Consider the following 65321-nt stretch of genomic DNA (forward strand, 5'->3'; position numbering starts at 1 on the left):
AGCATGAGCGCCACGAACCACCTTCAGTGGCTCAAGATGGAGAGCGGTCACCTTCATGACCTGCCAAGGTCGTGTGAACAGACTGAAATGGTAAACAGGCTGCTGCATGATTATCCAGGGGACTCATTTAAAGAACCTTCTGTGGTATTTCTGCTTCAAGCTGCTGTTAATTAATGACCCAGGCTAGTGTATGTGTTTATGTAAATGTCTTTGTCTCAGTTCTTCACATACTATAGAGGCTAGTTATTAGATAGCAGTCTGACCTCCAAAATCTTCCAAGCAGCCGGCGGTCGCCGTGCGGAGGGATTTATTTTGCTGACACGGCTATCTTTAAGTTGTGAAATCTGAACCAACAACTTTCACTCCTAAAAGTAGCCCAGATATCTTGGGATATAAATATGATTGGACATAGTGACCCTTTCCTGTCTGCCATGCCTCAAAATGGGTAACACAAGAGAACATCATGCAAGGAAAGGTGTGCGTGGATTTTACATGTAAATTTCTACTCGCCTAAACAAACATATTTGGAAGGAAAACACACATCTAAAGTCACTGCTTGAGAACTGCTGCAATAGTTTAATTTGGAGATGACTAGGTTTCTTAAACGGCCCAGCATTTAGATGATTCAGCCACGCAGATTAACCAGATGAAACACCACAAACAGATTAGGAATGAATAATAGACAAATGGCTGCCCTTAAGCATGGGGGAGGAGATGTGATGCTCTGGGCTTGTTTCTCTTTGATGTACCAGTAAAGTGATAAAAAGGTTGTCACTGGATTTTTCAACAGGAAGAAACCAAAAGTTCACGAGACACAAAGAAATCCACCGTCTTCCGTGGCTGTGATGAGCTAAAGAGATTAGAGCAAAATGACATTGTTTTGAATTTGTCTATTTGCTGTTAATTACATCTTCTTGTTGTTATTTTGTTCTTGTTTATGTTATTTTGTGTGAACTTTTATTCCTCCTGTCTGTAGTAAGATTGTGTTGTGTTTTTGGCATTTTATGTGTATATTTGTTGTTAAATTGTATTGATTCATTTCTGTATGTGCAGTTATTCCTCATATTTGTGTTGTTATATTGTGTCTATTTGTCAATATTTTGTCACTACATTCTGTCAATATCTCTTTATTTTTTTGGTGTTTTAATGGTAAATTTAGATTAAATTGTAGCTATATGGAAGCTACAGTTTTGGAAAAAATTAAGAAACCCCTAAAATCCAAGGGTTTTACCCCATTGAAGACCTCCTGGTTATTCCATCAAATATTGATTTCTGAACTGTTCCTGAGTTAAAACATTAGTACTGTTGTTTCTAAGTGAATATAAACATATTTTCTTTACATTATTTGAGGTCTGAAAGCGATGCATCTCTTTCTCATTTTCTGTAAATAAATAAGTAATAATAAGTACAATTTCCAAGCAAACTTTTGCTTGGAAATTAGGAGACATGTTCTCAGTAGTTCATGGAATAAAAGAATAATGTTCACTTTACTCAAACATATACCTATAAAGAGTAAAATCAGAGAACTGATCATTTTAAGTGGTCTCTTAATTCTTTCTAGAGCTGTATTTAGTTTCATTTTCATTTAGCCTGTTTTATGTCTGGTTATTTTCATTTCCATTTAAAGATTTTTTGCTACACATTGCATTTCTGCATCTTTGTGCAGGCTTTTCCCTCTTATATGTGTCACCTTGTGATGTACAAATGACTCACTTGGTTAGGGGGTGGAAGATTTTATTGCAAGACTTAAAACTTACATGTCACAAAAACCAAAGATTTGTGTATATATTTTAGAAGGTATCCCAGTCCACCACCTTTAGGTACTATTAAAAGGATACCAGCCTTGATGATCCTCTCCCAGTTAAGTGCTCTGGTTCTGTACTGTTTGTGGATGAGCCAAACCACTCAGTGATGGATGTGCACAGGAAAAAGAAGAAGTCCAGCAGCTCTTTCAGTAGGTTGTACTTCTTGTACCAGTCTCTGCTGGGATTTCTTCTGAATGGTGTTAATGTGTGAGGACCACAGAGATAAGATGGTTCCAAAGTAACTAGAAAAAATCTTCAGAGTTGTTCAGGATGAGAAAGCAGCGTAGATGATGTTCTCTGAAGTCAGCCGTCATCTCCACCATTTTAACCTATAGGTAGACAGACAGTAAATATTAATAGTAAAAAAACGGACAAAATTATTGGTACGACAAGTGTGTTTATATAGCACATTTTTGGCTATAAGGCAATTCAAAGTGCTTTATCTAATTACAAGGAACATAAAGCAGCAAGCAAAAACACTAAAGTAAAGGAAAACAATAACAATTGGTTATTAACAAAAGGCAAGTATAAAGAAATTACATTTTAGCCTTGATTTAATGAACCTCAGTGTTTCAGCAGTTTTATAGTTTTATGGAAGCTTGTTCCAGATTTGAGGAAAATAAAAACTAAATGCTTCTTCTCCATGTTTGGTTCTAGTTCAAGGGTTGGCGAATAGATTAGAACCAAAAAACTTGAGAAAGCTTTTTAATATATTTTGGTCTTTAGCCACTCAGTAACTTATAAACAAACAAAAGTATTATAAAGTCTCTGGTCTGAGATGTGCTCTGTTTTTTCTAGTGTTAGTGAGAATTCAAGCTCAGTCTGGATCAGTCTGATTGGCTTTTTAGGCGGATCTGTGACGACACTGTTGCAGTAATCAATGCGACTAAAGATAAACACATGGAGAAGTTTCTCTAGAGTTGACTTGGACATTAGTCCTTTAATCCTAGAAATGTTCTTCAGGTGATAGAAAGTCGACTTTGCGATTGTGCTTACATGTTTCTGGAGGCTCAGGTCAAAGTCCATCACTGTCCCAGATTTCGAACCTGATCAGTTGCTTGATCAGTCGGAGTGAAAGACAATCTCCAGTCTCCTTATTATCCACTTCATGGAGAATCTGAGCTCCATCCATCTGGAAAAAGATTCAAACCACCTAAGAAGGACCAACACATGGAAAAACAGTTCTATTACTGAGGCCATTATTCAGATAAGTCTAAAATGTGATTGGCTTGATTGGTTTCTCATTTTAGTTTGATGTATTTAATTAATATTTGTGTTGATGCTTGAGGTTGTTTTTTTATGTTTTTCATCTGGCTACAAGGCAAATTTTCATACAGGGACAATATTAAAGTGATACTGATATACTTGTTATAATTTGTTGGTACATTTTTTAAGTGCTCAGTTGTTTTCTTGTTCCTTTTTACAACTGATCATTGTTGTTGTTGTTGATAGTCATTTGACACATTTTGGCTTGAATAATGTTACACTTCATTGCTCATTTTAATCATCAGATATTTTCCAGGTCTTTGTAGCTATTAAAAGAATGTGCATAACTGTATGATTGTTTTGCATGACTCAGTTCATTTGTGGCTTTCAGTAAGTCTAAGACTTTCCTGTAAAACATTAAAGCAGCAGCTTTTTTTTTTTTTTTTGATGTTCTAAAAAGTTTGTCTTGGAACGTAGAATACAACGAAGTTAGTCATGGTTTTAAGGTTCTGCACAAATTTTAATTTCTTCGCTGTTAAGTTTTCAAGAGAAAACTCTTGGGCAGGATTCCACGAATGACGTTGAAGATTGCAGATCAGAGCTCAGCTGAGGTGGCCTTAAGCCCAAAAACCAGAGGCATGGAGCTATTTCTGTCCAAAGTTAGTAATGAAATGCATATTTGTGTGCACAGCAGAGATAGAGAAAGCTCTTCATGTTCCCTTCATCCAAGAGTCTCCTCCTCTGTGAGCCAACACAGCCAGCCATTCACTGTCTGTCACACTGGCGCACATGATCCTCACAACCACAGCCATCATAATCAGCCTATTAACAAACATGGTGGCAGATTATAGCAGGACTTCGTCTCGTGGCTATGACTGCGCACAAAGACAATACTTGATTTATTCAGTTTAAATAAAGAACGGTCCTTCATGAGGTCAACAGCGTTATTCCCCTGCAGGCATTACTGAGGACAGGATCTTTTACTACGTGTTGATTCATAAAATTCTGCCTCGTAGCTGACCTTTTTTTTCCTACTGCATCTGATCTGTTGATAGTAAAAAGAGGAACTGTGCATTAATTTTGTGTGCTGTGATGTTTGCACTCTGTGAACCCAGCCTCCTCTGAGCCTGAGCTGTCATTTGTGGATGTGCATGATTCTATGCTGCTTTGCCACAACTATACTCAGCCCATACAACAAAAGCTAGATCAGACATAAACGCCACCAGGCTGAAAATTACAAGCTTCCACTTGTGGTTTCTCCATGTGTGTGTGCGAGAGAAAAGACGTCACAAGGGACAGAGCAGCTGCCTCTCTCTGTGTCCTCATTGTCTCCACTGAGACTCCACAAATCCAGTGAACCGCCATTATCCAGTTAAATGGACATAATAAGGCTGCTGGAAGCATTATTAGATCAGGAAGTCCTGTGATGTCATGTTTAAGTGCAAGGAAAATCTCTGACCTAAATCTAAAAGTGTTTCTCAACTTCTTTCTCTGAAAAGGTCACCTGACACCAAAAGTTCAAAAGGGTTGTTTTTTTTTGCAGGTTTCTTAAGCTGTCGTTACTTTTTCCTACCTGAAAGAGATTTTCCCCAAAACACTTTTGAGTATATATATTTTTATATATATATATATATATTTAGATGTTTAATAAGAGAAACATCTAAAAATGTCTTTGTTAAAGTTCAATTCTCACATTCAGTCAATCATTCTGCAACCAACCAACCAACCAATCTTAAATTAATTAGCAACCAATTAAGCTTAATTAGTAATTGATGGCATCGTGTTTTCCAGAGTTATGAATACAACCTCATATAAAGGCATTTCTTTATAATGTGATAAAAAAAAGAGAATTTCTGCTATAAGTAAAGCAGACTGTTTTAGTTAATTGATAATCTATAGCCCAAAAAAATTAAGTGGTGGAGTGTTGTTTAATTAACATTTCCTCCAGCTCTTAAAGTTGTGTCTTGGTCCATCTGTGGATCCCATTACTTGGGAAGTCATAAACCGGGTCACTCGGATGTGATTTAGGGAACTTTGAGATTTCAAACTATCCAAAAAGATGTCACTGTGTTTTATTGCTCCCTCTGAATGCCAGATAGTATATTTGCACTGTTATACCTTCATTTGTTAGTTATTTTTGAAAGACATGTTTGCCAAATACATAAAAATCAACATACATGGATCCTTAAATTAAGATGTTTCCCTTTCTGTTTCTACTTCACCAAGACAGACCACCTCTATCCACCTCCAGCTCCATCCTCCATACTCATGCTCAAGACATCAGGAACATTAACTCCAACTTCAAATTAACTTGCTAGGGCAGAGGGAGTGGTCTACTTTTTTCCAGTTCAGAACTGGAACCTCATAAATCACTTGAGCACACTTTGAAATTCAGAGCTTTAAGACCGTAACAGAAGCACACAAGCCACAGAAAGTCCAAATAAAGACGATCAGGAGGTTTGAAGAATTAAAGTGTTGAAGTTGTAAATAAATAATGTCTAATAGCCATTTATCCTCCACCTCCTAATGTAATAGATTATCCACTATTAGTCAAACTGATAAATTGATCATTTCTTTAGCTGTATCCTTCCGAAACTAATCAATGGGAGTTGTTCCTTTCCACTGTTTCTGCATGCTTGCTAAGGAGGGATTACTGCAATGCAATCAGCCGTCCAATGTGCATAACTTTTCAACAACTGAATTGGACTGCACTGTATTTTAAATAGGACAGGACTGTACTGTTTTTAACTTAATTTGAATCCATCTATATGACTGCATTCTGCTGGACTGAGAATTAGATCCGCTTGTCTTATAAAGCAGATCTAATTCTGATCAAAACCATTGTATGGTGAGATAATGAGCTCATAGTATAGTAATGAATTTCCACTCTAGTTTGCACTGTTGGAGTTCAGATTACAGCATCAGAACCTGACATGCATGTTGAATGTCAGCTGAATTTGAATCCATCTATATGATTGTATTCTGCTTACAAATCAATTGCTTGTCTTACAAAACAGTGTTTATGTCTCTAAATCAATACAAATATCTGCATATCTCTGTCTATCTCTAACTATCTGCTGCTGAACATTTAAAGATCATTGCAAGCTCCACTATGTAAATATTGTGACTGTGGGGCAGTCAATGGAAATACAAGGTTTGTATTAGCTGTAATATGAGTGGACAGTTTGTAGTCAGGGTGATCCCACTGAAACTAAAACCACCACCATCCCTGCTTAATGATTAAAACCACTGTATGGTGAGATAATGAGCTCATCATATAGTAATGCATTTCCACTCTAGTGTTGCACTGTTTGGGTTGTTTACTCCTTTAAATACTAGAACCAGGGCTCGGATTGCAGCTTCAGAAGCTGACCTGCTTGTTGTCCAACTGGCCCAGTCTTAAACACATTGATGGTTGTCTGCTAGGTAAATTTTGTCAAGGTAAACTTTTAGAAGCCTTGATCATTTACTGTTTTGACATAGGAGGAGGTGTGAGGAGTGATTTCTGAAGTCAGATGCATTTTAAATTTATTTAATCTTCTAAAGTCGGTACAAAACTTTGAACTATTCTACTCTTGCTCATTTTACAAACACAAACTTGTGGTGTTTTATTTGGATTTTATGTGGAAGAAACCAGTGTGCAATTCTGAAGTGAAAGAAAAGCTTGTTAAAATTGCTTACAAATGAAAGGAGAGACATTTGTGTATTTCTGTTCAGCCTCTCTGCATCAGAACATTGTAAAATCTCCTTCTGGTGTAATTACAGTAGCACGTCTTTTGCGGGCTGAAACCATTATGTTTTTGCAAAGCAGCTCAAGATCAGATGGTTTGAGTATTGCGTAATATTCTCAATTCAATTTAGATCAAGGATATTCTAACACATGAACGTGTTTTGATCAAAAACCATTGCATTGTTGCTTTGTCTGCATGTTTGGGGTTGTTCATGATGCTCCCACCACCATGCTTCAAGGTGATGTGCAGTTCATGTAGGTGTGGTTGGGTTCGCCAAACAGTGTGCAGGCTGTGGGTGTGTGTGGACATGTACCTCCTACCTTCTCTCTCTCCAGGGTGTGACAGCCGGATTGGTTGCAGCTGGAGTTCATCAGGCAGCAATCAGGAGGAGTATTTAGAGGAGCGGTTTTCCTAAGGCAGACCACAGATGATTCAGTCACTTCAAGTAGTAATCGGACCTGAAGTAAACATTTGTTTTTGACTTTCACCTACTTACTTGCAGTCAGTTTTTATGGATTCCTTTATAAGATTTTCTGCCACTCAACAGGCCTTTCCTGGAAAGAAACAAGGGGAAACAATTATCTCTGAATAGTGGACTTCTTCATCTTTTGCTAATTTTATTTATTTATTTTTTCCGTCAGTTGCTTTCTTTTTGCCACTCTCCCATAAAGGCCAGACTTGTGGGAAGCATGACGTTTTTTTGTCAGGTTAACAGATTCTGCAGCTTATCCAGAGTTGGGTTTGCACTCGGAATAAATAACATACAATTGGACTCTAGTTACAAACTAGGTGACTCCTGAAGGAAGCTAGAACTGGATTTTATTAAAAGAATATTAAACTAAACAGAGGTTGTCACCATATTGTAACATCTGCATTGACTCATAGTTGTTTAGCTGTAGCGCAGTTAGAGTGAGTCTATCAAACTTGCAGCTGAAGCACAAAGGAAACTGCTGTGTTATTTTAGGGCCACACAGCACAGAATATGATCTACATTCTTTGAAGACTAGCACTGTTCCTAGAAGTGTCAGTGAGACAACAAACATAGCAAAGACTGAGGTAAAATTAAAAGGCTCAATGCATGAGGCATTTACACAAGATACGATAGCGTTCAAGCTGCAGAGTAGTGCTTTACCGCATCAAAATGAGCATGAGCAGCTTTACTTTCTTCTTAAAATCCTGTGAAGCAACTTCCTATGCTGTTGTGCAATTTAAATGTTAAACCATATGCCTTCTCTGAAACTTTCAGCAAGAGAAAAAGGCTGTAATCGGTGCATGTTTCGGCTTTCTGTTTTCACATTTCACGAGGTGTGAAGCCCGTGTCAGGAAAATCAGCGCAGATGTTAGTTTGCTTAACCCGGCATTTACACACTCACGGTCTGCCCCATTCCCCGAAAGAAAACCCCAGGAGGGCACCCGTAAGACGAACCCACGTTGGACCAGCGTCAAGCTGAAAACAGACAAATTCAGGGGAAGAAAAAAATTATGCACTCTTTGCAACCTGATCCCCCGTCGTTCGCCTTTCTCATGGCCCTGTCTGAATGCCAGCATCTGTGTAAACGCTAAGGTAATTCACTCCCCGCTGTGAGCGGGGAGGTAGCGTAAACCACTTTTCATTGCACACATCCTCTTAGATCAGCTCTGACTTCTTCCAATTGTGTCAAGACATATCATCAGCGTAGCACTGCATAATTCAGATTAACACTTTTCAGAAGAGCAAGAATGTTTCCCCTAAAGTACAGAAACAGAAACAGAAAATGAGCCTAGGTTGACAGCCTGTTATAGTTGATATTTCCCCTCTTTTCTTTTCAGAAGTGACTGACTGCTCTGCAGATAAGGGTCAGTCCCAGACACACCGTCTGAATCTAAATGACACCCTATAAAAGCGGCGCTACCTTTCTCAACAAAAAGATATGCATGCACACAGCAACAACTTCCCCTAGCAATGACTCAGACTGAAGATGCTGAACAGAATAGATTAAGTAAAACTGAAAAATTTCAATACCTAAATGATACGTTTTCCATTGTCATCAAAGCCCTCTTGGTTTTATTTCACTAGAATCAATAAATATCTTACTAGATTCTGTTACTGCTGCAGCTGCTGGGTGACAAAGGGAAATTACTTTATAACTACTGAGCCATGAAAGTTTAACTATTTCACAATAAAACAAGAAAACAGGTGGAAGTTCTTACAAACACTTTGATCCATGAACAAATCAACTAATCGGTAAAAAGTTGGAAAAACTACAGACTTTCAGAAGAAAGTCTTTGAGGAAATGAAGTGACAGTTTGGTAGCTGCTAACGTTAAAAGACGTCATAAGTCGACCTGCATGAATGACTGAAGGGTTAGCATTTGGATCTACTGTATGGTGTTGCACCCAAAGTATTATTTTATCATCCTTTGTCTTAAAAACCAAAGTTCCTCAAAGAATGAGCTCCTTTCAAGACCAAAGTGGAAGTTTCTGCAGCTCCATTTGAGGTGTTATAAAAATTGGTCGAGTAGATTTTTCACACAGTTGCCTTTCTGGCGACAAGAAAATAGACTAAAAGACCTCAAAAAGCAACTAATCACACCCAAATTAAGAAACACATAAGAAACATTGGGTTATTACACTATTTTTAAGGCTTTGGGAGAGAACCAATATCCACAAAGAGACTCACATGGAGCAGTGAACCTTTCCAAGAGAGGTCTATCTACCAAAATCACTCCAGAGTGCAGTAACTACTCATAGAGGAGGTAACAAAATAACTACAACGATAACTATAGCACTGAAGACTTCACTTAACCCAGGTAAGTTTGGTTCTCACGATTCAACAATAAGGAGACTCAGCAAAAATGGTATAAACAGTGAAATTTAAGGCCAAAACCAATGAGGACAAAAAACACAAAGATCCACCAAGTTTAGGACTGACAACATGGTGGTGATGTCCTGCTAAATCATGACCTGGACCATTTACCATTAGTAGTAGAACCATAAATCCTGCTTTCTGCCAGAAAACCTGATGGAGAATGTCCAGCCATCAGTCTGTGACATTAATGCTGCCAGACAAAGATCCAAAGCACACAAGCAAGCACTCTTCTAAATACCTCACACCCAAAAAAATGGCATAACAAAAAACACATCAATGATGTCCTAGTCAAAGAGAACAAATCAAAGTTTCTCCACAGTAATGTAAAATACTCATTGGTAGTTATTCCAACTAGTTTGAAATAACTGCGACCACAGCAGAGACGTTTGGTCATAAAGCACAGAACTAGGTTTGGTGCAACACACCATACCAAGTGTTAAGCTGTGTGGTGGAGGTGTGATAACTCTGGTTTATTTTTAATCCACAGGTCCACAGCTTGACCAAACTTGGACAATTAGAGATGGAACATCATTGTTTCACAACATTGATTAGTCCTCTAGCATAAACTACAGTAAACCTTGTAGTTCAGAAACAGAAAATCTGTAAAAAAAATTGAGCTCCTCTGACTTCTCCTAGTGCTAAGCAGAAACAACCAATCAGAGCATGGAGGAGAGTCTTAACTATGTCAATTATGCTTGTGTACGAGCTGCTCATTCCTCTTCCCTTCATCTCTACTATGGTACAGCTTCTTCCTGATACCAGAGCCTGTCGTGAATGCTCATGCTAGTTAGCATAGCCACCAATGGCGACAAATAAACAGATCTCCTGGGACTCTTAATTGGTTCTGTGCCATTAGCACATATAGCTGAGCATACATGAGGATGATTGACAGCACTAAGTCATTCCTCCTGGCTCTGAATGGTTGTTTCTGACCATTTCTTCAGATGGTAACAGTAGCTCAGGAAGAAGGTGGAGGATCTGCCTCATATTACAACATCACAACATGGTGACAGCTTTAACTAATATGTAAAAAATGTATTTTTTAAATAAAAATGACCTGCTGCAGCTTTAACGTCTGTACACTGACCGAATTTAACTGACCGAAGTTAAATTTCTTGCTTGTGCCCACAATCTTGGCTGATAAAGCTGATTGTTATTCTGATCCTCTGATGCTTCCAGCAGGATATTGCAACATGCCACTAGGCTCAGATCCTCTCAAACTGGTATCCTGAACATGGAAACCAGTTTGAGACAACAGAGCACCATTGCAATTTGGTTGATTTCACATATCAACCTGAACCAAACTCTGAAGAAAGTTTCTGAAACCTTACTGAGTCTTTGCCATGAAAAACTTTAGCAGCACCTTGACCCCTTATGCTTCGACAGCAAAAGGGGTCAAGGCAACCAGCAGTAAATTTTAGTGACTATAAATGATCCAGGAAGAAATACGCCGTAGAGGCTGATACCTGAAACCCACTTAAGACAGAACGCAGCGACCCACATTAAAAAAGACCGGAACGACTGGGATTGTGCTTGCAGATGAAATCCAATCCTAATTCCTTCATAGTTTAAGGGTGAAACACAAACTAGAGAGGCTCAGTAGAAGAGGGTGTACCAGTCTATATTTCAGTTTCCTTGAATGAGCAGGGAGGAGTAACTGAGCCTTTTAATATAACCCCATCAGAGTTCATCCAGCATGACAGCTCAGGAGACCGAGGATTGGTGTGTATCTGCAGGGTGTTTACTCTAACCATTAGGCTCACTTTCAGTGGTATAATAACACTTTCTTTGATTAAATGTCTGCTAATTTTACAGCCTTCCCATCTATCCTTAGTAGTAATTTAAAATAAAAGTACCCTGTGATGGAGAATGACGAAGCATGATCCTGGAAAGCGCTTTCCCAAGATGTGAGGAGGAAATAAAAATCAGGAAGTAGCTGCATGTGTGAATGTTCGGCTTTTTCAGCGCAGTCTTGCACAAGCGTCCTGGGAACAAAGAGGTAACGGCTCACCTGCAACAAGTCGGGACTCTTTTTAATCTGCAGTTTCTTTGCTTCGGGGGGTTATGACAGCTCACATATGACTGAAAAAACAAAAACGAAGATGGATGAGATACAATGTACTGAACTGTAGTAGCTCATGATGAGATAAGATTTTGTCACAGACAAAAATAAAGGACACACGTGCGTATGTTCGCACACGTGTGCACATGGGTGTAGTGAAGCAGATCCTTTACATAAAGGGATTAAATGACCGGCAGCCTGAGCAGTTATTTTAATTGAAGATTTGCTGATGGAGACACTTTAGAGGCTTAATGGACTTTTCTATTTTTACCCCCAGCACACCCTCACAGACCTTTGGTAGTAAAAATAGTCAAAGCAAAGATGAATTAATGTCATTATAACCAATAAAATATAACTACTTCGGAGCCACCTAGAAAGTTTCAGTGGTGAGATTTCAATTAGCTGCATTTGATCCTGTATTTCTGCACACAAAACCTCAAAATTGACATTGTAAGAGAAGGGTTAGTTGATTGCATGAGCACCATTTTAGGGGAGTGCAAAAGGAACTGCAATGTGCATGCATTGCTCAGTGCATTTTGCAATCTCAGAATGTGCCGCTGCCTGCTGTTGCGGGTTGACAGAACAAATTTGTGAATGAAGTTCCCGCCATGTATGGTTGTTAGGACAAGAGGAACAAGGAAACCGAGTGTTTCCTCTCTTTGGTTTCAGCTGTTGAATTTTCTTATCAATGAGCTTTGCAATGGCTGAAAGCTAAGTTTACTACACTGTCTGCATTTATAGATATCCTGCTTCAGCAACATGCTGAGATCAAGGAAATCAAAAATATACAAACATGCAGTGCAGCAGCAACACATACTAGGCAGTAACCATAGTTTCATGTAAACTGTCCAAACCTCTAATAGTTCCTGTTTCTATGTGAGTCACACTCTTTGTTTCTCAGCTTCAGAAACCACTCCGAATAACAGTCTACAGTCTAATAACACGAAAGTCTCCACTTACTTTTATCACAACTGTCATCCACCACTGTGTTTTAAAGCTAAGAAGAATGGTGGCAGCAGTCTCAGGGAATGACTGAGTTTCAGGTACACTGCACACTCAACGCTTTACATCCCCAGCATTAATATATGCAACCAGTTGAGTCAGAAGGCAACTTTCCCTCTTGGTGTACAGTAAAATCACGAGCTCTGACAGATTAAAACCACGCAGGATGTTTCAGAAGCCATCTCACTATTGCTATTATTTTACTTAGCTAGAAAATAGCTGAGTAAAATAAAAAATAAATATATTTTTCAAGGTGTTAAACCTGGCAAAGTGCAACTTTGACAAAGTTGAGTCATCCTTACACAAAACGATATTTTTGGCATTTAAAACAAGGCAAGAAGGAAATCAATCCATCCACCCATCCATCCATCCATCCATCCATCCATACATACATACATACATACATACATACATACATACATATATACATAACAATAATAGTAATTCCAATCCTCATCAGTAACCTAATTAAAAAAAAATAAATAAAGAAATTACCAAATTACTATAAATAAATATATTTAATAAAATCAAACCTCTAAATACAAATAAAAAAAGCTAATAATTACAAGTCAATAAACCTGAAATATTCTAATCCCTTAACATGAGAATTAAATTAAAATAAAAATAATAAAATAAAATAAAAAGCATAATCATAATTAATTAATTTTATCAAATCAAGCCCATCCACAACATAAACAAACATATAAGTAAATAAAATCCAAATAATAAATAAATTAACTAAGAAGTCAAAAAGTTATTAAATGTAACTTAAAACAACCTGTGCTCATACATAAACCCACAGGTGGAATAATAACAGCATGTTGATTATTGCATACAATGCAATAGTTTTTTGCTATTTTACAACAAAACAAGCTACTCTTCCTTTTTTGGCACAAACATCAGCTCACTGACATCATCACCATATCGGCAGCGTTCAAGAGTCAAAACACCAAAACTCTGCTCCAGGGAACACCGTCTATGTTTTTCACATTTCAGTGGTCAGAATTGTTTCTTCTTCACATTTGCAGAAGAGAATGAGGTTAAACTTATGGTTCCCTGGCCATTCACCCATGATGCCTGAGTGACGCAGGTTTCATCATCTGCAGCAGTCCGTGGTGATGAGCCGCCACGGCTGACTGCGTGCAGTCCAGAGTTGTGGGACCACGCAAACTGCAAGCCTGAGTGAGGACAGCGCTAACAACAGGTTGCTGCTATCCACATTTAGACAGTTTATAGCTTAGGGAGCACGAAGTGCATCACGTTTTGGTCAGAAACCACTAAAACATCTGCCTTTTTCTCTTTTGAATTGACACATTATTGCACACCCAAGGATGAAGTGTTAACTTTAAATCCACAGCGCGACTGACCGCCAAATAGCATAACTCCAAATAAGTGGCTATAGAAAGCATATCCTTCAATTATATGGCTCTAAAACTTAAATCTTCAAACCTAAAGCCCATCTGTCTGATGTGTCCTTATTAAACCTGCTACTGGAAATACTCAGGCTTTAATGCTGCCTTTTTATGGAGAATAAACACCACCAAAATGCAAGAACGCAGCAGACAGGTCAGGGAGAAAGTCACGGAGAAGTTTATAGCAGGGTTAGGTCAAAAAAACAACATGCCAAGCTTTAAACATTTTGTGGAGCACTGCTCTAGCCATCACCTGAAAATGTACCGTAAAAAACACATTCCTTGTGTGAAAAATAAATCAGATAAATTTCTGATGCAGGTCAGGGTTGATGGGAATACAAAATCCCAATTAAAGCAGCAGTATGTAACTTTTATAAAACAGTTTTTACATATTTGCTAAAACTGTCACTGTTTCCTGACAGCATAATCTGAAACAAATAATCTGTGAAAAAAATCCAGCTCCTCTACCTCCTCCCTGTAATCCTACTGCCATCTGCAGAAATACGCTGTATTACTGTCAATCATGCTTATGTAAATACTGCTCACACCTACTCTCTGCCACATTACAGCTCCTCCCCACAGTAAAACCTATCATGAAACGAATAGACTAATTAGCATAGCTACTGATGATGATGGATAAACAGTTTTAATGCAATGTTAAGTTGTTTCTCCACCAGCAAACCGCCAAGCTTTAGCTCGAACATGCTGTGTATGAAAAAGCGTGAGTACCATGTACATGAGTGTGATTGACTGCACTAAGACCTTCTGACCTGGAGTGGTGTGTTTCTGCAAATGGCAGTAGGACCACAGGGAGGAGCCATTATCTCCTCTGACATTTTTGACATATATGAAAACAAAAAAACAGGTTTTACAAAAGTTACCTGCTGCAGCTTTAAGAGGTTCAAACACATTGTTTGTGGTTGTAATGAGCCAAAATGTGAATAGGTTCATTTGCAAGGCTCTATGTGCAGTAGAATGCTGTAAGGAATACATTCCTGCAAATCCTGCTAGCTAATAAAAATAGCCACTAACTGCTGTTCAGTATATAAAATCCTGCAAAATGTTTCCCACAAGTTGCAGAAGAAAACTGGCAAATAAAACAATATATTAAGCAACATTCTTACTGACAGTGAGTAAATCCTTTAGGCTCTGTCTGCATGCCAAAACATATACAAATCCCAATACGGGTAAGTTGTTTCATACCATATACTGTTTAAGATAAACAATGCTGCAGATATACTTAAAGGTAACATACTTTTTGCATTTTCTGTACATTACACAGAAGGTGCATTGACGCATTTCCAGCTGCATCAATAACAATTGATTTAAACTGTGAAATGCATGTTTGAATAGTGGAGTAGAGAAAAAGCAGATTACATCATTCAGAAAATTTTCTCTGGCTGTGTGTGTTCATGAGAAACAGCTTAATAAAAGCAGAAAAAACAAACAAACAAAAAAATCATCAACACAAAAAAAAAAGCAGGTGAGAAGTCTCACCTGATCTGAGCCCTGCAGGCAGTGGCTGTGACACGTGATGTGCAAACGAGGTTGAACGCCTCTCACCTCTTGGTGTTAAATGCAAACAATGCCACTGGTGGAGCCCAACCAGCATGTGTGTATGCATGCGTGCGTCGGGGTGTGTGTGTGTGTGGCCGGGTGGGAGTTTAACAAGTGAGTCGATAGCTGAATGGGAGAGAGCAGACCGCTGGCGCTGGTGAACAAACAGAGCAGTCACATCAAAAGGCCGAGGGCGTGAACACTAACGATGAAGTCAGACGTTTCCCTGAAGTAAAACACCCTGAATGATGACAATAAAGAAAGTTATTATCGTTTAGATGCATTCCTTTGAACTGATTCAGGCAGGAAATAGATGAGGGTGGAAAGTGTAGATAGCCAAGGTTACAGGGGTAATGTAACAGAGTAAGTAGTTATTTTACTTGAAAAGATTAACTTTGTGAAAAGCGTCACAAAATGAGGATTAAATCAAATCTATTGGCAAATGCCTTTGTCCTTTACTTCACCCTAAGAGTAAAAACAAAAGCTAGAAAAATCCTCGGGAAACATAGCTAACATTAAACTTTTCGCAAGTTTATCAGGTTATAAAACAATGGAGTCAATAATCCATGTTTTGTCACCTCAAACGTCAATGTTTTTTTATTGCTGTTTTATGAGATACACTCCACTTGGTGAAAGCCTAAGAGTGAAATGGAAATTAAGAGGATACATGGTTTCACAAACATTACAAAAAAATCCCCCAGAAAGTGCAGCATACATATGCATTCTGCCCCCTCAACTCAGTTAGCCCTAAATAAAATACAGTACTCAGAATGGGGCAATCTGCTTAGAGGGCAATTATTAGTCATGCGTTCCACAAATCTGAACTTTATGAAAGAGTGACAATAACAAAGTTATTGGTGAAAGAAAACAAACAAGTCCTGTGTGAAGTTTTTTATGAAGGACACAAAGCAAACTTATGGAAGAAAACGTTTTGGAGATCTTACCTAATACTCTGCACTACTCTGAACACATCACCCCACAGTCACAGATGGAGGTGACAGCATCATCATGTGGGGATGCTTTTCTTCAGCAGGGATGGGAAAGTTCTGGAAGAAAAAATGTTAGAATTTGTAAAAGATTTGAGACAACAAGACAACAACAATAAACAGCAAGAGTTAACAAATGGCCCAGTCAAAGTTCAGTCTAATTGAGAATTTATGAGTAGATGTGAAAAATATTTTTCACAGATGCTCTTCAACCAATATGGTTGACTTCAGCTATGTTGCATAGAAGATTAGAGGAATACTTCCAATTAGACATAAACACGTTCACTTACGTCATAGCCAAGATATTTACATATGTCACAACTTTCCACAAACTTTTTAAGATTTACTAAGACAGATCTATATGGGTAGTTAAAAGGTCAGGACTGAAATACATATGAACATTTCTTAAAAGGCATGTCAGTAAATATAACAGCATATTATCTGATGAGGTGTCATAGTGGTGGGAAACTCAGCCAACCTTTACCAGTTGTCTTTGTGCTCTGCTTACTGGGTGGACATCCCCAGTTCATTCATTACCTGGAGTCCTGCAGCAGTTATGCGTGGGTTGTGACGCCTGACAGCACATTCCTGTACAGCAGTGAAAAAAAAAAGAGAGTGGGAGTTGACAGAGGTTTATTTTAATGAGCTTTGTGTTTGTTTAACCTCCTTCCCGCACCTCCTGATCCCAACATGAAAGCGAGCAGAAGTCAGAATCAAAAAGCTTGACCTGGCACAGTGTGTGTTCGCATGAGTCTTCTCAGAACAGGCAAAAGTGCCCTGGGTGAGTGTTTTCCAAAGAAAGTTGAAGCATGCAAAGGAGGGACCAAGGTACAAGAGAAAGCGTGATAAAAAGTGACATGGAGCAATATCCAGTCTAATGAGCTTTCCTTTGCTCAGCTGACCACATCTAAGAGTTTCTGGAGGCTAGCCAAAGATAAGGTTTTTAAAATCTATTAGATGGCTTACACCTGGTGTACTGTACTGCCAAACCTGAAGAATACCTGACAGTCAAATGACCACAAACCAACTAAAGAACAACTTCAATCTCTTTGATATAAACTGTGATCAAAAGTCACTTTAGCATAAGAACTCCATGCTAATAGTTTACACAAAACAAGCTTGTCAAATTTCACAAAATGTTACAAATCGGATTTTAGGAACTAGTAAATGTAAACGAGTTTACTTAATAATCTAAGCTAGGTTCGCTTACAATAATTTATCTAAGCTAACGTATTTTAGATAAGCTAAGTTAGTTTAGCATTAATATTCTTAATGATGCATCCAGTAATATAATATTTTTTCCCACTTTTTGACTTAAAAAATATGTCATAAGATCTTAAAACATTACTAGCAGCATATGATTATTAAATTCATCCGGGGTAGTTACATGTTTTTGTTTGATTAGATAAGTTAGCTTAGCTTATATTAGCTATTGTGACCTAGCTTTAATTTGTGCACCATTTAGCCTAAAATCTAAATCTAGTGCAACTTCTAAAACATTTGTGTTTTGAAGGTCAATTTTCAGCCTGTTTATCTGTAACTTGACTTTGATGTTCTTCAGTTTTGTTTCTTATTAGTGTTACTCAGGGGGATTTTTCCTTTGCTGAACATTTTAACATGTTCGAGCTAAAACCAAAACAAGACATGGTTTTCCCCAGTTTCAGTTGAATACTATTCATATCATTATGTGTTAAATTTAAGACCTATATGAATTACAGAAATTAAGTTAAAACTTCAATGACTCATGCTTAACTTACTTGAGATAAGAAAAGGGAGTGGGAGTTCAATTTAAAAAATGAAAGTACCTTTAGTATATTTTAAGTTTAATAACAACAGGTTTAAGCCAATTGTAATCCCTGTTTTCAAAGCAAACCCTACCCACTTGTTGATGATAAAGGGGAAAGTAGTGGCTAATTTAACAATAACGTTTTGATTTTAATTGTCTGAACTTGCAGTTTTAAGGCAGTAACTCGGTTTAAGGAGCCAGATTCTTCTCTAGGTTTATAGAGAAGAGCAGAATTTATTGACACAAATGATTTCTGAGATGAGTCATTTTTTTCTTTGCATAATGCGATTTGTAGTTTTGCCACACCACAGTGACACCTGAACTCCCCAGACAGACCAACGAATCCCAGAATGAAACAAGTGATACCAGCTAAGAAAAAGAAGAATTACATTTAAAATATTAAATAAGAATGTGCTTTGGAAATATGTTTTTCAAAGATTATGAAATGTAAAGATTTTACAACTTTCAGAAACTGAAAAACAATCACAACTAGCCAGTGTTCAGATATTTGGTTTTAAGGTGGCTACTTCTTGTCTAAGCAGATAAACTTTTGAATTTCAGCTTTTTGTTTTTTACTCATTTCTGTTATACAAACAAATATATAATAGAGAAACTGTAAGGCAATCATTTCTCCTAAAGAAGTTGTGAGTCAATTCAGGATGCATTCTTCTAATTATTACTAGTGGGAAATAGTTCTTAATTCTCTGAATTGTCCATATGCAACTTAAAACTCCTTAACAGTACATATTTTTATGCTGGTGTCTAAAACCTCAATCTTTAATAAACATATTTGACTCTACTTGTTACTATATAGAAAGTGGCATAAAAACAATCCCATTTCTACTTTTCTAACTTCCAGTATAAGCTAGCTGTGCTACAGTACTGAAGTTAGCTTGCGTGAAAAAAAAATCAACAAGTGGAGCTCTGTATCCAGTCGTGTTATTTAGTTCTTGCCCTCCTCTTTAACAGCTTTAATAAGTTCACAAAGCATCTCTGCTTGTTAATTTTTTTTTCCGCCTGCTTATGTAAAGTTGAAATTAGATTGCCATGTTCACCACTAGGGGGAGCTGCTGCCCAGGTAGCCCTCAGACCTCCACCTGTAAACAGACCGCTTCAGGCACACAATCCACGGAAGTCAACGTGACAATTAAATTTTAAGATTGAAACTGAGAGTGAAAGATTTTGTATCGCTATTTATTCGCTGTTGTGCAGAAGAACAGTGCATGCATAACTATTTCAGCTTTACGGTTCTCAAACTTACGGTTTTTCATTCTTTTACCTTCGGTTTCATTTTAAACATTCTCAGAAATGTTCGGGCAAATGTGTAGATTACATAACTGGGGTGTTTTCAGGATTCACGACATGAGAAAATAACCCACTTTTGGTTTGTGGTGCACTAAACCCAGACACTTAAACCAATAAGGCAGTCGATGCTGTCAACAACAGTCGTAACATGCAACCTCTATCGGGCTCTAACAGCTTTACTGCATGTTTTTCCTCAACATTTTCGATGGTGTACATGCTCTGTTTCACTCACTTTTTCCCTAAATTGATCATCTTTCACATTTATCTTAAAATATCTCATCAGACATCTTGTTGATGGGAATTGGTGCCGCTGACTCAGCTGTTAATCACATGTAAAAACAACAACACTGAAATTCTGCAGTAAGGTGTCTTGTGGGTGTAAAATGATCTGTTAAAAAGTACAAGTGGCTCATAAGTAGAGTGAAAGGTTTTCCCCTGTAAGCAGCACTAGCTGGTCTTCAGGTGACTTCACAGGCTTCCTTGATTAACTGGATACAAACATAAAAACAAAGCAATGATGATTCTGCTATACTGACAATTTTATTCATAAAAGTGTGCACCTTTTTCCAACATTTAACAGTAACAAGTGCCTAAAATGAGCTACAAAAATGGTGTAAATAGGCAATTTTTTAAAAATGTACATAGGTTTAGAATTGGCTGCAAAGCAAGTCCCTCCCCTTTTTCACTTGCGTCCATATATAGTCGCGTCTTGATTTCCAGGTCTCAAATATCAAAGTCCTCATGACCACATCAGTTATACACAACACACCTAAATGTAAGCTAAAAAGTTTCAAACATTCAACAATATGACTTCTGGTAAATAAAACACCCTGCTGGCCCTTTAAGAGCAACAGTGGCAGTTGTACTACTAGGTACTTCCCAAACTCAATGAACCACAGGGGGGCCCAGTCAGGGGTGTATCTGTGTCCTGTCAAAGAAAGGGGAAGTAGGTACTATTAAAACTCATTTGTGTGTACACGTATGCTTCTAAAAGATGCTGTGAAACTGAATCCAACACAGTCTGCTTCCATCTTTGCATCTTTCCTATTTAGTCCAAAATCCTCAATTGTGAGTTAATTGGATCCACAGCGGTGAGCTTCTGCGGCCCCAGCAGCAGCAGCCGTTGCCTGCAAGACACAGAAAAGGAGACATATCCTGAAATGACTGTCTGAAAAAAAACCCAACTTTCATCTCTCATAGCAGGTCACTGAGAAACACTTAATGCAAACACAATGTCTCTTTCACAATGAGTTGATCAACGTTAGAAATGCATTTGGCTTTCAGTAAACAGCGGGGAAAGATACAGGACATGTGGCAAAAGAAAGTATGCACAAAATCTACAACAGTACACAGGCACTCCATTGTTATATCTTCAATCACTGCATTTTGACCACTAAAACTGCTACAACACAGAACTGCAGGTTTAAACAGATTAATATTAGCACTCTAGTAATGTATTGGTTGCTAGCCAATCCTTTGCACCAACTGCAGCCATTTTAGTTGTTTCATCTTTGGAGCATGTGTCCCGATAGGATGCTAGCCAGTTAGCAAAAGCTCCAAACTGCTATAAAACAAGTCAGGATCAAACCACCAGCCTACAAATCAGAGGAGACAGCTAAAAAGAACTCAGTCTATTGGTTGAGACTGAGTGATTTATATTTATACTTTTACAATTTCATAAATATAGTTTTGAAAAGTACATCAACTTACATTTAGTACTTTGGTGATTACATTATTTATTTATTTACAGTGCTTTGAAAAAGTCTTTGCCCCCTTACATGCATAAACCAAGTAAATGTAAAAAGTTATTTACAGATGGGAATTTAATTAATTATAGAGAAAAAACACATCCAAACCATGGCTTTTCAGTAAAACAATACTGCCTCCCTAAATGTAACAGCTAATTGTGTCTGCTGATATCAAGCTTTTGTTACAACTGTGAATTAGGTTTTTACATCACTGTGGAGGAATTTTGAGCAGCTCTTCTTTCTAGATTGGTTTTACGTCATCTCATATAGGTCTGGACTTCGACTAGGCCACTCTGAAGCACAGTTGTCGGTTTTTTTGAGGCATTCAAAGTTGGACTTGATGGTGAGTTTTGTGAGGTGTGAGGTGACGTTCAAGAACAGATCACATGACGTTCTTCAAGAGTTTCTGGTAGAGAGAAAAATTAATGGTTCTGTCAAGCATTTTCTTAAATACATCCATCCATCCATCCATTGTCTGTTCACCCTTGTCCCCAATGGGGTCGGGAGGGTTGCTGGTGCCCATCTCCAGCTACGTTCCAGGCGGGAGGCGGGGTTCACCCTGGACAGGTCGCCAGTCTGTCGCAGGGCACATTTTCTTAAATCATTGGCTGAATTTTGCAGAACGATCGAAGAATATGAGCAAGTCCAACCCTGCTATTTACTGGGAAAAAATACTTTGGAGTGACCTAGTCAAAGTCCAGACCTTGTTTAAGACCATGATCTTAAACTAGATGCTTATGCTTAGAAAACGTCCAATGTGCCTGAATTAAAACAACTCTACCAATTAGAGTAAAAAGCATTGTTAAAGGTCAAACAATGAGTTAGTTTTTTGTCTCATCCCTTGAACAGTTTTTTACGTAGGTTATCTTCATCTGAATTTAAAATAAATTTAATGACCTCAAACATTCATGTTTAAGGGCAGAAATAAATATTTCTTTGAAGCTCTTAAATGTCTGTTCAAACTTAGACTAAAGCTGAACTAATCACTCACACAACCACTGAGCACATTTCTCTGAAACATCGTAAAGTTCAGCATCTTGCTCAATAACGTGTTGAAATGTGAACTGGGAGATCCTCGCAATACAAAGCTGCATGGTCTGAGCCCCAGCAGCTTTATTTAAACTATTATGCAAGAAGGTAGCAGTCACAGTCAGTATCACAGCAGAGCCAAAGAAGCCTCTGACTGAAGACAGTTTGCTGTTGTTTGGCAGTGATGAAGAGGAGGCTCAGGGTTTTCCATAAACGTCTCATTTGGTGAAGAACCATTCTTTGCACAATCATCTCCAGATGTGCCAGAGAAGTCCCCAGAACAGAACCAGCCGCCTTCAGCAGCTTGCTTTGCTTTTCTTAACACATTTTTACAGGTTTTATAAATATAAAAACAACAAAAGGTGTAAGCAAAAACAGTGATGTTTGTTAAAACGAGAGCGGCAATTTGGATATTTTATTTAAAGTGCAGACATAAATGATGAATCTATTAATGAGTTTCTCTATGTGTCCTATTTAGTATTTTTGTTTTTCATTAAATTTTATAATTTTATAATATTGTTACATGCCTGGCAGGCTGTTTGTTTCTTTTTCCCCTCCCCCTTTGTTTCTTCACAGGTACTAGGGAAAGGTGGTGTCAATCTCCTCTGATTGATCCTCATCAACTATGGGCCAATCAGCATGCAGGGAGGCCTTATTTAAGCAGCCCAGCTGGGTAGAGGCCAGGGGAGGGGGGGGGCTGGCTTTGTTACCACCTGACGCATGTCTTGTTGCTCTTTGTGTGAAGGTTTGTGGTGGGAGTTAGAGGGCGAGGTAAGTTTGGGGTACCCTGTACATTTCATCACGTAGGTGTATTTTCTGTTAGATACACTAGGTAAGGAGGTGGGTGCCACCCATGTAAAGTTTTGGTGGAAACTTTTGTTAGATTAGATAAACAGGGCTTTTGTTTTCTTTTGTTTCTTTAGCTCAGACGGTAGTTAGGCCCTGTTTTGTTTTATTATTTTCTATGATTTGGCACCCCCCTAACCGCCCCTTTCTCCCCCACAGTTTGTGTGAGCCTTCCGGGATTTTCGTTATCAATAAATCCCACCTTTTTACAACATTCACCTGGACTCTGTCAAATGATTGTGACTGTCGTGTTACTCCCCTCCTCACAAAAAGGGGGTGGGGCCGTAACATATTGATTATATTTCCTGTGATTGCTATGTGTATCTTTGACTAGTCCGCATTTTCTTGTGCAACTTTGTCTCGTTTTAAGGAAGATGATTTCCTTTTTAAATTTGAAGAGGTTCAACTTTTTCACTAAATGGTCAGTCTGTTTATGTGCGAATGTGTCATTTAATTATTTCCTGTATTATGTGATTTTATTTAAACACAAACTGTTTGGTGATTTGTAATGACCATGATGTTGGCCATGTATTAATCTGAAAATAAAGTTGCTTCTTAAACGCTGAGTGTTGCAGAAGTCTTCACCTCACCAAAAACAGAGAGAAAATCGATTTCAGTTCATTAACATCCACTTATACAACACAATGATCAAATATAATGCTAAAAACATTTAGAAAAAAATCTGAAAAAATGTCTGCAAATATTTCAACTGAAATGTCAAAGGGGAATTATTTAGTTGAAGACAAGAAATTACAATTTCACACTCACTAAACATTTCAATAATAAAGAAATCATTTTTTAAATTTTGTTTTAGTTGAGATTTCAGACATGCCCCACGAAACATTTATTTGGACAAAGTTTTTGGCAAGTTTGTCCAAATCAACACTGCATAAAAAATTTTATGAATTATTCTTTTACTGGATGAATTCTCACTGAAAATTTTGTGTAAAAAAATAACTGAATTTTACAGAATGACTAGCGGTACAGTTTATTCTGTTCCTGCTGTCACATGTCTTAGCATATAAAGGGTCCATCAGATTTTTGCTTGAAATTGTCTCAAGTAGAAGACAAGCCCACAGCATCCTTGCTCCTCCACCGTACTTAAAACCAGACATCAGGAGTTTTATTAGCTTTAAGTCCCTGGAAAATAATCAACTTACAGTAAAACATGCATTATAAAAATCCTTCAGTGACATTTGGCTAAGATAGTCATTTTATGTATCCTCTCCAGCCCCATTGGGCAAATTTACCTGAATTAGAGGTTTGGTTTTTCAAATTTCTGGACCCGTTTAAGACCATTAGGATTTAAATAAAGACTTTAGATAAAACTTACAAACTATTTCACTGAGCTGATGTCTTAAAAAAAGATATCCAACCTAAATTATGTTTTTTTGGCATGTTACTCAGTTGCTTTCACACCTAAGCTACCTTAATTTTACCCCCTATACAATATAGTATGTTTCATTTACTCAAATAATAGGTTGGATTTTTCAAAAATTGAGCTGTGCTGCTAGAGTGAACAAGTATACCTGAATTAAATGGACATAATTATTTATTTATTTATTTACTTACTTTGTAAAGCTTAGGGATGACTAAAAAAATCCCGGTTTTCTATTTTAGAATCAATAATCTTTATGGTTGGATGAGGTTACTTATCAAGTTTTCAAACATAAAGCAGAAGATGAGTACTTAATTGAACTCGCTCCTTTTAGGAAGTTGTAAAAGCCACGTCAGTTTGTCTCAGTGGTTGTAAAGCTGGGGTGGAAACCGCCTGAAGAGGAGGCGGTGACGTCGTAATGGACAGCTGTGTCTCAAACTGGAGCTTCTCAGGCTGCTGCTCCTCCACTTCCTGCACTTCAAGGCAGCACGCCTGCTACAGAAAGCCACTCAGGAATATATGCAGAAACCTGTTATAGGAAGTGTTGAACTGTTTCATGTTCAAGTGGGTTGCAGCGGCACTTGGGGACTTCACCTAAGTGATGACAGAGAGCTGGTGATGGCTTTGGGGTTTTGTCAGCAGGTGATGATTCAGTGAAATCGATGCATTAAAAGATGCCTCACTAGTATTTCTAAAGTTATAGGGTTGATATCAGAAACTCATTTTCTTATTAAAGTTGCTTTTGAATCCAGTCAAGTCATTGAAACATGCAGAACAAGGAATCAGGAAGAAAAATAACTGGGGAAAAATAATTTTAGGTTCTGTTCTTAGTGTAGAAATTAGAGATGCAAAACCCTTGCACAACCAGCTCTGTTATTACTCATAAAAAAATATTTCACTGTTACTGAACAATCTGTTCTTCTTCACTGGTGTACTGTACTGCGAATTATATTACATTTTATTATGCACATTTTTGGAAAAGTGATCCAACTCAGTTTCACATCCCTTGGATTACAAGTCTGACATTTTTATTTCTAATAACTCCACAGGATTTTCTAGTAATCTTGTTTTTTACATACTTTTTACACTTTAAAATCTGATGCTGCGGTTACACCTACATTTTCCCTTTGCCTGACATTAAAAGTCGTTTCTGTTCTATTAGCACTTAAAAATGTCCATCTGAAGTGGTCGAATGACAGAAGACATGCTTCCTCCTGCTGTCACATTTCCAAACTTGTCCCATCATTCGCTGTAAAGTTGATTTCCTGAGCAGCTGTAAAAAGTGGCAGCAGAAATCCGGGATGCCACGTGTCATATCAGGGAAAGTGTTATTTCCAGGAGCCTGACAGAGTATGAGAAGGAATGTGGGTGAGGTTAGCAACCAACACGGCTAAACTGGTACCACTTCCTCCTCCTCCTCCTCCTCTTCTCCTTCTTCCAGTGATCTCACCCTATTTGTAGAGGTCTGGTATCTGAGCCTGGCAGAAACGTCAGCTGTGAATCACATAAACCTCTACACAGCGGCCCGACTGGACCGGGTCCCGGCTCTGCTGCACGCTCATATCTGAACCAGCACTTTCGCTAGCGTGCCCCTGCTATTTATAAGTGGAAACCAAACTAGCTGCTGCTAACACACTGAGCCATGCAGGAGTGCTTGGATGGCATTTCTCAGTGTGACTCTAGAGCTCTGTGGGAAATCCCATTTTCATCTGCTGCTGAACAAACCAGGTCAGCCACTTGATCGTTTGATATTGCTGGGAGGCATTGTCTCAAATGCAGCGGGTCATGCAGGGTACTGGTTGGCTGCCTTCCACTGAAAACTGCAATCCCACAGCCAGAAATTAGCAGGAAGAAATATGGATGTTCATTTGGTTAAACGAGCAAATAGTAGGGATAAATATCAAAAAAGTACAACAGGAAATGAAGCAGAGTAATAGGATCTGCACCTACTACACTCTCACTGTTCTCACACACAGAAAAACAACCTGTTTAAAAACTAAGTGGATGCTTGAAGTCAAGAAATACACAGTGAATATTGAAATAATTTAGTTAAAAAGACAGATGTCTGATATTTAAATGCAAAAGGAGACTGTGGAAAAATACATTTGTATTTACTCTTAATTAATCAATGATTTATCTGAAATGAAGTTAAGTTGTCCAAGAAGAATCTTCCTGATATTTGTAAGTTGGTCAATCTGAAAATCACGACTTCTTAGTCTACAAAAGTCTACAAAAATGAAAAATGAAAATATAAACTGCTATCAGAATTACTTTTGATAATAATAATAATAATCACAAGTAAACATGACAAATTAACTACTCTCAAATTAATCGCAAGATCCAAATTCTGGCTAAATACATTCCATCCCTTCCTGTCACTTTCTGTATAATTTGCTAACATATTGCTCTGTGTTTAAACTTCAGCTGCTTGAACACATTTTATGTGTTTGCAGGGTGGTGTAGACTAAACCAAAGACCAAATCTGGAAGAACATACTTACAAATATATACACATTTAAGTAATTTTGTTTTAACAGTTATATTGCATTTGTGATTTTTGGGGGGGATAAAAACAGAAAATAAACCAAACCAGGCTGTAGATATTTGCATCTTTCAGCTAGAGTTTGGTGAGACTTGTCAAGTTATCAGTCAGAAGAAAGGTAGAAAAAAAGAAGTCTATAATTTATGTAAAATTAAAATAATTTCAGTGTATAAAATAGTGCAAGTGTGATGTTTTGGTAGACTAAGATACTTCAGATATCATACATTCACACTGCATACCAATAATATATCTAGCCAAGTGGAATATCTTTTATGCAAAGTGGTAGTCATCATGATGGTAGAAACAGCAAGGAAAATGTGGTTTAATGTTGCAATATTCAACAATAATATCACAATTTCACTTCATGCAGGCTTACTGTGTCGCATTAAATCATCTCGCAGTGAAGACAGTTGATCCAGCATTAATTGGAGAAAATATGGGAAAACAATGACATTATATAAACTGAACGTTTTTGCAAAATTCATAAAGAAACAAAAAGTCAAGATAGACTTCTTTTTCAGCAACAAGGCAGTTTAAACTGCTTTACATGAATGATAACCACACAAAACACAATGATCAAACAAAAAAGAAGCATTACATCACAGTGGGAGAATAAAGAGAAGTAATAAAAAGCTGAAATTCAGACAAGAATGAATCTATTTTCCCAACAAAGCAACTCTAAACAGGTGGGTTTTTAGTCTGGATTTAAAGGAATTCAACTTTTCAACTCTTTTGCAGTTTTCTAGAAGTTTTTTTTCCAGATTTGTGGTCAACAGAAGCTGAATGTTGCTTCTCTATGTTTGGTTCTGGTTCTTCAGAGCAGACCAGAACCAGACGACCTGAGAGGTCTGGAAGGTTGATACAACGGCTTCAGAACTAGGGTTACGTGCCCTATCTTCCTGGTTTTAGTCAGATTGCAGCAGCAGCATTCTAGATCTACTGTATCTTTCTTATTTATTTTTCAGGCAGACCTGTTAAGACATTGTTGCAGTAATCAATGCGACTAAAGATAAATGCACAGATGAGTAGTTAGCAATGCTTAGACCCTGACACTAAAGGAGCTGCAGGATTTTTAGTCAAACTCTTGTGTTTGTTTTACATTCAATATTTTACATTCAATATTCTGAATTCTGGACCTTGTCCAGACCAAGGTCACCAACTTTCACAACCTGAGGAGCCATTTTGTAAAATGTAACCACAACATAATCCTTAGAAAAACAAAAAAAGAAAGATCAACTTTAAGAATTACCTGCTGTAAAATGTTTATTTCATAGTTTTATCAAAGGACAACAATTTCATTTATATTAAGAGATTAACAAACTATAATAGGAATGATCATGAAAACCTTCTCTTCAGTGGAATGTAGTTTGACGCCAAAGTTCATCTTTACTGGTCAAACTTTAGAGCGACAGTGGAGACATTGAGCATCTTCTGATCCAGCCATCACCATGAAACTAGGTGGTGGCAGCATCATGGTGGGTTTATTTTTGCTCGGATGGAACTGGGTTGATACTATGAACAGCTCCAATCATCAACCCACTTTCACCAAGACTGTTTATCTGCTATGAAGCTGACGATGAAGAGGGATTTCCTTGGATAGTATTGCATCCAAATTATTAAAGTAATTTGGAAAATGCTAAATTGTAGGAATGGCCTAGTCAAAGCTCAGAGCTAAATCTGACTGAACACATGTGGGGTCACACAAAAAACCCTGAACTTTTGCAAGTAAAGAGTGGACTTGTACTACCAGATCAAGGCTTGGCATGAGGGCAGGTTGATTCTTGGTTGTCTTGTAATCGCAGCCAACATCTAAACAACTTTTGTTACATAAAGAAGAAAGAAAAGATTTATAAGCCTGCCCTGAAAAAAGCTCATTGCTTAATCTGGTCTGAACATAGAAAAAAAGACAACTTTAGCACGTTTAACTGGCTCAGACCTCAATAGCCTTTCAGAAAGCTCTCCCGCACCCTGACAAATCCACTTCAGTGGGTTAATGGGTCATGAAAGATCGGTTGGATCTGCTTCTAACCAGCTGAATGAAACAGCATCCCGTTTCTGCCGCCCAAGCCAAGCTGCTCCAGCTGCTTCTTATCTCAGCTGTAACGTGAACCGGCAGGAATCCGCAGGCACTGCTGATGCTGGCGTGATCTGTGACCCATCTTTCATCGGCAACAAGCTCATTACCCCAAAAACCTCTCAGGACGAGATGAGAATCATGGCGGCACAAGTCGGTGCAAACAATCCAGGAGGAAGGTCAAAACTCAGACCTGGATTGTTCCAGAGCTTACGTCAGAAAACGTTTCCTCAATGCAGCACGGGACCCTTACCATTTAGTCATTCTGAGTTCAAGAAATTTCTTAAGAGCTGCGGCGTCATTAGCCACAACTCTTACAGATCTGTCTGTGAGATCTGTATTTCTGACAGACAGCTTGCTCCTAGGAGAGCCTCAAGGCTCCTTCAGAAATCAAAAATGTATCCTCCCACTTAAACACTGTTATCCTGTGGAAATGCCTGCAAGATTCTTTCACGTCCAAACCAGAAATAAATTGGCTCAAGACGTTTGAGCTATTCTTTGTAGTGAGTCAGCATTGCTAATGTTTCTCCTTACGCAGCTGCTTGCCCTATAAAAACTCCATTTTCTGCTGCCAAGGACCACACATATGAAAAACTGGGGATATTCCAAAGGTCTTTTCCGGCCTCGCTTTCAGGCTTATGAATGGCAACAGATGAGGCCATGAGGAGAAACTAAAAGTGTCTTTTTTGAGTTTTCTCTCTGAAAAAAATGTTTTTTTAACAAACTTGAACCCGGCCGTGTCAACTGGCGCCGCAATCAGGTTCAAGGCGCAGAGGGAAGTGGAGCGCCCTCTCGTCGTCTTTTTTACACGAAGTCACCACAGCTGCTGCCGCTCTGCCGCGGAGGCCGAGCGAAAGGTCGGCTCTCCAGCTGAAGGTCGTAAATCCAAGACGTAAAAAAAGGAAAGACTTACGCACTGCTCAACAGGTGCAGATCCAGAATGAATGGTCACTCCTCTTTCGGTTTTTTTCCCTCCCTCCATAGCATCAAGAAGAAAAAAATAAAGGATATAATAGAAGCTGGAGCATTCAGACTCCAGAACTTACAGTGCCTGGCAAGAAGAAGAGTTTGGCTGCAAAAGACAACACTAAGTGGTAAATGATCGTAAAGTGGAAGGAAAATAAATCATTGTTTTATTTTATTTTTTGCAAATATAAATATGAGGTATAAATATGTACATTTAAAACATTTTCTTCTCACATACTTTATTTGTTGTAACCACAAATACTAAAATTGGGTTGTTTTAAGTGAAAATATACTAAGGTATTTACGAGTTTATCAAGGTTAGACATAAGATTGTTTTGGAAAGTCTTGACAAGTGACATATTCTTGTTCTGTTGGTAGAGTTTTATTTTATTTTCAGCAATATATATAAAAATGAAGAGCCCACTGCACTGAACCCCATTGAAAACCTCATGGTTTTTCCACCAAATATTGATTCTGAACTCTTCCTGATTTAAAACATTAGCATTATTATTTGTAAATGAATATGAACTTGTTCTCTTTGCACTATTTGAGGTCTGAAAGCACTGCATCTTTTTTGTTATTTTAACCATTTCTCATTTTCTGGAAATAAATACAAAATTTTTGCTCGGAATTTCGGAGACTTGTTCATAGAATAAAAGAAGAATGTTCATTTTACTCAAACATATACCTATAAAAATATATACGTATATATAAATAGTAAAATCAGAGAAACTGATCATTTTGAAGTGGTCTTGTAATTTTTTTCGAGAGCTGTACACTGTTTGTACTTTTCTTTCTCGTTTTTGAAAGGTGAATGTTTGCAGTGTTGATATAATGTTTTATTACCCGACACTTCTCCACAAATTTGTCTGAATTATCTACTGTGTTCCTTTGTTGTCATGTTTTTATTATCCAATATTTTGTTCTAACAAGCCACTGAGGATTTTACTAAACATCTGGATTTATACTGAGAATAAATCCACAGGTTAGAGATCAGGTGACTTCTGAAGGTTATTGGTTGAATCAGATTTTATTTGGGGGCGGGGTGGGGGTGGGGGGTATCAGAGTAAATGAGGCAGAGTACAAATACCAGCAATCTTTTCAGATTGTTTTTTCATAAGAACAATGAAAACCATGCATCATTTTCTTCCTTTTTGACCATTATGCACTACTTTGTGTTGGTTTCTCTCATAAAATGCTAATAAAAATACAATAAATTACAGTTTTAACCTGACAAAATGTGAAAAACTTCCAAGGGCTGCAAATATTTTTGCAAGACACTGAAACAAGCATCAATTAAAAACAACCGTATTATGCATTGAATCATTTTTTAAGCATCAGATATTTATGAATGTATATTTTTACCAACCATCAAACCTTCAGTGAAACTACAGTAAAGCGATTTAAAGTTCATCTCATTCGTTGGCTGCACCTCTCAGCTTCCTCATAATGAAAAGCTTTGACACATGAGCTGCATCCAGTGAAAGTGAAATAGTGACCACGGTTGTATATTTCTGTGTGGACGACAGGATATGAATAATGCATGCATGGTAGTGTTGTTGTTTTTCTTTTTCTAGCATAAATCTGTAAACGGATATGCATTTAATTTCCTTACAACCTGACAGCTTAACTTAATAAATAGGCAACTGTGATATACTTGTTCGGTTCTTTAAGTCGATTTGCAAAGTGATGAAGATGTTTGGGACGCCCCCAAGGAAAATTTATCTTTTGGGTTTTAAACACTGACACAACCTGAGACATAACTTCACAGAGATCTGATGTGATCAGCTTGCAACTCACGTTAGTTATGCAAAAACTACTCCTGAAACGTTATCTACTCCTCCTCAGTGTGTCTTTCTCAGCTTTGCGTCCTCTCAGATACAAAGCTCAGAAGTTGAAACTCAAGAAGAGTCACTGGTCTTCTCCTCCACACTCTTTGTTACGCAGATCAGGAATCCCACCCAAGTTGAAGATTTAAAATAAGAAGGTGTAGAGTTACATTATTATTTATTTATCCAATTATCTTTAACAAGTAATTTCAATTCCTGGAGCTGAAAAGTAAATCTTTCCTGAGAACAAAACTGAGGTCAAAGAAAAGAGAAATGAGACAGTCGGTTGATCTGCCCACCAACAGTGACCCGAAACTCAAAATGCGCTTTTTTTTACTACTAGTAAATGCATTGAACCTAAGAGCTTCCAGGTCACAGGGAGTAGAAGGTGTAACTGAGTAAAGAATATTCAAGTTTAGCGATTTCCAGTTTCAGTGGAGTGCTTAAAAGACAGAGTATTTCTAAAAACCTAGTTTTAGTAAAAAAAAATAAAATTAAAACAGTAACACACAAGGCCATTTAAATCTAGATCTTTTCTTTTAACACGATATATAGCATTATTTATATATTTATAACACACATACATTACATTATTAACGCATATTGTATGGAAAACTCTGACAAATAGATGTTTAAAAAATTTATTTCCTTCTTTTTTTCATGCCTAAATGAGGGTTTTTGAATTTACCCATTTATTTTTATAGCAAATCCGGATGTTAGCTGATTACATAAAAAAAAAAAAAAACAATCAAATGAACCTTTAACACCAAAAGTGTGATTCTGAGTCACTAAGTGCTGATAACTTGTTGAACCACTGGCGCTATTCAGTACCGACTTCCTCTGGAAATGAACATATTTGTGTGAAATTGTTGTAAAACACACAATTCCTGTGGAAATCTGTCATATTAGCTAACGGCGATGTAAGACGAACTGTTCTCTTCGGCATTCGCTGAATTCCTCACGCTTCGCTCTCCTTTTATGTCCACATCCAGTCATTAAGAAACTTCCCGCACAAATCCAATAAAGGAACAACAAGCCTTCTCATCAGCCGTCTGGCGGCGCAGTGTTTGTTTCCTGTTGTAAGAATGACGCTATTATCATGAAAAGCCAGCATTAAAATTTAATTTGACGTCTTCCCTCGTCTTTTATAGGAGAAAAGATCCAAACAGAGTAAAAGGAAACATTTTTTACCTTTACTATAAAAATAATTACAGGTATTTGTGGTAAAGATGAGTAAACCTGAACCATAATCTGAGAAATTAAGAAAAATCTAATCTTTGATAAAGCTTAGAATAAATCTGTCAATAAGAAATATTCATTTTAACTGGCTCTTCAACGGAGTAGCAATATAAACACTATTAATTAATAATTAATGACTCTCCCTTCCACTGGGGTTTACCTATAATGTGGCACACATGCCTATTTGTCTGAGCCACTGGCAACAAGTTTGGACCAGAACCCATATTTATCTTAATCCCACGCACAGACCGGAGGATGGCGGTAACGGAAAAAGGAAAAACCCGAAGCTCACTCTCAGAAAACTGCAGCAGAAATTGGTATTTTGGGGCCATCGACTCTCCATTAGAACCATTAGACACTAACTGGTTGTAGAGAGACGAAGAAAAAACATTCTCTGTCCTGCTTAGAAATGCAAACGTGGAGTTTTATCAACTTCTCAGCAAGGCTTGGATAACTTGTGGTACTGGTTGCACTGGTGGACCTATTGTCTTTCCTTAGATGCACCAGAACAGAAATTAGCTGTACTGCATTTTTATGGGTTTCTCCCCCCGCAGCAGTCCCTTTTTTTTAAATTACTGTAAAAAAGACATTATTGACTGAATGATTAACAATCTGAACGTAAAGTTCTTTACTACAAGCAGAACCTCTAGGAATATAAGTTCCTTACTGAAAACAGATTCTCAAACTGAACATTTCTTTACTTATAAGACATTTTTCTTACAAAGACTTATTTTGGACTTGAACTTAGTGAAGATACGTTTTTCTCTGGCAACATTAACTGGATCATCAACTCGTTTCATGGCTTTGTGTCAGAGTTAGTATTTTTGGACGGTTCAGGCCTCAACTTTTTAATATTTTCTCTCCTCATCCATGCTACATCCCCAACATTTATCTGACCAGTCGTATTCTCAACTCTCTCTGTGTGACTGCAGCATGCAAACACCTACAGAAATTTAAGGAAGCGTCCACCGTTCACCATCTCTGACCGATTTAGAAAACTTTGCAGGCCTAATGTGTGTCTGTTGACCTTTGTTAAACAGCCACCGATGACATTTAGAAATTAGTTTGCGTGTGCGACTGGAGTCCTGGATTTGGCTCAAAAGATAAGAGGATAAACTGTAAGAGCACCACAAATGTCAGCTGATAAGTACAGAGGAGGATCTGTGATGCTGCGGGCTTATGAGTTTAATATACCAAGACAATAAAAAATTTGATCTATTAGCAAGATACATTTAAATTTACTATGAAATGTAAATTAAGGTATTAGATTTTGCAACTGCAAAAAAGCACAATTTTATTATTATCATGGTATTTACCCTCCTTATCCAGATGTGCCAACAGCTGTGGATGGTGCATTAAAGAGTAAAGATCCATCTTCTTTTACTGAGTAGTTTTGCAGAGATTTTGTAGCTGCGAGGCAACAGAAGAAGATCAATGTATTAAAGAAGGAAACATAAATATACCTGAAAGTGTCTCAGAGTGAACTTCATACCAAAGTAACACCTGATGTATGAACCTCAAGATGAATGACCTTCTTAATTCACTAATCGATACCTTAACTTCTATTGTTGACATATTGAGGAAAAGCCCTCAAAAAAAGAAATATTAACACCATCTAATGTGGAATTTCCAATTAAGTAAAGCAGTTGAAATGAGGAAGTCTTATAACTGCTGCTCTGACGAAGCACCAATGCTTTTAAAAGGTCGTGATCTTAGTGACAGGTCTGCCTGGAAAGACGATACTGATGAACGTTGCCTAGTTATTCAGCAAAAAATGCTTCGCAGTCCACTCATTCAGGTCATTTGTCCCCAACAGCCAGCAGCCTGTAGCAGTCTCTGCTCCACTGGCAACCCTGCATTACAGATATTTAATCTCAGGATCAACAATTTGAGTTTATACGATCCAGAAAGCTTTCTGTAATTAGTTGTAATCTAGTTTCTAATGTAAATATCTTAGAACATCTGAAATACGACGAAACTAAAATACAGATAAATTTTCAGCAAGAAATTTTTCTTTATCTTATTTAATATGGATGAAGAAGCACTAGTTCCACTGGCAGATTATTTTACTTATATCTAACTTTTTCATCAATATTAAGGAATTAAAACAAGCTCCTACATCTTGCTAAAAAGTTACTTGTAAGTTTTTTTTGGCTTATTTCAAGTGTACTAAGATACTTGCACTAGAACTAGACCAAAAATACTTGGTAACATTTTATCTTTTTGAAGTAAACACTGGTTTGTGATGAATTATTGCTTCTTCTTATCAATGAAAGCCCAAGCCCAGGCGCACACTTTAATTCAGCTTGTTTTATCCGGGTTATAAAAGTTGAAGGGTCTCCGTCCCTTTCATTTCTCCATGCGCCTTTCAATCCTCTCAAACAAGGAAGGCTAAATATTTACACGTCAGCCTTTGCTTGCCTAACGATAAAGCTGAACTCACTCAACAGAGCAATTTTTTTTTTTGAGGGGGAAAAAAAAAAAGTTTCAGGCAAAACATGACGACATGATGAGCACCAGGCCACTTTGCGATGGCGTTCCCTTCCTGCAGGTTCGACCTCCTTTTCAGGACATGGCAGGGCTCAGAGACCCGGGGGTCCGCCGGGGCAGGAGCTCGGCGCAGCATCACAACCCTGCTGACAATGCGGTCTTTGTGAAAAGAGGCAATCTGTGCGTTTAGAAATGGCTCAGGCCCAAAAGAGATTAAACAGAGGTGGGCTGGATCGCCATGTGAAGAGCGTTTTAGACAAAGACAACAGCTGAGAGAACACACATCATCACAGAACAACGAGGCGGCCACTAAACTGCCGTTAAACGTATTTTAATAACTATTCAACCAATCCAAAACGAGAGAATTTACAAACTATTAACCGGAGACACATGCAAATTGAAGCAATTTTGTAAATTCAGCATTCATTCATTCATTTAGAAGCAGAGCTGCATAAAAGCCAGCAGGATACAAACTTGATGACATTTGAGAGAAAGTGGAAAAAAAGAAACTGAACCAGAAATGAGCTGATTCCTCTCGTTTTCTCCAATATCTAATCTGCTTACAGGGGAAGAAAGTTGGATGCATTTCTCTGGGATTTTATGTGATGGACTAAAACAAAGTAGTGCATAATTGTAAATTTGATAGAAAATGATTCATGGTATTTCATATGTTCTTGACAGGAACGATGGAAGTAGAGAGAGAGGGAAAACCTGCAGTAAATGACCCAAAAGGACGACTGGCTCTGGTCTCGGTTACACTGTAAAATTAAAAATTATTTGACTTTAATATAATTTTTTGTTCAAACAAGAAGTTTGTTTTCAACATGAAACAAGAGGCATTTCTCAAAAGATAAAACTATGTAAAATAATTTTTTAATCACTTTTATTTACATTTTATTTCAAAAATAGAATATGGACGATTATTTAAACACATTTGAGTAATCAATGGAGAAATATTCATAGCATTGCAGCCCTCCTGATCAAGTTTCTGCATGTTTCTACTGGAATGTTGATTTTTATGTTATTAGTGATAAGCTTTTGAAAGAGCTCATTGCCATTACCCTAATCTTTAGCTCCCTCCAGATTCTGAGTCAGATTTTGTGGCCTTAAAAGAATAAAATGTGAAAAACTTGCAGAGATTTAAACACTTTTCAAAAACACAGACAGATATCCACTTTTCTCCAAAGTATTTTTCTGCTTTTCAAACCATCTCAGGAAAAAGGCTGGAGGAAGAAATCAGTTAAAAAATGTCACCACATGTCAAAATGCTTTCTGTACATCATGTGTATGTAAAGCTATAAAACATCAAGGAGTTTTTACACCCATCAGTCAAATGGGCTTCCCACTATACGATACACTGCAGCAATCTCATGCTAAAGGAGCTAAATCTAATCTGAGATAAATCAGCAGCAGCTAGAAATTCCCCGTCCTGTTTCTGCCTGATAGTGAAAAGAACAACAGCCATCAGCAGGAAGAGGAAACATTGTCCAACATCACCACAACAGAGGAAGAGGAGGATAAGACATGTTAAAAACTGAAAATCCCCCATCGGCTGAACAATAGATTCAATTTGTACATATGTAACAATTAACAGAGAGCGTAAAACTGTTCTCTCCATCCAAGTAAGATGTGGAATTCCTCATGAAGGGAACACAATCTGTTCTGCGGATGAAAGGCTCCCAGGAACCCGGCGGAGCACAGAGGCTTCTGGGATGAGGCATTTCTCAGTCTGGTGCTGCATTTGTCTCGTTTGGCACAAAGCGCTGATTAGATTCACAATCTGGCTCATAAAGACGTCGCACTGTACAGAACTATACGGCTGGAGGGACTGCGAATGATAACAGGATGTACTGCACATGTTTTACTGCATCTGGAGAGCAATTTCAGCACAAATGAAACCTGAAAAAAGTTTATCTAAGTGATGAGCATCCTTGGCCTGAACTGGTGTAATAATGAATAACGAATCTAGAACTGTGTCGCTCATAGTGGCAGCATGTTGGAGAAGCTCCATCAGTTCAGATCCTTCAAGGCTCTGCTCTGTGTAGGGATGGGTACCTCTGACATTTGAATCGATTTGGTACCAATATCCGCTACCTGGGAATCAGTATTGGTACTCAATGGTACCAATTTTCATTCCTTTTGAACTATTTTATTTTATTTAACATATTTATTTCTCAATATATTTGTTATATTTAACAAATATATCAATACAAAATCCAACTCTTTGTATTGTAACATCACAGCTATTTAAAGTGAAAACTCTTCAGAACAACTAATGCAGTGTTTTGTCTTATTGCACAAATTAAAATCCAGTTCCATATATTCCTATTTGTCATTTCCCCTGTAAGAAAAACTGTGATGGAGGTCCGTGGAAGGCAAATAAGTTTAAATCAAATAAGCAAAAAGGCATTCTATTTTACAAATGAGGTGACTTGACAGATGGAGGCGTGCTAATGGCAGCTAATGCAGGAGTTGTAGATCTGCGGCTGTCAAAATCAAATTGCGCATTCTTCAGCGTTAAGAAAAATCTTGTGCTTAACCATTTGCTCTCTAAAATTGTGTTTCCACTGCTGGTCTTGTACTTCATGTCGCTAATATTGCAACAAGCGTAATACGTACCGCATTTTTGAAAAGTAGAGCCGTACCTTTGAGCGTTTTCCATTGGCCATGCTTTGTTTACTGACATAGCGGCTGCTGACATCATTACGCTCTTGCATTCAGGACAAGCATGGAAAATCCCCCACTCTTCGTCCATACTGTCACAATGATGCCGTTTAGGTGCCAAAACATGTTGCCTTTTGATTTTACGTGAATAGGTACTCGGTAGTACTGACAGAATTCGGTTGGTACTTGTAAAAGTATCGATTTCGGTACCCATCCCTGGCTCAGTGGGACCAACACAGATGGATCCAGGAATATTGCACTTACTTCTCCTTTTTCTTCTTCATGTGTTTACCTTCATGCATATTGCCTGACTCTGGCAGCTTCTCCATCCTGTTGTAGTTCTGTCTGTCTGTCTGTCTCTCCATTAGTAACATAATGAGCGTTCAACAACAGGAGCAGCGGGAGGGAAAGAGCCTCAATGCAGTCCCTTAAATAGGGCCTTTAGGTTGAAAAGCTACCATTTGGGCGTCTATTTAACGAGCACATGCCACCAGATGTGTCACCCTGTCAGCGTCCCTCCCTGCAGCACAGGAAGTGGGTTCAACCTGCCACACTGCGGACCCATGGATGCTGAAGAACCGGGCTGCTGTTTTTAGAGCGTTCTGCGACTTTGTGAAGAAGAACAGCGGTCACCTGTAGATCAAACATCTTTGTCTAGGAACATGCTCACTGATAAAGATAAAAGACCCTGAAACCAAAAGGCAGGAGAGGTAGGAGCCCCAGGGGGCCCCCCATCTGTTGTGAGCAAATAAACAGTGAATGGGAATGAAAGGGCCCTTTCCCCTGCAGACATGCAGAACCATTAATCAGGACCAGGATGCGCCTGCTGGGTTCGCACTGACAGGTCAGCAGCATCAGACTCTCCTCCTCCCCTCACTGTATCTCCATTAGAGCCTGGAGGCGTCAGTTGGCTGCCACTCGCTATCACTATTTTCACAACTGTCCTCCATGGATAACCAGAAGAGAAAAAAGAAAAAGAAAAGCTGCACAGGAGGAGCCGAATGATTTATGAGCTGCCATTTACAGCACCAATAAATAAACATTTGCTTTAGGAGCTGCTGTGACTGCAGGAGACCCCAGGAGCCCAGGCTGGCACACCTTTCCCATCGTAAAGGCTTATTGCGGTAAATAAACAGTTATAAAGTAGTGCTTACATGGAGTTAATGTTACAGCTGTGATCATCTGGGCCCCTAAAATGAGGATTTTCTAACTGATACGTTTTTACCAGCAAAGTTCTCAGAAGATCGTTGTAACAAAATCTAGTATTATAGCACCTTATGGCAATAAAACAGAAACACATTTCTTCATTGTTAAAATAAAAGTTGGTTTAGTGAAGAACTAAGTAGTTGCATTCACTCAAGTTATTATTTATTGTATTAGAAAAGCTCAACGTAGTCGGTTTGTGACCCCAATCCAAAGATTTTCAACTAGATCAGCATCAAAAAGTGATCGGCCATTCATAAAGTCAAAAATCTGATATTTTTCCAGTGAGTAAAAGAACCAAAACTGAACTTGCTGAAAATGTCAGCGAGTTCAGTTTTCAGCTTTTCGATGTGGGTCGTTTTTTCTAAAGAGTCACTTTCAGCTTCACCTTCGTCACTTTTTTATTGACTATTTATTAGCTTTCTTCTGGGTTTTGTGGGTTTTGGGGCTTCTATCACCACTCGTCAAAGTTTGTAGGGTTTTATGTCGAGTTACTCAAACTGAGTGGATTTATTTGTACAGACTTATATGAGATAGAGAATATTGTGTTAACCAATCCTCCATCTTACCGGAAGGTAAACGCATCAAGGCAGTTGTTTGGTAATGCTAGCTTCGCTAACCAAAATAATCACAAGAATAGATGGTAAACTCTGTTTTACAGTGACTGTGGTTTAGGAGAGGCCTATTCAAAGTCCAGACTGAAACCCTGTGGACAGGCTGTTCATGTTCAGAAATTGATCAATTGGAACATTTCTGCAAAAATGAAAGAGTCATTGCCTGTTATTAATGGCACAACCATTGGTTTCATTACCATTTTGTCATCATTAGAAAATTGTCTTTTCTTTCTAATTCTCTTTGTCTGATATTTAAACCTGTTGAATGATCTGAGGCACAAAGAGAAGAACAAAACACATTTTCAGGAGAGCAACTAGTTTTCCTTTCAATTACAGCAAAGTTTAAATGAGTTTAAATGCAAAGACAATTGGGTAAAAGCCAGGCATTTTTGCCTCTGGATTTATGTGACTCAAGCACATTCAGTCCACAACAAGCACGGGTCCTGGTAAAATATTTACAGCCATTGCTTAACTAGCCACTGGGCTTTCTAGGAATATAATAGAAAATGCATTTTCATCCCATCTGGGTTCGCACTAGGAAAATGCAAATGAGCTACATCTTTAAAACATGCCTATCAAACTCTGTATCTATTTAATACTAATTCAAGTGAAGGTGGTGGGAGCATCATGCTGTGGGGATGCTTTTCTTCAGCAGGGACTGAAAAGTTGGGCAATACTAGAAGAAAATCTGTTAAAGGTTGCCTGAGACTTGGGGAGAAATTCATCCTCCAGGTGGAGAATTAACCAAAACAATACAGCCAGAGTAACACTAGAATGGTTTGTATTAAAACATCTTCACTACAGAACCAGAAATGTTCACACTTTTGCAACTCTGTGCTATTTTCAACCAGAACATGCCCTTAAACCCAGTTGGCAAACACAACATGTCCTGCATCCCCAGAAGTAAGATAAGACGAGTCCACCCCCCTGCTCACTCCAAACAGGCTGAATGTGGAGGAGGAGCTGAAGGGGTGACAGGGTGCAAGCAAAGATAGTAAAAAAGGAGGGGCTCCAACTGTATGATTCAGCAGAGGTATCAATTCCCACAGATGGGAAGTTTTCTCCTATTGCCTTACAAAGGAGGGGAGTAAAAAGGCAATCAAAGCCACTCCAGGGACTCTGCCGGTCAAAAATGAGGCACATCACTGAGCCTGCATGGGGCTCAAGCATGAGGTTTAAGGCGATAAACAGAAGGCAAAAAATATAGTGGAGATTTCTGGAAACACCTTTGTCACTTGGAGAATCTTTAAAAGGAAAAGACTTCTTAAAAGTGTCTTAACAGCAGTCTTTTCTTCTTTTGAAGAAGAAAATACTTTCTTCAAATTACCTTCAGGAAATCTTACAATGTTGCAGATCAAAATTTGTTTAGGCTCTCTCATTTTTAGGCAAAGATTTGTTCTTGGACTTTTGCTGTGGTTTTTATTAAGGTGACTTAACAGGGGTGGTCTCTGACTCACCCTGTTGAGTCAGCTTAATTGAAGTCTGGTTTGTTTGTCTAGAAAGTCTGGATGGTTAGAGAAGCTGTGAATGCATGATCAAACTCTGATGCCGACAAAAAAACAAAACAAACTCTGGTCCATCTAAAAACCTCTGTCTCTATTCTGCTGTAGTGAACACTGCCATTGTTTGAATACAAATGTGAATACCAAGTGGACCAGAGACAGCTTCAAATGCGGGAAGAGAACTATAACGCAGGGCATTCTGGGTAAATGCAAAAAAACAAACTCATGAGTTCTGCGCTAGAGAAAGAAGTAGCTTGTGGTCTTTTGCTAAAGATTGAAGAAAAATCCTACAACTTCTAAAATCTAACGCCATTCCATTTTTATTTACATTTTGTGAAGAAGGCAGTCACTTTCAGTGACTTCTTCTGAGGTTTCCTTCTTTAAGAAGGTTGTGATTCGGGCTGTTGTAAAAGAATATTTTAGTAATCGAATATGATTAATCGAGGAATCGGATCTCTCTCTCTCTCTCAAACCGTAATGACGTGGTCCCGACAGTGCAAAAAATATCGTACTCCAACCATTGTGCCGCCAAATTCAACAATCCTTATTTGTCCCCAAACCCTGACAAAGCGCAGCACAATTCAACAGCATGCTGCTAGCACTTCACAACAACTCAGAGGCGGAAGTAAGAGCGCTGCCCTCCACAAATAATAATCCGGCCGGAACACAGTGCGCTAGATAATGAAACATAATTTAACGAAGCTTTGAGGCAGATAAATTTTCCTCGAGGAATTTTAATAATCAAGGTACTCAAATCATTTGAGGAATCGTTTCAGCCCTAGTCGTGATACAGCGCCACCTCAGGTGAGGAGAGGAACAGCTTTTCTAAGCGTTTGTTTCATTTGACACAGTGCAGTGTGACATCGAACCACACCAGCTGAAAATGTAACAAATATTGCAATTTTGGTCCCCAATCAAGTCTACCGAACTGTCTGGTGTGAAAACACTCTTGCTAGTCTAGTTTCTGAACACCTTTGATAAATTGTTGTAATCAATTAACCTAATATTTTGTTTCTGAAGATTTAATATTAGGAAAATCTTAATTTTTTTCACCAATGCACCTTGGGTTTCCATTCAGAATGTTGTCAGCCAAGGCCGGCCTGTCTGGTTTGAGAAGCGAGTTTTACAGCCTCTAATTATTTGTAGTTTGAATTCAGGTCAACTCAGAGAAGTTAAGATCAGAAAGCGAGAAATTTTTTTTATTAAAATTGGAAATTCAATTTGGCATGAAAAAATCTGAGATTTTATTTTTAAGGCCTACTTTCTGCATTTTTTTTTGTTTGAGCTAGAGAGCCACTCAGCCATAAAAAGCCCTCTAAGCTCAATTAATTAACCAGTGTTGTGTGTAGCTTTTAAATAATATATTAATGTATATAATTCAACTTAATTCATTACAACTTTTTCTTTATCTAAAAGGGGAATTAAATGTCCTAACTCACATCTTCTAATTATCTTCGAAGAGTCGTTTTGAGTCTTTGAAGACTGACTGGTAGCAGTCAGTCTTGCAACAAATCTTAGAGGCTTCTGACTGGAGACTGTTGCTGTATGAAAATCTTATAAATACCATGACATTTTAACACATCTGGGCAGCAGAGATTATTTTCCACAGTAACATGTCCTACATGAAACCATCAGTTGACAAATTCTGCTAATCCAAATCATTTGCTTTTGCTGTTCCCCTTTGAATTTCTGTCAGACCACATGGTTAAAAAGACATACTTGCCTTTTAAATATTTGTTGTTGTATCAACCTTCTCATCTACTCTGCAGCTCCAGGAACAAAACCAAACACGGAGAAGCAGAATTCAGTTTTTATTTTCCAGAAAACCACTGAAACACATAGTTCCTAGGTCATAAACCCATTTGTTCAGAGTTGCCTGTTATTAATAATAACTGGAATATCATAAACTGCTGTTTGTAATGGTTTTTGCTTGTTTGTTATGTCACAGCACTCTGAATTACCTGATTTTTTGGCTGAAAATGCATATAAATAAATTATGATTGACGGAAGAGATGGTTTGAACTTCCTAATTCTGTCTCTGCCTTTGGTTCTTTACACTTTTTACAGGAAGGGTCACAGCAGACTCTACCTGCTGAGAAGGCTGAGGTGTTTTAGACTGCAGAGGGCAGTCTACCACCCCATGTGTGAAGCTGTTGCTGCACTGGAGAACTCCTACAGTGACAGACTGCTGCATCCCAAGTGAACAAAGAAGTGTCATCGTAGATCCTTCCTCCCAACAACTGATAGATTTTATAACCATTACTGCTCCCAACAAATTAATGTGTTTACATACCTACCGGTTTTTGTGCATCTCTGTTGTTTAAAAAGCTTTATGTTAATAGTCTGCTTTTAATACACAAATACAAGCACAATTTGTAATTTTTTTCACTACATTTTTTCAGATGCACATTCCTTTGGAACAAAGTTGTACCTTTTAATTACTCCCCAGTATTTTATGTTGTAATTTTGGCATAACTGTGCTGTATCTTATCCGTAATTCTGTTTTTATATATTTTATATTTGTGTGAATTTACATGCCTTGCAGCTATTGCACCAGAATTTCCCCACTGTGGAACAATAAAAAGTATTTCTATTCTTTTCTATCCACGGGTAAAAAGATTTGACTCTTATAGGTTATAAAGAGGAAATCTTTCTATCCCATTTACCAAAAAGCTACATATGAAAGGAGATTTTTGGATATTTGACAAATTTAAGATATATTGAGGATAAACACTAACTCCGTTAAGAGCATAAAAAAGTTTCAGTCCAAGCCTCTGTTGTTAGAACAGTGGTTTTATTGTTACTCTGCAGCCCTGCCGCTCCTTCAAACACATCAGGTGCCATAAAGTGTGTCGAAAGAACGGAAGATATGAAAGAACTTTGACCAAGCAGGAATTTTTACAACTTCCACCTAGGATCTAATCTTACATCAACACTCTGGAGGAGCTCTGAAACTCTCTCATCATGTTTGGCATCATTGCAACACGTGGGTGTCACCCTTTCACTGATGTGGATAAAAACAACAAAGGAGCTCCATCCGTCTCGAGCTCCTCCTTCGCTGTCAGCTCCATAAGGGAGTATGGAAAGTGGCCTAATAAACGTGCGGGCATGTTTCATTTCAACCACCAGCCCTCACGCTCGCACAGTGGCAGGACACATAAACATAAAATGTAGGTCAGTTAAACAGTTTGTGTCTGTTCTCCTCCCTGCATGCCTGAACTGGACCGACAGCGAGAAAATCCAACACGCCGGCTGCAGATTGTGACTCATCTCTCCCGGACAACCTGGGATGGACCTCGTATTTCTCATTTTGTCCTCCTTCGGTCTACACCCCCTCCTCATTCCTGTTAAGCAGCACCGCAGAGCTCCTGTCTGAGGGGATCATGTTTCCTCTTCACTGTGACTAAACTCAGACCAAACACAGTGTGTTTAAAGCTGCGTGTCATTCTGAGGCATGAGCTGTGTCAGGATTCTTGCAGGGAGCAAAAAGAAGAGGATCAAGCAGTTACAGGATAAAAACACCCAGCATGTCGAGTTTTACAGTGGACCCCCGCCTATTTGCAGTTCAGCATCTGATTTTTGTGGGCAAAAATGCAGAAAATATGCATTTTCTGCATATTTGCAGAAAATGCCCTTTTTAGTGGATTATTTTGTAGAGGATATCTAAATATTTTGTCGCTAGGCATGTTGCAATGCAATAAATCAATTAATTGCATGGTAAATTAAAACAAGCACAATGATTTACATTTGCATAATTTATTGTTTTTCTCCATTCCCTCTCTATCAAAAACTGGATGACAAAAGTCTTCAGTCAGTTGCTTTGGTCTCAATTTTGTTTACACGAAAGATCTGCTATGTCACTCTGCTCTTGCTTATTCTCAAACCGTGTTCAGAGCTTTTATCTTTTGTTCTGTTTGACGAGTGTGTGTTTGGTCAGATGTTACGAGTGGGCGCAGTTATTACCAATAAATGCTGCAGGACTTCCCAGGAGTTCTGCACTCGGGTTCTTGTGAAGAATGAAATGTCCTGCCAGAAAGGACTTTGCTCTTTTTATGCCACCTTGAGTAGAAGAACAAATTTCTCCGTGTTTGCAGAGTGTGTACAGACCTTAGGGGGGACATGTTACACGCTTCTCTCTACCTTCTGTTCATTTTGCTAGGGATAATTAGCTTTTTTTCTAAATCAACGCCTTCTGCAGTTATCCATGACATTCAATTGTTACTGTGCTTCAGGCTAAAGTGTTCCTAAAATCTGCAACCCTGAGAAGACTGTTGTTGCGCGAAATTAATGTACTGTAGAATCCTCTGGACTTTTATATTTCATTTTTAGGTCATTAGTGGATACATCTGATAGGTTTTATAAATGGCTTAGTGTACTCTTATTTAAGATATGTTCCTTGTTTGTGGTACGTGTAGAATAAGAGAGAGAGCCAAACCAGTAAGGATTTCATAGTATTTTCCTAGTGTACTTAGTGCTGAAATGTGCGTGCTTTAGGATGTGTGTGTCACGCTTGGTTCAATCCATCCCAAAAATGGTGGTGTTACACCAGTACAACGGCAAGGTGCTACATCAAGGTCAGTTGAAGACAAAGACAAAGTAGTCCCACCATTAGAGAACCACACCAGCAGCAGCATTGTTTTATTTGTGACAAAAATTGTGTCATTTTGTTCTCCGCCTCATGTTGTCCCCCAGGCAAACCTTTCCCCCCTTCTACATGCAGAGCCACTGTCAGAATGTCTGGGGTGTGTTTGTTACGCGAAAAACTGCCCCAACTGCTCAAATACCAGAAGCCAGTTGAATAGTTTTGAGGAGCGATTGTCTGTACTGTTGGACCAAAACACTGAACTTCCCCTTTTAGGTTCTGGTCCAATGGAGTGAGTGAACACCCCACTGATGTTTTCTGTTCTTTTTTGGCTTCCAATAACATTATATAAAAAAAAAAAGTAATTGCAGCTCATCAACAATCAATAGCCATTCCTCTCTGTCATGGCTGATGTATTTACTATGCTGTTGTAAACTACACATATGCCAAAACCACATAAAATCCATTTTTTAATGTCCATAGTATCGTGTTTGGCCATCAAAGTCTACCCTACACCTTACAGAGAACATATGGAGTATTGTCAAGAAGAAGATGAGATACCAAAACCAACGACGGAAAGAAGCTGAGGGTCACAATTAAAGCAACTTTAATCCATGCAGTAATTCATATATAATGAGCAGCTCTGATGAACAGTATATTAGTGTATATACTGTACAGCATATAAACATACTTCATAAAGACTTGAAACTTCAGAGCCACATAAAGACAGTTACAAAGTGGGACTTCAATCACCTGAAGAACAAGATATAGAAAAACTCATCCATGCGTTTATCTTTAGTCTAATTTATTACTGTCATCACCAGTACCTAAAAAAAAAATAAATCAGTCAGACAGCTGCAGCTGATCCAGAACGCTGCTGCTGGCATTCTCACTAAAACCAGGAAGATAGAGCACATCACATTTCTAAAGTCACTACACTGGCTTCCTGTAGGTCAGAGAAAAGACTTTAAAATATGTTTGTTAGTTTACAAGTCACTGAATGGCTTAGCACCAAAATACATTAAATATCTGCTGCTGTTGTATCAACATTCTGGTTCTGGTCTGCTCTGCATTCCCAGAACCAGAACCAAACATGGAGAAGCAGGATTCAGCTTCTGAGCAGCACAAATCTGGAACAAACTTCCAGAAAACTGCAAAACAGCTGAAAAACTGAACTCCTTTAAATCACAGCTAAAAACCCACAGGTTTATAGTTGCCTTTGATTAGCAGTAAATGGAACATTGATCAACATATTTGCCTGATGATTTTTATATTTAATAAAGTGTAATGTTTATTTATTGTTTCATAATTGATAATCGTGGTGTTTTTATGATGTAAAGCACTTTGAACTGCCTTGTTGCTGAAATATGCTGTAGAAATAAACTGGATTTAACTTTTCAATAGGACCAAATTTCTATATTTAAAAAATATTATTGCTTTCATACTATATAAAGTGCAGCAGAGTGTTGTAGTTTAATTAGCTCTAAGAAGCTAATAAATAAATATATAACTATATGTATCTAAGTTTCATTTTTTGCATTTCATTACTGAAATAAACTTGTTAAACATATTCTAATTTATTGAGATGCACCTGAAATACAGCACAATAATGACCATAAACATCTAAGCACTAAATTAGACAGCTCAAAAACAGATGTTTTGCAAAATGCTTAAAAACCGCTGCAGAGCATGTTGACCTCCTCCGTCCAAACCACGTGGCAGCATATTCCTGAAAAGCCTCACATTCCCAAACCAGACTTGAAGCTGGCAGCGAGCAGCAGATTCATCCCCACTGACTGACTGACGACACAGAGACAGATAGCACACGAGGCGAAGCAGGGCGTGACGTTGTTTTATAAAAACGATGCTGCAAAATGAGCGAAAAGATCCAACTGGCAGACAAGCAACGTTTTAAGGAGGATCAGATGCTTTAATCTATTCCAGCTTCCAGGATGGAAAAAATACCGTCAGATTACATAAGAGCAGACCTCTGTGTCCTCGAGCCTCTAAGTATGTATCACTGCGGCGAGGAATTCAGCTTCCTGAACGTTTCCTGGAAATCATGCAGATCTTATATTTCTATCTGCAAGACTTTTATTATAAGCAGGACTTTAAGGATTGTTGCCGATGTTTTGGTCTTGTACTTTTATTTGCAATGTTCTAAATGTAAAATAAGATAGAAAGTTGCAGATTTATTAATATATTAACCACAACTTCCAAGATTTTTTAGTTTCTAACAACACAAATAAGCCACTCTGGTACTTTTTCCATGTTTAATGTATGTTTGTTTTATTGTAGTTTAATAATTTCTTCTGACTGCAAAGATCCATATTCAGTTTTGAATAAGCTCTTGCTCTTTATGTGTCCATGGAGTCGTTGGATATTGAAGACAATCTGTTAAATCTCTCTTTGTTTTGCTAAATTACAATAAAGAAAAACTCTACAGGACGGTTGACACGTTTAAGGCCATCTGGATGACACAAAGAGTGAATCTGCTGTAGAATAAAAAGGTTTTAATCCATTTCTGATGCAACAGTTGTTTCCAAATCTGGTGCAGATGCAGCTTTGGAAATAGAGGTTTTGACTATTTATACTAATGTTTGGGGATTCCTAAAAGCACATTCAGGATGTTTACAATAGGGAATTAACTCTTTGTTTTTCTTGGAACAAGATGATCTATGCAAATCAGTTTAAATACTTAACATAAGAAAATGTGCTACTGGATAATTCTTATCTAATCAAAATCTATAAACCATGAGATCATCATCAAACACATGTTGTGTTAATTAAGCAATTTAAGCAGCCCAGAAAACAAACAAGCAAAGAAAACAAAGACAATATACTGCAAAGCTTTAAAAGAGAAACAATTTCCAACATTTCCTTCACTCTGCTTTCTAATATTAATATCTGAAAACACTAGAAACAACACAAACTGGTTTAAGCTACCAAAAGGTTAAGGCATGGTAAAAACAAAACAAACAAACAAACAAGCTCTCTACAGAGCTTGTTTGATCGCTCCAGGCTGATCGTTGCCTGATTGACGCAAGATTCAAAATCTAAAGTATCAGGTGTGCAGAGATAACACAAACCGAGAGAAATTAGTTAGGAAGCGGAGTGGACGGATTTATTCAAATAGATGAACACAATCAAATTAGCATAAGAAACTGTCTGCTTTACAGTAAAAAACAGAAGGTTATATCATGATGTGTGGAGGAATTAACACATCTGATAGGAATTCAAACTCGCCCTGCAGTACAGCAAGAACAATTCAACCACTCACTGTCTGATTCCAGTTTATTTCTCCTTAACCAACCTGTGATTTAGAAACCAGTAACACTGATCAAGATTTTGGCCATATATATATATATATTTAGTTTTTTATCGGCAATTGAAAGAAGGTTACATTAAATACTTTGAACTGCCTTGTTGCTGAAAGTGTGACATAAATAAAATTACCTTACTTTACCTAAGTGTTTGACAGAACTGGGCTAAACCTCAGTGCATTTTTAGTGGAGCAGGACCTGGTTATATGCTGAAAATTTGGCCACAGAAATGTGGTTTGAAATGGCAGTTGTAACCAGGATAGAAAAATATATTACTTGTTTTACATCCAAAATACAGCTTACTGCTCTCCAGTGTGCTGCAAGGCAGGGCTGCACAACATCAGATAAACATCTTGCATCATCCCAATGTCCGCACTTCTCTTTGTGAGCTTTAGCATCGCGCTAGCTGAAACGTACATCAGTTGTGGCCGCTGAGGAAGATATAATAGCTTCTGTGTGATTTTTAACATTCAAATGGCAACTTTTTATTTAAAATTGGTGCTTCATTGGACCAAACCTCATTCGAGAGAATGCAGATGATTGTGGAACTTTCTTTAGTAGCTTGAAGTAACCGATAAACTACAATTTATTTCAGAATAATTCTATCCCGTTTCAGCTTTCTTGAGTTAACATCTGCTATCAATTATAGAGAATATAAAGAAACGTAGATAAAGTTCAGCTGTTCTAGTAGGATTTTCCTGACATTTGTTCATTTCCGTCAGTTTGCAGACGTTAGATATGGTCAAAAGGATCTCACTGTACAAAGGCATCAGTCAGGAGAAGGATACACAAAATCTCAACAGCATTTTAAATACACAATGAACTCCTGCAATGCTAGTTGACACGCTATTGGTTGGCGTTTGCAAAGCAGCCAATACAGGAGTACTATTTCTTTTCCTTGATGCTGATTGGTTGTACCAAGAAGAGTAGAGTTAAATTAGACTGTGGATTTTAGTTTCTGTCACAGTCCTAAGGTGTAGCGCTTATTAATACAAATTAAGCTAATTTTGATTTATTTGAACTATTAAATTAGGGTTTAATGAACATTTTTAGACAGGGTCTCAAGTATTTGTGAATGTTAGGTATTTGCAGGTGACTGTGCTCCATAATCTCTGCGAATATTGGTGATCCACTGTAGAATGTAGGAAATGTATTAATTTATTCATCTACATTAATTATTTAATTAATTGGTTAATGTCATATTCTTCCCTATAGATAATAGAAACACCTCTACAGCGGTTTTGGTTTTGAAGCTCCGCACCAAGACCACCATCTGGCCACCATGTTAAAACTTTCTGGAGACACCCCTGCTCTCATGTCTGACTGAGGCTACACCCCATTCCGTTTTACTGTTTTTTACAGCACATAGGCACCAACAAATGGTTTAAAAATACACCTTCTAAGATCTGTGCTTGCAGCATGGAAGGTTTATGCGACCCATGAAGAAAACCTGAGGATTCAGGACCCATGTGCATTTCCTCACTGATGCCTATTGTTATCTTTTGTTATGATCCTGAACTGTGCTGTACAGTAACAGCAGAAACAAAGCCATGGTTGAAAGCAGCACCAGCTTTTCTCTTTGTTAAATCATGTCATCCCGAGCATAAAAACGGAATAAATCTGAAAACAGCATGTTTAAAAGAGCCCGAGCTCCAAACTCTGCAGCATTACCAGGAGTTGGTCAGACAATAGAGACGGAGCAAGCCGAGCACAACAATCCTCCTGAGAACAATCGCTTCACGCAGGTAGAGAGTCACATTCACGGTTTATAAAATCCTCCATGCGGTCTCTAGGCTCCCAGAAACCGCTTTATGTGAAGTTTACAAGATGTAGACATGAAAGATAAACCAGCTTTACCTGCTCGTGCATCTTAGAGGAAGATTTAGTTTAAAAACCCGCTGCTGTGTCTCAGCTCCTGAAGCTCCATCTTTGTGGTCATATTCCGGGTTTTTTTTTTACTAATGTTTTCACGATGGTGATGGTCAGAGACGCGTCTCAACTCGAGCTCACTTCCATGTGCTCGCGACCAGGACCACGCGCTCACAGAGTGAGCTGGGATAGGGCGCGTGACGTCACGGCGAGACTGGAAAAACAGCTCGAGGGATAGACTGACGTAGAGTCAGGTGTGACGTACAGGTGGAACCTACGTTTCTACGTGAAAATCTGGCATAAAATTTTATTTTATTGATCAACTATAAGAACTGAATTACTCTACTGATTTTAGTAGGGATTAATGCAGCTTGAAAGATTTTTGTAAATCTAAATTTGCAACTTTTAATGGAAATATTGTATAAGTTCGAGCAGTATTTGATCAAAATTTCAATCTATTGTTTTTACGCTATTTTAAAATATTCTGTAGAATATTTTAATATTTAAACTTGTAAAAGGGTTTTACACATGCTTACTTAAAGTTACAAAATCTGAGCACATTTTCAAAAAGTGTGCACAAAATTTTATGGAATATTTAAGAAAAAATTTCACTATTTCTATACAATTTTGTGTATTTAATAAAAAGATGTTAAGCCTATCACATGCAGTTCACACTTTGGATTCCTTGCTCAAAAATGTTTTAGAAGTTATCAAGTTTTACATTTTAACTGAAAAACAATTCAGATTGTTTCAGGTTGACCTTTTATGAAATGTTCCCTTTAGATTAAGATCACATGCGTATCCTTAATAATATCACCACACCCAAATATCTGTCCAGCTCAGATATAAAGGCTCCTGTATGCAGATCTACCTTCTTTTCATTCTGGTTTACACTTGGATGTTTAGTGAAACACAAAAGAGGCGAATTCAAGAAAACATTTTTTTATAATTCAAAAGAGATCAAAGAACATATTGCAAAAGAAAACAAAACAAAAAATGTGAGTCTCACCCAGACATTTGCAATTGAAAAATACATTTTCTTAAGAAATATTACCTATTTACAAAACATAAAAATGTATATTTTACTTTGAGCTGTCTGTGAACAGGACAGACCCATTTTAAACATTTTATTAATAAAAATAAACTTTTAAATATTTTATCCACCCATAACTTCAGTTGAGGCAGTTTAAACATTGAAATCAAAGATTCCAAACAATTCAACCCATCGAACATCTGCATGCAACAAATGTACATCAATTCTTGAACTTTCATAACAAAAAAAAGAAAAACAAGTCTTAAATGTTATCTTTTAAACACGAGAACCCTGTAGCTGTGCAAGTCTCTGCTTTAAAAGTTCACTTTTCCTCCTCAGCTGCTCCTTGAGTGACACAAGTCTCTGTTCGTCTGACTGCATGCTGTAGATGCACTCTGTTGCCTTCTTCAGGATCACCACCTTGGCCGCCTTCTCGTTGTTGGCCACCTCTGGGATCTCGTCTCGCAGGGCGAAGAAGCTCAGCTTGAGCTCGTTCCTCCTCTGGCGCTCCAGCACGTTGTGAGTCCTTCTCTTGTCGTAGTCCTCGGTGTCAGACGTTCGCGGACTCGAACACTTGCGGTTGCTGCTGATTTGTTTGAGGACCCTGCTGGAGCTCCCTCCGCTCACTCCCCCTCCTCCTCCTCCTGCTGCTGCTGCTGCGATGCTGCTGCTGCTGCTCTCCAGCTTCAGCCTCTTGACAGCCGGCTGCTCGTGCCTCAAGGATGGATGGGCGGCATAATTATGCTGGTGAGTGGAGACGTGGCATCTCTTTAGCACCAGTGGGCTTGCGTGCCGGCTCTCCAGGGGGCTGGGGTCGCACCGTTTCACCGCGTGCCTTTTCTCTACGGTGACCACGTCGATTTCCTCATCTTCTTCTTCCTCCTCTTCCTCCTCCTGATCTTCTTCATCCTCATCATCATCTTCTTCTTCTTCTACACAAAAAAGAATAATAAAAAAAAAAATCAATCACAACATGCAACTCTTCAAATTTAAATCAGCAGCCTTGCTCTGGAGAGGGGTGTGTCTGCATGATGCATGCCCAGGGGCCAGCTAAGTACTTTCTGAGGTGAATGCAGACACATTCCAGTCACCCTCCAGGGGGGGTTTCACTGCATAAACTGCTCTTAAATACAGAAAATGCCATCATTTTGGCGCCCCCTCTAGCGCAGCGCCCATTCAGCTTACCTGAGTCACTACAACTGCTGCTGCTCCCGCTGTTGGGCGGCGTGTCCAGCCCCAGATCCTTGCTGCGCACTGTCCCTGCAGTCTGCTTGGGCGTCTCCGCCACCGGGTAGGGAAAAACCACAGACGGATCAATGCACTCCGACGCGGACGTGTTGAGATCCTGCAGGTAGCTGCTGTTCAGCCTCCACGCAGCACCCGCAGCCGGATCCACCGAAGCGGCTGCAGCAGCGGCGTCTTTTCGCGCTGCTTGCAGCGAGGCCAGTCGCTCCGATACCACCTTCTTCAGCTTGGCCGCCGCCGAGAAGCCGCTCCACATGCAGTCCTGGATGATGATGGACTTGAGGAAGGTCTGCGAGTAGTCTGCGTCGCAGATGATGCTCTGGTTGACCACGTCGTCGCCGAGGAACTCGGTGACCATCTCCAGCTGGTCGGCGGTGGAGGGGAAGAGACTGGACAGGGACGGCCGGCGGCTCGGGGAGAGGGGAGGGGTCGGGAGGAGCTCGAATTTCTTCCAGATGTCTTCGCTCGGCGCCGGAGGTTGCGGCTGCTCCGGGTAGAAGTCCTCCTCCTCGTTGTCATAGTAGAAAAAGGGCTGCAGGGAGTCGTAGTCGTAATCGTAATTCTTATTCGCCAAAACTGAATTCAGCGGCATGATTCCTGTTATGGGGCTCTCCTTATTGCGAAGCTGGCGGAAGAAGAAGAGCAAAACACAGGTTAGGTTTGTAGCAGCAAACAGCTGTTTGGCTCCGATCCTACAAGAGTGTGTGCAACATCACATGGTCACTCCACAATAATTCCTGTGTGTGTGCGAGTGCACGCGTTGCATGCATGCACAGGTGCTGCTGCAGCAGGTGCATGCAGAAACTAGAACCAGTTAGTAAAATAAGTACCAAAGCCGGAGGGGGAACCCCCGCTTTCGCAATGACAACTCTGCAGATCCTCACTCATCCTTACCTTTCAGATTTTACACAGTGGGCGAACGGAGGTGCTAAAAAACAACGTGCAGGAAAGTTATTCCACGACGGCTGTGACATTAAATCCTTCCACGGAGGGCGTCGTAAAGCTCAGCGTAGTGGGTACGTAATGAAGCATACGTACAGACGCGACTTGGACTGGACGACCCACAGCGCCTTAAAAGCAGCGTGATACTAGCAACTGCGCGTTCTGCAGCTGCTTATTTAAGCGGGCCGCATCACTCTGTCTGGGATCCTTCCGCCAGTTTTTCCCGCGAAATGGTGACCGCGACGAAAATGCGCCACGACCCGGTTTTATTTGACGCATTTACAAAACCTAAAATAATTTACACTCGATAAGGCTTCACTCCTTCTCACAAGACACAATAGAAACGGCAAATGTAGTTTATGGCTGCAATGTTTTTTGTTCTTTTAGGATTAAGACGGGGTCTAGTTATTGTGAGAGTGGGAGGGGTCATAGTAGTGTTGACGACCCACAAAAATACTAACAGACGGTAGTAATGACAGGTCGTTATGTCAGGACTGGGCACCATTATATTTTCTCTGCAGAATTTCAACACAAGTTCACAAAAGTCCATCAACTCATCTTCATCCTGGCCAATTCTTTGGGTTTACGCCAGATCAGGTGGTTGGTTGAAGGTGAAATTTGCAAAGTAAATATATAATAATAATTAGTGGCCCTTTTTGATAAGCCACAATTGAGAATATTTAAGAATAGGAATAGCTTAGCTTTCCCGAATTGTTGCACCATGGAGATTTAGAAATCTGTCAATTTTGATTATTACCGTACATAATTTTTTGGAGCTCTGGCCTTTTTTAATATTTTTCATTTGGTTCTCAATCTTCTGACTTGGCTTTCCAATAATTCGGACATAAATGTTTCACAATTACCACTTCTCTCTGTTAATGAGTCAAATAAGTCAGAATTATGAACATTTTTTTTTACATATTGCTCTGCTTCTGCACTCAAAATATATGCAAGAAAGGCAGAAAAGACTCCCAAACGTAGACGTCTACATAATCAACCCACAACTCATTTTACAAATTTTAACTCATTAATGTAAAGAAAGGCACAATTCACTCATCTTTTTCTATCAAAGTGACGCAAAACGCGTCACGTTTGCGCCGTTTAAACAGCAGTTTTGCAGGATCACAGGTGCTGCAGATCACCTCGGTGTGTGTGCAGCAGCTGACAGCCTTGAACCAGCTGAAACAGGTGATTGCCACAACGCTGAAAACCTGCAGTTTGTGGCTGCATGTCAAACACGCAACAACAGCTTTGAATAAAGTGTGGAATATTTACCGCCGTCCAGAGGTAAAAGGATCCTCTTTAACTTGGAGGGATTGGCACCAGTTAAAAACAGGAAGGAAGCAATTAAAGTAATCAGACCCACACCGCAGTTAGACGGACGAGTGAGCACTGAGGAGGAGTTTTTACGGACTTAGACCGCCCTCTGCTGGTGCATAGGAAGAGCGCAGGATCACAGCTAATGGGTGGAGAAAACAGCTCTTTAGCTGATGCATAAACTATAACATTTATTGTATTTGCATGAAGGAGAAGTAGACTTAAATTATATTCATGATTTAAGGAAATTATCTATAAATATACTGAATTAAAGTCTTTTAAGATGTGACTACTCAGCATCAGGACTAGGTGCAGGGGTCTCAACTCCAGTCCTCGAGGGCCGCAGTCCTGCAACTTTTAGATGTGCCCCTGCTGCACCACACCTGAATAGAATAATTAGGTCATTAGCAAGGCTGGGAGAACTGATCTACACAAGGAGGAGGTAATTAAGCCATTTCATTCCAGTGTTTTGTACCTGTGGTACATCTAAAAACTGTAGGACAGCGGCCCTGGAGGACTGGAGTTTGAGACCCCTGACTGGTAGAGTAACCAAAAATTGTACTCAATTAAAAGTAGCACTACTTCAACATATTTTTACTCACAAAATTTTAAAAGGAGCTGGCCAAACATTTACTCAAGGAAGAATAAAAAATGGCATGTACAAAGGTACTGAGATCAAAAGATCAATCGTTTAATAATTAAAGATCAGATGGACTGAAACATAGAGGTTATGTGGGGATTTTGGTATTTTAAAATGACAAAAGTTTCAAACAATAAAATCAGGAAATATTTTTCCCAATTCAACTTCTTTCAATATAAACCTTATGAAACTTTATCAAAAACTACAGATGTGCTTCATTTAAAAAATACCCAAGTAAAAGTAAAATGTATAGTTTAACAAAACATACTCCTAGAAGTAATTTTTTTCCAAAAAGTTACTCAGCTAAATGTAACTGAGTAAATGTAAGTAGTTACTACAAAACTGCTCAGTATGCAGCGCAAAGAAAGTCTAACAACTGGATAAAATAGAGAGAGAGTGAAGAGTTTCTTCCAAAGATGCTTCCCAATTAGACTAACATTTGGGAAAGTCTGCCTTAATCCAATCTTAAACCTTTGAGCCACAATTAGTTTAGCACAAAAACATTTTTGAGCATCACCATATCCACAGCAAAACACTGTGGTGGCAGCATCATGATGTAAGTTTAGTTCTCTTCAGATGCAACTGGGAGCTTGGGAAAGTGGACAAAGTCATGAATAAATAACTATTCAAATGCAAGCCAAAAAGGAATTTTAAAATTTTCTAGAGTCCAGGCGTGCAACAACAGCCTCCATGACTGTGAGAGAAATGTTAGAGTTTCTCCACAGAAAACTGTTGGGTCTTCTGTAGAGGGCTGTGCACAAGATAAGCCTCCAATCAGATGGATTTAGAGACCTGTTGCAAACAGATAAGTATAGTCAAATCACTGTGTGGGAGGTTCACCCCAAACACTGGAGACCGACTGCTGCAACTGAATCAAAAGGTGGTTGAACAAACTACTAATTTAAGGATGTTAACACGTTTGAATCCCTATTAATGTTTTTTTTTTTTTTAAAAGAAAGCAAAAATCCAATAAAACCATAAAAAATTAGAGGGAAGCTTGGCTCGTCGAAGGGAAGTAATGAGAAAAGAGCAATGGTGTCTTAGTCAGCACATTTAGCGTTCTCAATTAGCACTGGTGATCACATTTGAAAAGTCAGTGTGTAGCTGTAATATAATACCATGACATGGACCTTAAAAGACTTGATCTCTGATAAAGATGAGTAAAACTCCTTAAAATAAATTAATATTTTGTCGGAGTTGCACAATTTCATCCCGGAAATTCCCAGTAAAATGTTACTCAAAATTTCTAAAAAAAATCCCTGGTGCCTCCCCTATTGAAACCCTTATTGGTCCTTGTAACGGTGATAAGATATTTTGTTCGCCGTGACTATAGAAACAGGCAGATTAAGGTGAGTAGCTGCTTTATATCTGTTTTTCTTTAACATGTTCTGTTGTCTTATTTTGAAGAGGTACTAAGAGTATAGTATGAATTTATTTTGTAAGGACTATTGGCAGTTTCAACAGCACGAGGGATTTTATAAAAACATTTTGAGTAACATTTTACTGGGAATATTTTGTATTTAGTGTTAATTTATAAAAAACCTTATCCTAAAGAAATCTTTTTTTAAAAAGTATTTGCATCAGATCTGCTTTGTGGAGGACCAAAATTGTAACATTAAGGACCATAAATGGCCCCTGAGCCACACTTTGGACTCCAGTTGTTCAGGACAAATGAAACAGGGAAAAAGGTTTTTTCTTGTTTTTTTTTTTTTTTGCCAGTAGACACAGGGAGGAATCTACAGGCAATCTAACAGGGAAACAAACCCTGTTAGATTTAGATGAGTTTATTGGGCTCCCAATAGATTTGCTGTGCTGATGTGACATTTGCTTTGAATGCAATAAAACAGATATTTGTTTCATTGGTTTTGTTTCCCAAATGACACCAAAGTCTTTTGGGAAACTAGTTTGTTCTTTCTGTTTGTCTGAACCCAAAACCACTTAATTATTCTCTCTGTTTTTGTGTCTTATTGAATTGTCATTCTTTTCATTCTGAAGAGGAACACATTGTTTTTTTTTTATATTTGGGAAGAAGCAGAATCAGCTTTATTTTTTTTTTAGAACAGAATCTCATTCATGAAGAATCACCTCAGGCTCTAGCAGAACCGGTTTTTGGAAAGAGCAGAGCTGAAGGCAAAGGCTGGAGGAATTTGGTGAAACTGCAGATAAATTTCATGAGTTTCCCTTGTTATCAGAAAGAGGAGAAGGAAATCCCCAAACCGAGACTGAAGCAGATCTTCTTTCCTCGCTGCTCGGCCCTCGGACCCCTCTCTCTCACGCCTCTCCTTTCCTCGTCAAGGGATGCTGTGAGCAGGATATTGATCATGACCGGCAGGTTCAGTGGTGTGGCCGCCTTTGCTTATCGGCTTGGATGTTTCCTGCGTTACCGTGTTTCACAGCGCCTGGGGGCACAGAGGAAGGCTTTTAACAGGGACTGGCATTGTTTCCTCTGATAGGTGGGGACCCAGTGTGAGCGTTTGCGCCATCTCAGTGCTGATGGCAATGATCTCTAACCTCCAAATTAAAGAACACACCAACTTAAAGAAGAAGAAGAAGTTATGAAGAGTTCCCAATATCAGTTTTGACCCTAAACTTTCACTTCTCTGCTAGAGAGGAAGATGAAGTGGCTATGTATTTTTCAGGATCACAGTGAGTTCAAATATAAATCCAAACCCACACAAAAACAACTTTTGAAGTTTAAACATTAAACCATCGATTAGAAAGCTTTACCAGAAGTTGTTTCCTAACCAGTTTTCAGGCCACACTCTACCTGACTGCAGCTTTTCACCTGCAGAAACACATTTGTGGCACTAAATCCAACAGTGATGACACCAGATGCTTGAATGTTTGACATAAAAGAAATCCGAGTGAAGAAACTCAAAAACTAAACTGTGAAGCAAATTTCCTCTAAATCTCCAGCTGCACATTCTCCTTCTTGGGTGATGCTCTTCAGGACATGCAAGACTAATTCTGCAGTTGGATTTCTCGAATGTTGAGTTAGTCATCAGCTTGTTCAGCACACTTTGGAAGAAACAGCTTCCTTTGTCCCCTTTCTCTCGGATGCTGCTGGTCTGAACTTCCCTTATTTTTGACCACAGATCTAACGATCTGAGTTGTGTGGCTTCGAATACATTTCAGCCTTCAGGCGTTGTGCTGACATCTGGTTACGTGTTAAAACTGTGATGAAATCTAAGGATATGCATATTTTTGGGATTTAAAAAAACCCCTCAAATCTTTACATTCCTCTCAGTTCCTAAGTTTTGTTATTTGATTATAAAAACAGCTCCAGTGATGTTTCAACGCACTCATTATTGGTGTGACTTTTCCGTTTATTTTGGGATTTTAATTATTCATTTGAATGGCTGGTTGTGACAAAACAAAGAACTCAGATTATTTTTAAAATAGAGAAATTGGATGTATACAGTTGAAGTTATTGCAAAAAACTAATCCACACAAGCTGAAAGGTATCGAAACAAGGGTATTATTTGGGTAAATGTCCGTCAGCAGCTGAAGTTTTACATCAACTTGGTCTGAGAGGTTGCTGACAAAATGAGAAACCTAAACTTTCAAGATTGACATCTGCATAGGAAATATTTTAAAACTTCTGGAAAAAAACTTTCAGAAGATTTTCCAGAGCTTGATGGAACTTCCAAGGTTCAGACAAGCAAAGATTGAAAAACCGATCCATAATATTTATTCAAGGGATATGCTTTCTAAACTTAAAGCTTTGGAAAAAGAAAAAAAAAAAGTTTCCCCCCATTTTGACTTCCTATTTTTTTGCATGTTTGTCACTGTTCAGTGTTTCAGAATATCAAACCAATTTATAAATATTTGTCAACAGCAAGATAAATGCAAAATGCAGTTTTTAAATAAAAGTGATTATTTTTAAGTGAAAAAACCTACATGGTCCTGTGTGGAAAAAAGTGACTAGAGCCACTGAAATAAATGTAAAATATCTAATATACAAGAAAAGATATGAAACTATTTGACATGGATCACAATAATATTATTTTCACACAAGAACCTTAAATTAGGTTTTCCTTCAAATTATTTATATAGTTGAATATTATTGGAATTATTTTGTTGTTCTAGTTCTGATTAAATATAATCAGGGTGATAATTTGGTTTGATTTGATTGGTCTGTGGCTTTCTTCTCCATTTTACAACTGAATCACAACAATGTCACATTTAATCTCAAATTCAACCTTCTACGTCAGAAAAATGCATCTTAAACTCCTGCAGTTAGCCGCATTCATCGCAGGTCATTGACGTTTTTTTCCTTCACCACCATCAGGAGAGTCGTCTCCAATGCAGAAACGCTGATGGTGTTTGACCAACTTGTGCATACGCTTCACTTAAAAGCATTTAATGAAGAGCCAGACGGACACATGCTGATGTTGGGCAGGCGGACACATCAGCAGAGACGTATTGATAAATCAGGGCCGCGCTCCTCCTCATCCTGCCAAGACACGAGTCAGCATGAAGAGCTGGAAGATCAATAGCTGCACAGCTTCAGTCAGTGAGAGGACAACCCAGGGCTGGGCGGATCAATCGGCCTGCTCCACAGCTAATTGTGTCATTAATTATTGATGGTAACAACTGACAGTTATTGACAAAGCCTGAAACAGCTAACATATGCGGCATGGTCATGTTAACAGAGTGATGGGTTTGTGTTTTTATTCTTCTCTGCTTTGATTTGTTTCCCTTTGTGCTGGAAAGAAAGGTGAAACAAATCTCAGCCTCTCTGGAGCTCTGTTGTGGAAAAAAACTGAATGTTTTATTGCGGTAACAACAGGTTGTTAAGAGAAAAGTAACATAAAGGCAACAGCTGCAGTTTCACAATGTTTCAATTCCTAATTCATGATTTATGGCACTTTACAACAACGTTTGAGTAATGCAGTATTGAAAAGTACAGGTAGTCTACATCAATTTTTCCAGGTTACTCAGTGTGCAGTTGAAACCAGACATTTACACACTTTTTGTTGTTTCTCACCATCTGAGGTTAAATCAGACTAAACATCTCGTTTCAGGTCAGTTAGAATACCAGAATTATTTATATTTGTGAGATGCCTCAGTGAGAGAAAGAATACGTCAGAGATTAATGTACTTTTTGTCAAAATCAGAAGCTTACCTACATTTTCTTAATATTTTTAACTATGACTTGGATGAAACCTTTTGGGTTTCTTTCCACAAACAGTATAAATATGAGCATTTGAAGTGGTCTAGTCAAATAAATTCAACTGAGATGTTTTTTTTATTAATAGCTGAAATTATCATTTGAAAATACAATTCCTGTTTGCAAAACATTGTTTGATCATCTGTTACATCTAATTGTGATAAAATGAAGGAAAGGGAGTGAATTCTTTTTCACAGCATCACATGAGGAATTTATTCTCCAGAAAAAGGAAACTATTTTTGAAAATTAACAAATATTAAGCATATTTTTGGAGTGTCAAGGCAAATACTCCAGGTGTGTTTTGCGTGAACGTACCTGAGAATGTCACTAAGTGCATGTCATCATAAACTTAAAATACAAAGATTCTCTGTGAAAACGTGGTTTTTATACATTCTTACTTATTTGGTGTAGAAAACTTGAAAATTGATCAATTCACTAGGTGTTCATGTTAGGGAATGTAAAAAGAAGAAAAAAAATCATCTGTGTCCACTAGGGGGCTCCACACATTCAACAACTACTTTCCCCAGTTTTCTTCCAACTTCGTTCACAACTTGTTTCAAAATAACATTCAGTTTTCTCATTACAAGGCAGCAAAAGAAGAACAAAACACAATTTAATTTCTCCAGGCCCAAATCCTACAGAAAACCTGTAGGATGAGCTGAAGAGAAGAAATCATACTGAAAAGATTTCTGAGGATACAGTGTGATTTTGTAACAATGAAAGGTAAAAGATTTTCTGTCTGTATGCTCTGAACCTTTGAAGGCGAACACTAAATGTCGCCCATGTGGAAAAAGGGGGCATACGAAGTGGAATTTGAAAACCTCCAATGTCAAAGGAAACATAAACAACAGCTTATTCAGTTGTTGTTTTTGTATTTATTTTAGGAGGATTTTCATCAGTCCTGGGTTTTCTGTACCAGGACTCATTTTCAAGTAGTTTAATATGTATTAATCTGATGAATTTGTATGGTAATCACTGGTATAAAGTGTGAAAAACAACTAAACTCCCATATCCACAGGAGCCTCAACATATGTCAGATGATAGGTTTCAAAAAGAGGGCTCTGGTGTTTATCTAGTGTTCAGAAATTATGTTACAGCAGAGTATAGGGACATTTTCATAAAGCATAGCATCTTAAATTGGGGAATCTACAAATATGTTTAGAAAAAAGATCATGAAAGCTGAAAATGATAGTAATTAAAATGCACTTATTTAAATTTGAACATTTCATTTTAAATTATTGACTGAAATACTTTGTGAAGGACAAAATTAAATAATTCAGCACCAGATACAACAGCTTCAAGAAATCAGATAGCAGAGAAAAAAATAATAAAAAACTTGCACAGAAACATAATTTTAAAAAATGGCGCTCTAGATTATTTACATAATTCATGATCAAGAATAACCTGCCCCGGAAAAGTGGGGTGCTGTAACGACTCAGTGTGGCCACTAGATGGCAGACCACCCTCTTTGAAGACTGGTCGCTCTTTGGATTAATGTACAAGGTGCTTTTGTTTGTCCGTATTTATGCTTTCTCTCTGAGAATTTTTTGTTTTTAGTATACGGAGTTAAGTGTTATTTAAAATATATTTGTAGGTCAAAGGGTGAAAATACATCTTTACTAACAAATACTAACAAACACCTGAAAGGATATTTCTTCTTCGTCTGAAGTCGTGTTACATTGCGCAGATTTATTAAGTCATGTCATGATTTCCTAAATAAAGGTGCATATAATCTTTACCTGTCACCATTGGTAACTTTTAAATGCTTGGGGGTTTTGTCAATAATTTTTAAATAACTGTACTTCCAATAAAATGCCCTTGATTATGTTAAAGCTAATTTTAAAAAACACATTTGTACATAGTTTAGAATGATTAAATGCATCAGGAGAAATTCTTGACAAAAATGTAAATATCTGAAGGCTTGAGTTTTTAGTTGGGTTTTTTTCTTTTCTTTAAATAAAATTTCACAGCAATAATCCCAGTCCTTAGATCGAAAACAAATGGATTTCTTTTCATCTTTCATCCAAAAGTTAATTTTTGAACATGGAAATACCAGGCTTATGAATTGTAACCAGAACAATCACACTATTGGAGCTGCTATGGTCACTAATAGGGTCACATGACATACTCAACATAGCCTCAGTTTAGTTCAGCATTTGAGTCTTTGTGGCTGGAACTAAGCATAAAGATGCCAACATGTAACCTGTTTTGGTCACATCTCCCAAGGTACGAATGGGTGTAAAACTACCTGGGCAATAATTCCTGTACTGTAGGTGTTAGAAAGATGAAATCTGAGGTTAGACCCAATGAGGCTGCTCTACTGTGTTGGGTCGTCTGTTTCCTTTCTCCAACAGAGGCCTGACTGTTCCTTGCTGCACTGGAATGATCAACCCACAATGCTGAGTTTGTGTTTGAGTGTTTTATTCCCCAAGAAGTGTCTTATTTACAATACTACGCCAAGCTGCTGTTTTACCTGACTGATAATATATGCAAGAACAACGAGTTAGAATATGTCTTCATTCTCAATGTGATCTGTGAAGATTCATTCACTCAAATCATTTCTCAAGAAGAAATGGATTGGGATCATCAAGGGGTGGAATATATTTACTTGAAGGTACAATAATGAAGAAGTGCAAACATTAAAAAGAATTTCCTGGGCTATAGCCCTTTAAATGGGTCCACGACAACTATCTATTAACCTATGAAACATCTCAATTTTCTGCTAAAATTGGTCCATGATAAGAGTTTCACACAGAGGAATTCAGACCTCATTTCTTGAGAAATGTTAAAAGTTGTAGGACATTTAATACTTTTAAACACTAAAGTGCAAGTGCAAACTGAGATAACAAAACCCAGCTGCCAAATCCAGCACCAGGCAAATGGGTTTTGCCTGTTAACTAGGCTGCTCTGTTATTTCAAGATGTTGCATTTATTTTACAAGAAAACCACAAAGCTGCTTAGCAACATGCAATCCCATTTTGAGACACTAAACCCACAAGGTGAATTTGTAGGTATTAGCTCTTTAAACAAGGCTTTTTTCCATAAAATTTAATGTTGCCTATTAAAAGCAAAGCGGATCCTCCTTCAGGCGGCAGACAAAGGCACAACAAGTTTGTGTTTTGACTGAAAATTGTGTAAGAAGCTTTTACTGTCAGTTCTCACAGCCATCAGTGGTTAAATAAATTACACAAAGGAACTTGGGAATCTGGTAAAAAGAAAACAAACAAAAAACCAAAAACAACTCTGTTGTTGGTGACCATAATTGAACCCTGTAGACAAGGCTGGCAATCTGACCATGTGTTAAGATTTGTTTTGGTTCCTTTTGTTCTTGTTATGTAGCTGTTCCCACGTTCAGAAGTGAACTTTATCACCCA

At 38.3% G+C, this 65321-nt stretch overlaps 1 protein-coding gene and 1 long non-coding RNA gene across 20 annotated transcripts; both read right to left on the minus strand.

The window, feature by feature from the left end:
- Nucleotides 1–1717: 1717 nt before the first annotated feature.
- On the minus strand, nt 1718–51791 carry LOC114137020 (uncharacterized). Of its 17 annotated transcripts, none has more exons than XR_003593921.1 (9): nt 51586–51791; nt 20678–20827; nt 17088–17197; nt 16568–16669; nt 11602–11672; nt 7239–7296; nt 7063–7153; nt 2802–2958; nt 1718–2134 (listed from the first exon to the last, which is right to left on the minus strand). It is a non-coding gene; the product is annotated as an uncharacterized LOC114137020 (long non-coding RNA). The 17 variants fall into 17 exon arrangements; XR_003593910.1 differs by adding an exon at nt 15564–15864 and having other exon boundaries at nt 16568–16647; nt 17147–20827; XR_003593912.1 differs by adding an exon at nt 15564–15864 and having other exon boundaries at nt 17088–20827.
- Nucleotides 51792–52523: 732 nt separating this feature from the next.
- On the minus strand, nt 52524–56233 carry myca (MYC proto-oncogene, bHLH transcription factor a). 3 transcript variants are annotated; one of them, XM_028005684.1, is made up of 3 exons: nt 56093–56233; nt 53816–54500; nt 52524–53562 (listed from the first exon to the last, which is right to left on the minus strand). In XM_028005684.1, the coding sequence occupies exons 2-3, from the start codon at nt 54465–54467 to the stop codon at nt 52907–52909; spliced, it is 1308 nt and encodes a 435-aa protein (XP_027861485.1). In that variant the 5' UTR covers nt 54468–54500; nt 56093–56233; the 3' UTR covers nt 52524–52906. The 3 variants fall into 3 exon arrangements, with proteins under 3 accessions (XP_027861485.1, XP_027861486.1, XP_027861483.1); XM_028005685.1 differs by lacking the exon at nt 56093–56233 and adding an exon at nt 54770–54976 and having other exon boundaries at nt 52524–53559; XM_028005682.1 differs by lacking the exon at nt 56093–56233 and adding an exon at nt 54770–54976.
- Between the last annotated feature and the right edge of the window lie 9088 nt (nt 56234–65321).

This window comes from Xiphophorus couchianus, chromosome 21, assembly GCF_001444195.1.
Source record: "Xiphophorus couchianus chromosome 21, X_couchianus-1.0, whole genome shotgun sequence".
NCBI lineage: Eukaryota > Metazoa > Chordata > Actinopteri > Cyprinodontiformes > Poeciliidae > Xiphophorus > Xiphophorus couchianus.

Excerpts from the sequence above, each read along its gene's own strand:
- myca (XM_028005684.1), bottom strand. The coding sequence starts at position 54,467 with ATGCCGCTGAATTCAGTTTTGGCGAATAAGAATTACGATTACGACTAC. Across the intron at positions 53,563-53,815 it reads CAGCAGTTGTAGTGACTCAG|AAGAAGAAGAAGATGATGAT; the intron begins GTAAGCTGAATG and ends TTTTTTGTGTAG.